The 54,579-nt window shown below is 47.4% G+C and overlaps 1 protein-coding gene across 4 annotated transcripts; it reads left to right on the forward strand.

The window, feature by feature from the left end:
• Positions 1 to 390: 390 nt before the first annotated feature.
• Positions 391 to 35,224, forward strand: GMPS (guanine monophosphate synthase). Of its 4 annotated transcripts, XM_067301553.1 has the most exons (16): positions 403 to 587; positions 7,027 to 7,208; positions 11,011 to 11,125; positions 12,817 to 12,914; positions 14,530 to 14,633; positions 18,035 to 18,228; positions 18,547 to 18,712; positions 20,252 to 20,403; positions 21,064 to 21,237; positions 22,836 to 22,941; positions 23,961 to 24,076; positions 25,122 to 25,247; positions 26,284 to 26,399; positions 28,180 to 28,310; positions 30,146 to 30,318; positions 31,880 to 35,224. In XM_067301553.1, exons 1-16 carry the CDS (start codon positions 561 to 563, stop codon positions 31,979 to 31,981), a joined length of 2,082 nt encoding a protein of 693 aa, XP_067157654.1. In that variant the 5' UTR covers positions 403 to 560; the 3' UTR covers positions 31,982 to 35,224. The 4 variants fall into 4 exon arrangements, with proteins under 4 accessions (XP_067157657.1, XP_067157654.1, XP_067157655.1 ...); XM_067301556.1 differs by lacking the exons at positions 28,180 to 28,310; positions 30,146 to 30,318; positions 31,880 to 35,224 and adding an exon at positions 27,274 to 28,022 and having other exon boundaries at positions 391 to 587; XM_067301554.1 differs by lacking the exons at positions 403 to 587; positions 7,027 to 7,208 and having other exon boundaries at positions 11,071 to 11,125; positions 11,717 to 12,914.
• Positions 35,225 to 54,579: the final 19,355 nt, after the last annotated feature.

Genomic DNA, 54,579 nt, shown 5'->3' on the forward strand with positions numbered 1-54,579 from the left:
CGGGGCGGCCGGGCGCCGCCTGGGGCTCGCCCTCCCTCGCCTTCCTCGCCTTCCTCTGCCGTTACCTGCGCGGACAGCGGAGGCGGCAGCCGAGCAAGGCGAGTCCGGCCGAAGAGGACAGTTGTTGCGCGTAACTCCGCGCGGCGGAGAGGGCAGCAGCGGGCGGCCGGGAGCGCCACGGCGCGGGGCTCGCCGCCCGCCCGCTTCCCCGACCGCAGCGCAGCGCTGCGCGGCAGCCGGGCCCCGGCGCGGGGGACGAGGCCGCCCCTCGGCTCGGCTCGGCGCTGCCCTGCGCGGCGGCGCGCTCCGCCCCTTCCGCCTTCCTGCGCTGGCAGCCGCGGCGCGGCCCGCGGAGCAGCGGGAGGCGGGAGCGGGGCGGCGCTGCCCGGGCGCTGCTCCTCCCAGCGGCGGGGGCGCAGACCGGCAGCATTAGCTCATCTCGGCGGCGGCGGCTCTTCGGCAGCCTTTTCTTCCCCCGTCGCCCCCCGCCGCCGCCTCGGAGCCGCCCTCCGCTTCGCCGGGCCGGAGGCGCGGCGCGGCGCCGCTCCCCAGCAGCCTCCATGGCTCTGTGCAACGGAGACGCCAAGGTCAGTGCCGCGCCGGGAGCCGCCGCGCCGCTTCCCCCGGCGCTCGGCGCGGCCCGCTCGCCCGCCCGCGGGACGCTGCCGGCCGGGCCCGGGCCCGCCGCGCCGCGCCGCCCGGCGCTTTGTGTGCTGGGCCGCCCCGCCACCTGCGCGGCCCCGCTCCCCGCGCCGCGGGCACATGGCGCCGCGCCGGGCCTTGCCGGGGCCGCGCCGCGGGGCCGGGCGCCCCCGCCGCATCCGCCCCCGCGCCGCGCGGCCTCGCGGGGCCGCTCTCTGGGGCGGCGCCGCGGGGCCTCGGCGCCGCGGGCAGGTGTCCCCGGCCGCGCGGGCGGCGCCGAGCGGGGCCTGCGCCCGCACCGGCGGTGCTGCTGCCCCCTGCGCTCGGGGCGCGCCGTGCATCGCCGCGAGGAGCCTCGGAAGCGAGGGGTAGGGGGCTTCTGTACGGCAGCGCTGCCGTGTTCCGGGAAAAGCTCCTTTGCCTTTTGAAGTGCTTGTTTGCCTCTTGCCCCTTCTTCCACCGGGCTTCGTGCTCTGAAGAGTTACTGAGTAGCTCCGGTTTTGTTTGTTGTAGCACTTCGTGTTTTTTTTTTTTTTTTTTTTTTAACTAACAAGAAAACAAGCACAATTGTCCTAAGTAAATTTCTTTAATTTCACAATCTTGGATTTGATAGCATTTAAAAGAATGTTGGCTCATGGTGTCTCTGAGTCCACATGGGCAGCAGTCTGTTCAGGGCTCTTCTGCCTGTATATCCTGTGGATTTTCAGCATAACAGCTGAAATATGGTTCCCTTGGGACGTAGTGGGTAAGAGCAGCACCTTTCCTAATAGTTAAGCACAGTATTTTGGCGTTACGCTGTAATATGAACTATAAATTATTCAGCCAACTTTAAAGAAAAGTTAGTTTACTTAACTGCTGCAGAAGGCAACACATTTCCACATGAGAGGCTGGCTGGAACTGGAATAAGCCCTTCCTGACTAGCTGAATCCACACAAGGGATGCACTACTTTTTTTTCCTCCTGACCCCCGGGGATCACGTTGCTTGCTCTACTTCTCTGCTTATCCGGTTTACAGTGGCAAAAGAGATTTATATCGGTGTGCTAAAGGCAGCGCAGCTTTTGCACTACCGAGTGACAAAAGAACTTGTACGTGTTTCTGAAGTAGAAGTCTTTTCTTGATTAAAGAAATGTGAATTCTGAACAGAAATTCTGTAAGTTCTCTCAGGCTATTTCTGTAGTCGGACAAAAGCATTGCTTTAGACTTGTTATCCAGTTTGAAGTAAAACATGACTTTGACCTTTGTTTAGGTGCTTAGTTGGTCACAATTAAAGTTCTCTAACACACGTTTTCCTGGCGTAGAGGAATTCTTTCGTGACTGGGATTTTCTTGATGGCCCCTGCTTCTCAAGGGTTGTAAAAGCTAATTGACTCTGGGTGTTAGGCTGCAGAGTTGATCTTCCTCTTCCTGTGAGAAAATAGTTTGTGTGTAATGAGAATGGTTAATATACAGGGCCAGATCCAACTAATCCAGCAGCATCAGATAACTGCTACAGTCCCATTAGCCATTGTAAATCTGCATGCAGTTTATATATGTTAAAGTTCATTTGAGATAACAGATGGGATGGTTTGATTTTTTTTCTTTTTCTTTTTTATAGCTATCTTAAGGATGTCCTGAATCTGAAGCAGTTACTTTTGTTACACTCAGTAAAAATATGAATAAGTGTTCTTATACCTGCTTAATTTTAATACCACAGGGAAACAATTAAACTCTCATAAAACCTGTGCAGGTTTGAAAATGTCAGATGAGAACTCCCAGTTTAGGCTTGTCTAAGTTGTTAGTGTCAATGAACGCTCTGGGGGTGAAGGCTTGGACAGAGGGGCCCCTGCTATAAACTGAGCTGCTGCTGGGCACTTCTGAGTATTCTAAGATATGACTCTTCTTGTATATTAATGTATTTTATAAATTGAATTAATGAAAATCTTACAGGTGTGTAGGTGTATAAAATGTTGAAAAACTCATTGATTCTGCAAAAGTGGGCTGTTACAAACTTGCAAAACTTAAAGTACTTCCTAGGTAAACCAAAAAATAAGATATGCTATGTCCTTAACTGGTAATTCAAGTCTGATGGCAGGTCTCATACCACAGTTAATTACAGAACTGATGTATTTTTTTTATGAAACTAAAAACAACATCAGTGATGGAAGCTTTTCTTTTCCCCCTAATGTTACTAAGTAGTAAAGCTCAAATGAAAGATCAAGACTGAACCTTAACTTCACAGTGCAGTTACAAGTGGTAATATAGTGTAGATATGATGTAATTCTGAACCTCATTTCAGATCCCAGCATTCAGTGTTTGTGCTGTCTGAGAAACACCGGGCAAATGAAAGTCAGGAGATGACATTATTTTGTTAGTGTAATTGGTTTATTTGGTTCATCAGTCATAGATAAAGTGGAAATCTTTCACATGTGAGGTGGTTTTTGATGCAACTCTTATGATATAAATTAGCTGAATATAGACTTTCTTCCCTTTCTCTATAAGGATATTTAAGTCCCACTCTATATTCCTTAGTCCTCATTTTCTCAGGAAATCGGAATGTATGCTGTGTGTGTCTACTGTGTCCTTATGTTTGAACCACGTTGGCCAGTTTTCAAACCAGGTTTGATGGTTCTCAAAAGCGGTAATTTCTACAGGTTTTTGTGAAAACAGACAGCTACGGAGATGACAAGGCACCCTAGTTGTACCCCTATTGAGGGAAAATGAGCTTTTATTAGAAATCAGTTTCCAACGGTGAGGAGTGTCTGGTCTCCATAAATTCTATTATTGTTGGAACGGCTTGTTATCTGGTATCGTCTTCGCCTTTCTCCTGGGCTGCATAAGGTATACAAATGCATAAACTAAACTGACGTGTTGGCTGCGCGTTAACAGCATCTGTTTCTTTATTTTATTAAATAAAGTTTCCTTATTAAATTTGTATTTGAAATCTCTAGTCTTGGACCTGTGCCTTTAAGTAAATAAAGCCAGATCCTGTCTTGACTTACTGCCTTTCTCCTTCCTCTTTTTCCGTGTGATTTATGGTAACATTTCTACTCAGTGTTGAACTTCCTTACAGTTTTGCTTGAACTCAGAATCGAGGCATGAAAACTTTAAGCCTGAGGCTTTTTGTTAGTCGCGGGAAGACTGCACGTGGCATCCGTCGCCTGTCGCGGTGCGAAGGGGCACGCGGAGCCGGGTGGGGACGGGCATGCCTCGGGACTGGACAGGAATCCCTCTGCGACAAGGCGGCCTGCGCTGAGCCTTGAGGTGGGCGCTCGTTTGGGCGAACGCTGGGGACGCGTTGCCCGGCTGTCTCTGGGACCGCAAGTGGCATCCTATGTAGCAGCGGGAGCAAATGACTGCAGCCTGTAGTTTACTCTGAGCCCACCTCTGAGGGACCCTGGGTCCTTAGGCCCCTGGTTGTATGAGGTTTTTTCCTGGTAAGACACATTCCCTGTAAGTAGATCTGCATTGCTCAAGCAATGCAGTGCTTTTACTGGATTTTAGCCCGAATGCCCTTAGCATCATCTGATGAAAAACCTGAGCTATGATTAGGCACTGACTTTTGTATTTTGGGAGGGGAAAATGAACTCCCAGCAAAACACTGGCTATGATCTATTACTTGAAGCCTTAAACAGTCATCTTTCAGATCCATGTAACTGATTGAAAAGTAATTCTCCTAATATTAATACAGCTATCTGTAAAAGAGTTTCTCAGATCATCATGCAAAATGATTCTATACTGTACGTAAAAGTGGAGAAACCATAAGAGCTCAGCAAAAGGGTAGAGATGCTGCTGTGTGGAAGCTGTCAGCCGGCTTTGGTGGAGTTGAGAGCTGATGTTTGGATTAACTGTAATGCAGAGGTTTGTCAGGTTTGTTCTTGTGATAAAGGGATGTACGTTAATGCACTGTTCTCGCGGAGCAGAACTGCAAAAGGTGCAATTTCAAGTGAGATGCAGACCTGCTGTACCTTCTTATGCAGTGTTTCTCAAATGCAAAGCAAACATAGTTCTGAGCTCTTTTTGTTTTCATATGTATGTCTCTTCTCACAGCTTCTGCTTGGAACCACTAACTGCATACAATTGCTCAAAGCAGCCTTGATCCTTCAGGGTGGGGACTGGAAGCAAGATTTATTTATTAGATACAGATATAAACGCTTGGTCATTGGTCCAGATGAACTGATGCCAACAATAGTTTGGTTTTATTCTTGGCTTTATTATTATAAAATGTAAAAGCTACATTTACAAAGTTGTACTTTTTACGCTTTGTGCAGGTTCTTAAGGGTGGTCTACAGCCTGGGAAATGCTAGGTTATGATGTGTGAGTATCACTGCTTACACAGTATATCTGAAGGAGATTGCTTGCATCCAACTGGTGTCTTGCCAGTAGACACCAGTAGAGGTAGACAATAATAGGCACTAAACTGAGAAGACTAGAACTTTGTCCCTGCATGTTAGGAGCTACAAAGCACTCTGAAACAATCTATCTTAAGGCTTTTAAGACAAAATAGCACCATAGGGAATAGTGTTTGCCACAAGGCGGGGTCAGGAAAGAACACGGATGTCAGTCTTTATTGCAAGAACTTAGGATAATTTAGAAATTGTTAGATGAAAATGCACAGAATTGCTCTAAAAGTGAACCTTTCCTTCCACTGGAAAGGAAATATGCTCTAGCGATCTTCCATCTGACCTGGGCGTTTGAAGGGCAGTTGCTTTAGTTTTCTGTTGAGAGGTCTGTTCTGCCCTAATGCTGGTCCTTCTTGTTACAGAACCCAAGACTGGAAAGTCAGTGAAAGCTGCTTGTCAGCCGCTTGGTTACCATTTTAAGAAAAGAAGTTTGAGTAACTGCCTCTAAACTGGATTTAAGCTTCTGAGTGATTTAGCACTCTTTTCCTCTTATGCCCTTCTGTTTAGGTAGAAAAACTTTATGGTTCTACATTTTCTAGTTAGTGTAAGCTTTGGAAGTTTTCAAAGTGTTTTCTTCCTTTGGCTAATTCAAAGACAATTGTCTCCGAGATCTATTGTCTCACAGTAACTGAGGCAGAAAATTCAAAGACAGCCTTTGCTCTATGTTTGTTGGGAAGAGTCTGCCCCAGCGTGGTGATGCTTTCTGTCCAGAATGACCTGTGCTTAATTTTTATGTAATTATCTGACCCATATCAAAATGCCACGGTGTGCTGCAGGCAGCGTCAGCTTTCCTTAGTAACCCGGCAGCAGGAGCAGCAGCCTCCTCTCCGAGCCGTGCGCTGAGGACAGCGTTGCCTGGTACAAACGTGACTTCTCGGTTGCATCAAATTGTAAAGCAATTCGAACATGCCACATCTAAAACATTAAATGGTCGTAAGCATAAAAATGTTTTTCGAGGTAGTGTTGCCAAAATAAAACCCTTCCCAGTTTTCCTTTCTCCAAATCTAAATTGGCAAAGAAACAGTGCAAGTGATAGGTCAAGAAAAACAGCCTCCAAAGTAAGTAATTTCATTAGCAGTACTTCTTTCTTTTTTCTTTTTTTTTTTTTTTTCCTGGCACTCACTCTCTGGTGTCTTACAATGTGGTCGAGTTCACATTCTTCCGTGCAGATTCCTCGATAAGGGCACTACCTTGGAGCAGCCACCTGTTTTCACAGTTTCTTTTTAAGAAACGAGAAACGTGTCCATGCCTTTTCTAGCCCTCTTTCAAATCTAGCTGAAGAGTTGGCCAGCCAATTCAAAAATGATGGGGGTCGAAGAGCACCATCACTTGAACTTCTTTTGAAGGGAATCTGGTTGAAGTAACCTCAGAAACAAAATGGATGTGCAATCAGTTTGAGTACTGTATTCAAAAGATGTTTTAAAATTATTTTAGCAGCTACATTTGTTCCGAGTTTCTCCTTTTCTCCAGGTGGTAATTTCAAGTGAAAGTTCAGAGTATGAGGCAATGTGATAGGGGAAAAACATGTATTTCTGCTGACTCTGGATTGTCCCTCTTTGCTTAAGATAAAGGCACATGCTTTTAATTATCACGTTGTGTGCGAGGCTTTGTATGAAACTGCGGAACGTAAAAAGCAGGAGTGGCTGCACTGGTGAACAGAGCATATTGCTGCTTGTTAGTGGAAAGCTCTGCCTTAACATGCATGTTCTTTTGTGTGGCCTAATCTGGACCAGGTCTGTGTTTTGGGGGGATGTCACGTTTGTGTGGCTGCTCGGGAGGGATGTGCTACGTTAATGCATAGGCACCAGTGCTTGTACTGAGCTTTATAAACTTGAAGATTTCTTTGTCTGAAGGTTTCTCTGTGACTCTTTTTCATTTTAATCATAAAATAAAGCATTTGTACCCTTAACAAGATTTGCAGTTGTTAGTAATTTAAAGGGATTTGCCTTAAACTTCCCATTCTGCAGTGTGTTACCATAAGATGCTTATGTAAGTAATGTTCACAGCTGGAGAACGCTGGAGGAGAGCTCAAGGATGGCCAGCACCACTACGAGGGAGCTGTAGTAATACTCGACGCGGGGGCGCAGTATGGAAAAGTCATAGACCGTCGAGTGCGCGAGCTGTTCGTTCAGTCCGAGATCTTCCCGTTGGAAACGCCAGCCTTTGCAATCAGAGAACAAGGGTTTCGGTAGGTTACTTTGTGTGTATGTGTATGTTCTGGGTTTTTTTCCTTATTTCAGCATAACAGTATCTATGGATGCCAGTAACTGTGTTAAATGCTTTTTTTTATGTGCGGTATTTTTATTATAATGATGCTAGTACTTGTATCTTTAGCATGTTCACAGAAATACTTGAGTGTTGCTGGGGAAACTATTGGCAACGAAATTTATTTTGTATATTTGCTTCTTGCCTTGATGTCGTTTTAATCATTTTCTTTTGTAAATATAATTTTAAGAGGTCACTTTCTAAATATACGTCTACAAAGATTTAATGATCACACTGCTTTATCTGTTACACTAAGATAGTTGTTCATCTGGAAGACAAGTCTTGTGGGTTTTAAATTAAAAAAAAAAAAAGGGCACTTTTATATCTCCAGAAAAATTAAATGTTTAAGTAATTTTATGGATTTGCATACCAGAGACATTATGATATTTTATGCCTACCTGTTTCTGGGAAGCAAGCTTAAAAAAAACAACAAAAAAAGCACCCTGCTATTCATTGTTTGCAGCAAGAAAAGGTCTTCCAGTTATTTAGTGCTTTGTATTTTTTTTCTTTTCTTGTTTTATTAGGCTTACCAAGGTATGCCTCTGTGTGTAAGGAAAATAAATGCCCTGAAGTCTGCAAAGCATCGTAGACCTTACTTGTCAGTTCAGTAAAACTCTAGCAATACACTGCATGTGTGCTCCTTGCTTCCGTGTCAGACAACAGCTAGTACAATGTTTTTTTGTAGAATTGTGTTTTTGTAATCATTGATTACTAGTAAACCAGGAAATGGTATGTTTTAACGAGTCAAACAGGAACTTACTGAGCTCTTCTGAAAACATAGATAACATAGAAAACCCAGGAACTCCTGAATCTCAGGTAGCTGTTGTACGAAGAATTTCCCTTTCAGAAACGGTCTGAAAAATAACTTTCTTCTGTTAGGTTTTGTTTATAGTTCTCCCACAATCAGGTCTTTAAAAGGTGCACGTATTACTGCTTAAGAATTCCTACCTCTACTGTTTGTTGGTTTCGATGCATGCAGCACAGTGCTGATGACACAGATGCGCGCACTGTATCAACGTCGGGTTGTGGTGGGAAGATTTTATCTCTTTATTTAGAGCTGAAGGTTTCTCCAGAAGTTCTCGATTAAAACTGTTGGACTTGTCGTTCAAATAATTGCTCTCTAAAATGTGGCAAAGCACTTTCATTCAAAAGGTCATTTTTCAAGGCTAAGATAATGATTTCAGCTTATCAGTTATCCAGATCGGTCAATAAGCTTTGTAACCACAGTCTCAATCAGTCATTTGCATCTAGGAAAGATCAACAAATATTGAAACTAGACATCTGGTGCCCTTATTTAGTGACCTTTGTAGAAATGAGTTAATGGTTTTACTGCAACATCTTGCGTGTTCCACATGTCATCAGAGCAGCCTGGTTTCCATGTTGCAACTCTTGGCATCTAGGATTAAAACTGAATAGGCCTAGAAGCTGCGCTGTGGTCTGTGCTAAGGTCTGAGATGCGCAGAAAGATTAAAACTTTTGCTAAGTTGTATTTATATGTTGTATTTAAAAAAAAAAAAAAACTTCTTAATTTCTACAGATACAATCTCTAGTGACAAGTTTCACCTAAATTTGATGTAAATGTTAGCAATTTCCACAAGGTGCCCAATTTTGAACAAAGGAGATTGTTTGGTTGTGGGGTCAGGTGGCGTTATTCTATGAATTCTGACACAATTCTGAATTTTAACGTGAATCCTGAGGTTTGTATGTCAATGAATGTATTTTACTGTAGCTGTTTTGACATGGTTCCTGATGTGCACTTAAGCTATTTTAAATAGGCTTTCCAAAGTTAGTTTAGATAGTTTTGGAAGTGGTTTAAGCTAAACCAGAAAAAAGCATATTCATATTGAAGCAAGAACGTATGCGAGAAGCTATTTTTTTTTTAAGTTTTGCAATAAAGCTTTCAGAATCTGTATCTCATAGTACTGAAATTTCTCATGTGGACAATTGAAAAGATGCAGGTTACGCTTGGGCAGTTATTCTTCCCCCCCAATATCTTTTCTGTAATACTCAGGTAGGTTGGATAACCTTTGTGTATCCCGTGGAATACAGTATCCTGTGGTGCAGAAAAAGCAAGTTTTAAGCCAGTCCTCTTTTATAGGACAGTGTCTAATTATTTTGACTTCTACAGCCTGAAAGATTTATAAGATGTGGCTTCATTTCCTTTATTTAACTTTAAATAATGTTCTGTACATATGGCACTTAATTCCATATACAGAAGCATTTGCCTATTAGAAGCAATAATAACTACAGGCCTTAAGATTTTTAAGACTCTTTCTAGCAGCTTCTGAGTTTAGGAAAATCATCATGTGTCTCTGTGGCTTTTAACAGAATTGACCATACGTGTACAACAGGTTTAGTTGTTAGGGTAAAGATTGGATGTAAAATACACTTCTGTCAAAGGTGTATTTATTCTGAAGTTCATCTGTAGATTCAGATATGAGGAAATAAATGCTGTCTTTCTGCAGCTGTAAACCACTGCACTCCGAGAGACTCTCGGAGGGATGCTTCCCTCTGGTCCTCTGCCTTTTCCCCCAATTTGGAATGAGGTATAGTTGTACTGAGCAGCAAACACAGCCCTAACAACCAGACTCCCTCCTACCGCAACCCGAACCAGCACGGCCGGCGGCGGCGGCGGCTGCTAAAGATCGGGAGGAGTCGCCCCCCAGCAGCAGCCGCCCCAGCCCCTCCGCGGCACGTGCGAGCGGGTGAGCGGGGAGGTGGGCAGCCTTGCGCGGCGACGGCAAAACGAGATCCAACCATGTGCCGGCGAGTGCAGGTGCCTCCCGTGGCCGCGGTTAAGAGATGGTTTTCTGTACATGGGCTTGTTACGCCATGATTACATTCTGCCAGTGTTAACGGATGTAAGCGCATGGCCCGTTTCTGTTGGTTAAAAATAATAAAAAAATCTTTTGTCAGTACTTGCATGACAGGCACTTTAAATAATGCTGGAAAAAGTTTTATTAGATCCATTGGACCCATTCTCCCTCCCCCCATTTTGCATTTCTCACTTTGAATAATGGATTTACTGTTCTCCGTGAAATAAACAGTACACTAGTCCAAGGTCTGGTACACTAATGTTCAATCCTGGGCCTAGGCCAAAAGGCATTGCTGAACTAACCAATACTTCTGCAGTATCTTGCAAATCATCATGATTTGCAAATGCTGTCTCTTCCCCTTTGAAAAGATGCAAACTTCTGTCATAGCATGAAGTATTAATTTCAAACCTTAAGTGCTTGCATAAATTGGGCTTTCAAGTCACAAGCTATGGCCAGTGCCATCTCGCTTTGTAATCAACACAAATTAGGGGCCATTTTCTCAACAGGTCTAGAAATTCAGGAACCTGCTTTTGAAAGCGTCTTTCCTCCAGGTGGTACAGACCTCATGAAGTGTCTGTATATAAATATATGTATATGTATATGTGTGTATGCATATATATATATATATATATTTAAAAAAAGCTAAGAGTCTACATTCTGTACTAGCCATCGCACTTCTCACATAGCCAACACCTGGCTAGGAGTTTAAAATGAAGTTGCATTTTAAGATGGCTTATATTTGACTTTGGTTAAACTGATGAAATACTTCTCTAGCAAGTTGCTGTTTTTTAACCAGTTGTAGCATAGCAAAGTTAGAACACTTTTGATGTCAGTGTTTAATAAAATAAAATGTTTTTAAGGTAAACAATATGTTTGAATTCATTTTTTTTAATAATCTTTTTTCTGCAGAGCTATCATCATATCTGGAGGACCAAACTCTGTATATGCAGAAGATGCACCGTGGTTCGACCCAGCAATATTTACAATAGGAAAACCGGTTCTTGGAATTTGCTATGGCATGCAGGTGCTGTTTAGAGATATGTTTGCCTGCGGGAGTCTTTTAGGTCTTCTTTGTTGTATTAGCTAAAGTTAAACTGCTGAAGTTTCAGATACAACTGCTGCAGATACAAATGCAACTGCTTGCTTTTCAGATATATACAGTATGCCATATATGTAAAGGTATTTTTAAGTGCTAATGGGTGAACAGGGCATACTGTATAGTCTCTTTTTGGTTCTGCCATATAAACAGCATAAAAATTATATTCTCTGTTTAATTGCTGCTAATTTGGAGTAACACTGTGCCTTTTTTTGTCACACTAAATGTACTGTGGCACTTGTTCACTAGTTCTTTCTACTTGGTATTGGGAAATGTTCCCCTCATGTAAACAAATGAAATAGTTTGTCCCTTTGTTTTTCAAGTGTAGAATGTTTCTAACATAGTTCTTAACAGCTCTTCAAAAAAAAAAAACCACTTACAATTGGCTGGTGACCCTGTAGTGATACAGTAGATCCAAGCTGAGTGAAAAAGCAGACTTTCAGAGGAACAAGGGACAGATGAGATGCATGACTTCTACTTGTGCTTTTGTTTGTTTGCTGTTTTTTGTTTTTTCCCCAGGGTTAGCAATTTACTAGGCCTTCAGAGGTGCTGAATAGTGGTGGAAAAACTTCTTTAGCAAGTCTGGTAATTATGGAAACAATGTTGGCACTGATTGTTCTAAAGGGAAACGTGTGCTGTATTAAAATGGAACTGCCTTAAATTGTGCAGCAAATCAAAAGCCACCCTACTTAGCTTAAGCAGGGTAGCTCCTCAAGCCTGGCTTTGCAGAAACGAATCAAATGTGTGCATTAACAAACTGCTACTTCATTATAAAAGATTGAAATCTGTCCAGCACAGTAAATATTATTCTAGATCTAGTTTGGCAGTATTTCTTAAATTTCTGAAACTTAAAGCAGTAGGAAGGAGAAACTCTAAAAAGGTTTAAGTTATCAATTATATTTGTAAGGAAAAATTCCTTTACACTTTTGAAATCTAAAATGCAGATACTTCACCTTGTGGTTTGGAGTTGGGTTTTAGAAAGAAATAATCTGGTTGAGAATTGTTCTACTCTGGTTAAGCAAGGATTAGGTAAGAGTCTCTGTGGTCAATAGTGCTAATATAATGCTAAGAAAAAGAGACTGATGCTTTCAACTTGTTCTCCAGAGCTAAGTAGCCAGATTTTGAGGAGTTTGTCCTATCCAAGGGCACTTAACTATAGTACAGATAAATCTTTTTTTTTTTTTTGCTCAGCAGCTGGCCTATTTTTATGACAACTGACCCTAGATACTCAGCTGATTTGCAGAGTGCCCATTTATAAGTGCAAATACATGTACATAATTGAATATGCATAATTTTGCAAAGCTCTACCTATTGCCTACTGTTCCCAATTTGTTATTCATTGCCTGCAGCAGTGGTTGTCAGCTACGCTGACAGAAGACCAGCAGAAGAGAATGAGCTTAATAATGCAGAACAATGATTAATTTTTAAGAGAACTCTTACCATTTTGCAAAATGTAGTACTAAATGAGTATAATCATGAAAAAACTAACTTGATATTTATTGGAGAACAAGATCTGTTGTCATAGCCATTAGGTTAATGAGATAGGGAGACAGAGATTAAAGATTAAAGTGATACTAAATTGTGTGGTGCTTTTTCATGTAATGTTTTTGTTTTGACAGATGATGAATAAGGTATTTGGAGGTACTGTGCACAAAAAAAGTGTTAGAGAAGATGGAGTGTTCAGCATTACTCTGGATAACACATGTTCACTGTTCAGGTATATGGATACTTTAAATAACCAAAACAATATTGGAAATACCATTCTGGAATTGGTGGCTGCATGAGCAAAAGCTTATTTTAAAGAAAACAATGAAATTGCACCCACACTCATCTGATAATTTCTAATAAAACCTTTACAGCTGTGTTCATGAATAGGCAAGTTACATATTTAAACAAGTATTTGGGCATATCTGCTCAGTTGACTAGAAATGCAGATATATTTGTTTGGAATATAGCATAAATCCTATATTTCAAAATAAGAAGTGTTTAGTGAGACACCATTAGGTGTACTGCAGTACATGAATCTCTGTGTTAAGGAAGTTCTTGCATCATTCTGCTGTGCAGTGGGTTACTTTTGTATTGACTGATGCCTGTCCAAATCTTTGAAAGGTAATAGAAAATCTGAAACCATTAAGAAGTCTATTGCCTACCTTTAATATTGCTTTGTGATGTTCTATAAAGCCAAAATTAGATTTTTCTTTTTTTTTTTTTTTTTGGTAGTTTGCTAATGCCTCTTAAGTTCCTTGTAGTAATCCTAACGGTTTACTCGTACCTGGAGTTCCAATTTAAATGACTTTTTCCAGTGGAGCTATTGTAGAACTTTATACCCTTCCCTCAAGTACCCAGAATTGTCCTGAAGATATCTACTTTTGCTTAAGAAAACTTCACCTCATTGAAAGAGAAGTGTGGGCTACTATTTTTCTTTCCTCTCACCCTAAATTTCAAAAAGGGTATACTTTAATGCTGGGGTGTTAGAAGAACCTTCTTAATTCAGATAAATTATGCATCCTACATGATAGATCTATTGTAGAAGAACTTATGCAACTTCCAGTGAAGAAGTCTAAGTTGAAGAGATGACTGTTCCTAGGAAGGAAATCCTGCATGTTTTTAAAATGGGCTTGACAGATTGGAATGCTCTTTTGCTGGGAACCCTGGGGCATCTGTTGGAAGTCTATAAAGCAGTTACCTGAGTTCTGGAACATACCTTCACAAAAAAATATATGCTTTAGCACTAGATGAGGTATTTGATATTGGAAGTAGATGGATTTTTTTGCTGGTATTGCTTTGCAAAGTGTCATGTATTTATTTACAGTAGGAGATCATCTGCTCATCTGTTCTTAATCTATTAAAATTCCTTTACCTGAAGATATTCCTACTCCAGAGTGCCTGGTTTTATCATGGCTTGACAAACCTATTTCTTGGAATAGCACTTCCAAACCTTTTTTGTAGCTGGACCTTATTACTGTCATTGTCACTATGTCTCTTCCTCTCTCCAGGCTGTTGGCTCTGTTGGAATGGAGACTGGCCTAAAAAAGGAAACGGAGCTTATTAGGTTGGGCTGTGTTCTACTTACAGTGGCACATCTCCCTACAAAAATGTGTCTCTCCAATTGGGAATGAGCACCTAGAACAATCGTCAGTTGAAACCGATACATAATTCAGTGAGAATCACAGAGGTTGAGGAGTGCTGGGAAAATTTCAGTATAGTTTGTCACTTTTATAGTGCATGATACAGTATTGCCTATTTAAATCTGACCACAAGTAGTTAGATCTTTGGGTTTTTGTTGTTGTTGTTGTTGTTTTTAATTGATTCTAGTTTTTAATTTTGTGTAGGGGCCTTCAGAAGGAAGAGCTTGTCCTCCTCACTCATGGAGATAGTGTGGATAAAGTAGCTGATGGATTCAAAGTTGTTGCGCAGTCTGGGAATATTATAGCAGGTATTTATTTTATACTGAGACTGTCCCTTGATAGTATTTGTTAAAGGAAAGAGATATGGCACATGGTGCTTAATTGGAACCAAATAGGAATAGAATATTTCCATTATTTAACTGCAAAATAAATGGAACTGTTTTAAACAACTTTGTGTTCAGCATGTTATGCTGCCCTGCTAATAATGGAAAGAGTGAAATTGATATGAAAAGGAATGGTTTTATTTTAAATTAGTTGCTTAAGAAAAACTTAACTTGATTTTTATGCTTTTTCCACTATTTTAAAGTATGTGCATGTTGTTTCTCTTAGGAATAAAATAGTCCATGTGTGCTTTAGAGTTGCATTGCATGAACATTCAACTGAGCGAAAATAATTGTACTACTGAAAGTAATGTTTCAAACATTACACATTGTCACTGGAAAAAAAGTAACATAGGACCCTAGAATTCAGTTTTTGAAAGCTACTCAAGTTATTGAACTCCAACAGGGTCCTTTAGTCATCTGGCCTTTCCTAGGACATAGGAGAAGTAGAGAAACCTTAAGTTGACTGAGCCACTTCATAAGATCTTAGGCTACTTATCTGGTTTATTTTAAATCTTTTGAAAAAAGACTAAGATTGAGACCAATATTTTACAGACTGCTCTTAAACCAGACATGAAGCTAGTTTGAGTAAAAACTTGCTTTTAAACATATTTAAAGGTACTTTTATTATTACAGAAAGATTATTTTCAAACTATTGTTAAGATTAAACAGAGCATTTGTTGTATTCTGACTTGTCTTCAAAGGGATCTAAAACTCTTGTCTGTTCAGGTCATTCTATAAACTGTTTTGCTAAATAAAGCTTGTTGTACCCAGTATGAAAGCTCCACCAACCCTTTTATACCTTTACCTCTGCCTTGTGTAGGCATTCGGAAATATAATTGTAGCTTTCCCATCTCTAACACTTTGCTGTGCCGTAACCTTTGGCTCTTACAGAAGCCTGTGGATCCTTGTGCCTTAGTAACTGAAGGACTACAAGTAGGGTGAGAGCCAAACTTCAGTAATGCGAATAGTGAGACAGTGTACCTGGGAGTCTAACACAGGTCAGGAGTATTGGACAGTTTTCCTGCTATTTTGGTTTTTTTTAAACCACAGTCTGACTGACACTTTAGTGCAAGATGCAAAGACCATTAGAGATGGGAGAGGTAGTATTCGCGCACAGATGTATTCCTGTAGTTATACTGGTATAGTTAGTGTGTTAAACCAGTGCAACCCTTTTAACAGGGATGCAGTGTGGCTAGTTTGCATACAAAACGAGCTTTTTAACAAGTAATTGCCTGTGCTAGGACTTATCAATACAGTTATTTTGAATGGTATGCATTTTACCAAAATACTGATAGTAGGACAACATTAGGTGTTAACCTGGCTGTAGGGTTGTATGAGGTGTGATGCGGTGAGGAAAGGATGACTGTAATTATTCCTTTCTTGTTTTCAAAATGTTTTCCTAGGATGTCTGAGTGTTTTTCTTGGTTCCTGAGAGTTCTTATGTCCTAGTTAGGAATGAGGTTACTGTTACATCATTTAAACCAATATCTTCAATTTTGGTTGGTGATCTGTGCCAAAAATGCAGCAGAAAAAATTATGCAAAAAAGTTCACTTTGCTGTTGCCTGTCACAGTTGTATTGAAAAAGCTGCAGACAAACTGCGTATAATGTGCATTTATGTTAATTGTATTAAAAGGGCAACTTTAATGTTTTCTACTTAAAAAAAAACAAAAAACAAAAAACAAAAAACCTTCAGGTACAAGGAGCTTTAGTGTGGAAGTTGGATGACAAATGCAGTATCAGATTTTCTGAACTTCTCAGCTCTGCTAGTATTGTAACAAGAAAAAATGTTCTAATTCCGTTACGGTATCTATCACTTACTGAGAACAAATGAATTGTTGGTTTTGGTGAACGACTACAGGAGTGTATTCCTAGTGACACTTCTGAAATGATGTTTTAACCACCTTTGTTTTCGAATTTTTTGAGGTGATACAGTTTTAAAAGTAAAGCTTAGTGGATTTGAGGTAGATGTTTCTGGCCTCTAATACCACCTGTTTGGATTTTGATGTAATTTTTCCTATGTTGTCCTTTTGTTCTTAAAATCTTTTTATTTCATGAAAAAGCTAGTTGATGGCTAAATGGGAATAAAATTCTTGACTTGACTGCAGCTGAATATTGCCCCCCCATCAATCTCTCTCCTTATGCAAAAAGTATATTATGAATCAGTAATAATTTAGTACTTGCAAAGAAAAAAAGCATCAGAAAAGGGTTTTTAAAATAACCACTCAGTCTTAGAAGAACAAGTAGTTAAGAGTATGTCAGCTATGAACTAAGTGTGAGCAGTTGCCATGCTTATGGCCAGAACGAATTACGGATTTTCCTGCTGTGTTACTATTGAGAAGCCGTCCTAAATCCGGACATCAAAGAGCCCGGGAATACAGCCAGGTGTAAATATAAATACGGTATCGAGTCCCAGCTTGGTGCGGCACTTGCTCCATTCGCCTGGCGTACACTCTGGTTCCGCACAGCGGCACGCTCGAGTTCAGGTCGGACAGACGGCTGCAAGACCGAGGCCCGGCGGCCGAAGACGGCAAGGTCCCGCTGCGCGAGTTAGGAGGGGGCAGGCAGCGCTGCGGGCAGGAGGCAGGAGCCGCCGACGCTGCCCTCCAGCTGCACCGTGCTGGGGCCGCCTCCTGTGGCTGCGCGAGCGAAGGTAACCAGCACCCGCGAAGCGGTGCGGAGCAGCCCGCCAAGCGGCCGCGGCTGCGGCGCCCCACGGCACCCCGGCTCGGGGCTGCCGGGCTCCGGCTAGCTGCCGGCAGGCCGTGGCTCTCTGCGCTGGCTGCTGCGCGGCTCCAGCAGCTGCCGCCTCTGGAAACGCTTTCTCTGCTCCCTTCAGAGGAGAATCAAGCAAGGTAGATGAAGTCACCAGTTGTTCGGATACTGCTGCTTTTGAGAGGATTTTGCTTGCCAGTTGTTTCTCCACCCTAAATGAGATAGCAGTCTGAAATGGGTAACCTGTTTTTGGTTTCTTTTTTTTCCTCACTGGAAAGGAGTGGATAAGGAGCATTTTTGTGGCCAGAAACATGGTAGAATTGCACAATTTTGTAAACAAGCCCTCAATTTATAATACATGCTACAATTAAGTGTAAATATCTTAACTGAGTAAAAGGATTGTCTTAGATATCTCTGAGAATCTTGAATATATCCAGAACATTATTAAGCTACTGAAGGATAATTTGGGGTCTGTTCTTTAAAGCTTATATTATGAATTAATCTGCCACTTTGGTACTGAGTATACAAGAGAAAAAGTATATGCTTGGTTTATTTAGATATATATTTCACTTCCAATTTATTTGTAATGCTCATTTCCTTGCACCTATGAAGGTATAGCAAATGAATCTAAAAAGCTTTATGGAGCACAGTTCCATCCTGAAGTTAGCCTTACGGTGAATGGAAAAATGATCCTGAAGAACTTTCTCTATGATATTGCTGGATGCAGTGGTACCTTTACAGTGGAAAATAGAGAACTTCAGTGTATTCAAGATATTAAAGAGAAAGTGGGCTCATCAAAAGTCCTGGTAAGTCTATTGAATGGAAGCTGAAAAGTTGGTTGCAAAAGTCTAGCAGAAATGCTGACGCTCACAGTTACTCTGGTCAATCTGAAAAGTGCAGAACTACCATGATCTGGGTAATATAGTAAACAAGTGGTTTTAGAAAGCTTGTGTCCATTGCACAGTTGGGTTGATACATTGTTTGACTTCTCATTTTCTTCCAAATCTGATTATAAGTCAATAGCCTGTTTTGATCTTCTTTATTGCATCTGAATTGTAGTTAACACTCTTTCCCCCAAAGGACTGAATGAATTTTGGGTTTTTCCTTTTTCCCCTCGCACTTAGGTTTTACTCAGTGGAGGTGTGGACTCAACAGTGTGTACTGCTCTCCTGAATCGTGCTTTAAACCGAGATCAGGTCATAGCTGTACACATAGATAATGGATTTATGCGTAAAAGAGAAAGTCAGTCTGTGGAAGAGGCACTCAAAAAACTTGGAATTCAAGTTAAAGGTAACGTAATTTTTTTACATATGTTTGATACCAGTAAAGAAAATAATGGCCAGTCTCCTAAAATGTATGTTTAGCATTTTGTTTCCTTGATTTGAATCAACTTTCACAGTTCTCAGACTTGCGTACCAAAGCGTAGTTGCTAATTGGGAACAATCCAGACCTGTTCACAAAATTTCAAACCTAAAATGTTTAGCGTAACTTGTATGATGGTTGGAGCATATCATGAAGTGACCCATCTTTTCTGTTGCTGAGATCAGATCGCTGTTGTTGGGACACTGTGGTGCAGCTGATACGCCTCGCTGGTGCCTCTTCTTCTGCTGCTGGATAACTCCTTTCAGCTGCTGCAAAACTCATCTGATGGCAGTTTTATTCAGTAGTTTAGTTAACAGTCCTCCACTGGGGCTTTACTACTTGTCCTTTCTCTTCTAAACTGTGAGCTCACTTGGGTGCTTGAATGCTATTATAATCAAAATTCCTTTTTTGAGGCTTTTTTGCTCTCCTGGCTTCATGTATTTTATGAGGGTATTTTAGTTGTGGTTTTGGAGTAGCTTGTTGGGAAGCAGGCTTATGATTTCAAGCAGTATTTTATGAGAGAGCAGAAGGACTCTTGGCAGATAAGGCTTAGGGGTTTTTGATGCCTGATGTATGAGTAGGTCAGAGAAGGCAAATTATATATTTTTGAGTTGTTCAGTCAATGGGAGCTGCTTTATACTGCCCAGCTGCATTTTTTCATGAGTAATAGCTATGTATTCCTAAGGCTGTGTATGAATACTGTTGTCTAGTGGTGTGGGGTTTTTTGCTGTTTTTTGTTTTGGTCAGGAAGCATGGTATTAGATGAGCAATGCAATCCATTAGCCTGTCCGTGTGAAACGGTGCAGAGAGCTTTGATATTAGCATCTTGCAGATTTGGCTACAAAATCCTGATGCAGTAAATCTATACATATTTGTTCTATACATATTGGTTGCTTTGTTTAATGAAAAAGCTGAGCCTTATTCTTGCATTTTGTAGACTAATAAACCTGGGCTGTGGCAGATTGCCAGAGTAACAAACTAAGGGAATCCCTTCACTGAAAATGCTCATCTAGTATGTCATGGATTTCAGTGCTGATAAAAGATGCCAAAGAGCCTTCTAGCTGATCTCTGTATTGAGAACCTCTCTAAATTAAGAGGCGTAAAGTACCATAAGTAAATAGTACATTATTTCATTTTGCTTGCAGAAAGGCCTTGGGGAAATAACATCCTCTAAACTAACTGTATAAATAAAGCAAGTAAGTTTTATAATCTGTGAAGGGAAACAAGAACTGAACTTTCATTGTGTTATGTAGCCTTATAACATGAAAAATAATTGCCCTGTAGAGTAGGTTAATGAGAGAAATAAAGTACTTTCATTGCAAATAATTCTTGAGTAGGCCAATCAAATGCAGTTAATAGTTAAATGACTTAAATGATTTTTAAAACAATAGAGTAAAACTTTTTTTTTGCAGTCTTACTTAAAAATCTCTATTGGCTTTGTTAACAAATTCCTGTAATCTCATGCAGTGGTAAATGCAGCCCATTCATTCTATAATGGTACAACAACTCTGCCAATCTCTGATGAGGACAGAACTCCGCGTAAAAGGATTAGCAAGACCTTAAATATGACTACAAGTCCTGAAGAAAAAAGAAAAATTATTGGTGACACCTTCGTTAAGGTAATGCTTATAATTCTTTGCTTTTTAAAGTGATACAGTTTCTAGATATATTTCTTAGCTCAGACGACTGTTTCATTCTTAAAGCACTGTGTGCTCAGTGACATCAGTGGGTCATATACATTGTGGATGACATAACAAGCCGTTAATACATTATCTGAAGGAAGCTTAAAACTTCTGGAAGTCGATCAATGATCATAACATTACAAACATTTTACTAGATCCACTGTCATGTTTAGATATAATACAGTGATTGGTGATTCAGTTCGGTTGCGTAACCTTTCAAGTAACGTTCTTTTACCAAATTGATAGGTGATGTGAATTTTGGCGTGTTTCTGCTGCTTTGCTGAAGACGCACCATTTTTCTTCCATCAGCTATCAATATTGGTGAAGCAGGGAGACTGTACCTTTCTGGGACTAGCAATACTTCTCTGTTCTGAAGATACTGTTTTCATCTGCTGTTCAGCGAAATATGGGATTTTGGGCATCTTTCAGGAATAGGCTACTATCATGATGAGTCTTCCTTGTTTATTGCTCATGCTTTTAATGCAGAGGCTTCTGCTGTTCAGTTGCATTCTTGGTGCAATTTGTAACCTTCCCTCAGACTTTCTGTAACTAAAAAAGTAAATCAGAACACTTTTCTGTTTTCTCTCCATCTTATAGATTGCCAATGAGGTTATTGGAGAAATGAATCTGAAACCTGAAGAGGTTTTTCTTGCTCAGGGTACCCTCAGACCTGATCTCATAGAAAGTGCTTCCCTTGTTGCAAGTGGCAAAGCTGAAGTCATCAAAACTCATCATAATGATACAGAGCTAATCAGAAAGCTACGAGAAGAGGTACCTGAAAATGAGGATACTGGGTGTATCCTTCCGGTTCTCACAAATGTGAAGCTGATTGTGAAAACTGAATAACTTCTGTTTCACTAATAACTATCCCATCTTGATGGGACCCTATTCTGATGAGGCCCTTTAGATTCTATTGTAATGTATGTTTTAATTTATTACACTTCTTTCTAGTTGCTAGGTTCAAAGAGTAGTCAAAATTATTTGAGTATTGGCCAACATTGGTTATTAGGGAAAAATGGCAGTAGATTGAGCCTAGATTCATTTAGGGTGAACACTGTTAGTCTAAACTGAAAATTGTTTCCTCACTCTTCTGTCTCTTAAAGAAAAAAATCCCCCACAAAAAAACTATTCTAATAAGGAAGCAAAAGCAATACCAAATGACTTAAGTAGAAGACTAGTTTAAGACTTTTCAAACAACTTTGGTCTGGTTCAGTTTAAATTCACTATGTAATAAGTCATTTTTATTCCTTTTGTTATGTCTTGTTCTGAAGACTGGTTAAGGGGTAACCTTTTCTGATGATACTGATAGTCCAGATCTGGCACATTACTGATTCGGGCAAGAGCAGTGACAGTGCTTTAGTGAAATGATAATCAACTCCTGTTGAGAGAGATGACTGAAGTTATCCTTTTCTTGTAGTAGTATTCAGCATTATGATCACAGTATTCTCTCTCTTGAGGTGGAAGGAGAATAATGCATTTAAATGAGTTGAAATGTAGGGACAGTTTCTTCAGGTACCTGCAGAGATCGGTTCTCTGGTCTTTTGCAGCCTCTGCGTGAAGTTACTAGTTAACCATGCTGATAATTGATCAGGTTACAAATGCCAGCGTACACTGGTGGCACACAGTCTGCTTACCAGTTGTCATTTTAAGAACTCGCATGTCTTTCTGAAATGGCCCAACATGGACATCTGTGGGTGAAGACCAGCAGGTTGAAGATGATACAAACATGGCAAGTTGAGCTGGTGGTAGAAGAAAGCATTTTGAATGCCATTTTAGTGCAGAGTTCTTAAGTATTAGCATGTGATGCAAGTGTAGGAGATTGACCAATTTTGCCTCTTCTAACATTAAAATGGTAAGTTCTTTAGCTGTATTTTGAAATACTCGAAGAAAGAACCAGCACATGAGATATTACATAATGCCCTGTTGGAAGGTGCTAAGTTATTAGTGAGTGCTACGTAAGCAATAAACCACAGGACAGGAAGTAACTGTTAAAGACCCGCACTTCTAATATTCATTATTGTACAAGGTATTTTCAAGGTTTTTAGATTGGTTTGATGTCCAGTGAAAAGAAATGGCTGAATTTCTGAAGATATTCATGACTAGCCTCACTTACAGCTATACTCACGCTGATTGAGCCATTTGTACTTCTGGCACAAACTTCAACTTCCTTGTCTTGTCCACTGTCCTCTAACTGTTTTACAAGCTTACATTCACATGTCCTTTTCCTTCTAGCGTTTATGCAAGTGTTGGCAGCTGTTGCTATAAAAAGCAGGCCAATTTGACTGCCATAACCTAAGTGTTTGCGGCTTTACTGGAATATTATGTGAACACATAGGCTAGAGTGTAAATTGCTTTTTCTTTTTTTTAAGGGTAAAGTAATAGAACCACTGAAAGACTTCCACAAAGATGAAGTGCGAGTGCTGGGGAGAGAACTTGGTCTTCCTGAGGAGCTGGTTTCAAGACATCCCTTCCCAGGTATGGGAGGGCAGTGTATGCTATTTAGTGAAAGACTATAGATGACATTAGTATTGTTTAGAGATACTTAACCTTCAGAATACATTTATTTTGGATCATAAAAAACTTGTCTGTAAAACAGAGAACAAAATCAGTGGATTTACTAAGGTTTTTACTTAAGCAGAATCTTTTTTTCAGGAAAAGAGACTTATTTGAGAGCAACTGTATTAAAGTGATTAAAAGAAAAGTTTTATAATTGAATTTTCCTACTTGTATTTCTTTCTCTAGTTGTATAAGCCAAAACAAGATTTAACAGTGAAGTGCAACTGAATATTGTCTGAGCTGTTAAATGTATCTTGCTTCAAATACTAGCCTGTCATTCTAAGGGGGCAGTTGCCATTTTCAAAATGATTGCATGGAAAATAACAGCCAGAATTCTTGACTAGAAAACAGCAAAGTATGTAATACAACAAAGTCCAAATCCTTTTGAGAGGGTATGTTTTTCTGTAAACATTTTAAAAAATTGTCCTGCGGGGTGTGTAGCAGTCACTAGCAGAGTGCATAGGCTAGTCTGTTAATGCACCAGCATCACGTAAAATGAAACAAAATGGTGTCTTGAGACATTTCCAACAAATTTCATGTACTTTTGTCTTAAGTAGTTAAAAGGTCAAACAGCCTTCAGGGGTCTTTGAAAACAGTGAAGATTCAATGGTATGTTATAACTCTTTCATCCACATTGCCTGGTAAAGGCAAGAAGGATGGCAGAATTTCATCATCACTAACTGCTGCTTTAAACAACCAGCCAGTTTAAGATATAGATAATTAATGTTTATATCTACTGACCAGAAATAGTGCTTCAGAATAATTTGCTTGTATATTTTTGTCTTGTACAGTGCTAAGACAATTTAACTTATAGGTACAATGGCAGAGCAAACCATACTTAGCATCTGGAACTGCAGGTTCATCACTGTTATGTTTTTTTAGATGAATGTCTGCTTTCATGTTTTTTAATATAATGTTTTTTTAACTTGGCATTGCAGGTCCTGGTCTAGCAATCAGAGTGATATGTGCTGAAGAACCTTATGTGTGCAAAGACTTTCCTGAAACGAACAATATTTTGAAAATAGTTGCAGACTTTTCTGCAAGTGTTAAAAAGGTAGTAACATTACCAGATTCTAAAAAGCATGAAAGTAGCATGAAAGTAGTATGAACGTTTTGTAGTGGATTGTAATGAGGTTTAAACTGCTAAAAGTTTAAAACTATTTGTGTGTGCTCTTTAAGGAGTAATGCATTCCAGTACAATTCACTTGAAGGCATTCTCCATAGTACAGTAAAATATTTGGAGCCATATTCAGTTGCAAGTGTTGGCTGACTTTTAGGAAGTGGGAGTTTATATACTTTTCAAATAGTAAATGAATTAAAAAAAAAAACCAAAAACTTTGTACAGATGAGGTTTTCTGGAGATATTCAAATCATGTAGTATCAGCAAAAAAGATTGTTGCTTCCTGAAATAATTGTAACTTTCTAGGACTGGATGTACTAACAGTCCCAGAGTGCCTAGATGAAAGTGCAAGAGTGAGAATTCCTAGCTTGCCAAATGTCATAAACAAAACCCTGAAGTGCTTGATCCCTAGTGTTTAAATTTTCAGTCTCTTAACTGTTATGACCATCATGATTACCTCGAGCTCACTCAGGCTGAGCTGAAGGGGGCTGGAAAGTCCTTAGCAAAGACCTGCTGAGTCATAAGTTCAAAACAACTTCCAAAGCTTTTTGAAGAAGCACTGAAGCATACAGTGCTCCTCATCGTCAGCAGGCTACAAAGGGGAGTATTTGCAGATGTTTCCTTTAAAGCACGTTTAATTGCAGTGTATCATAGCAGGATATTGATTTATTCTGTATCTGAAACAAACAATGTTAAAATATGGCTGTGTGAAAGAGAGAACAAACATAGAAAAGCTTCACCTCTTACCTTGGAGAGCTTCAGCTTAAAGTACGTGCAGCCTAACCACATAAAACTGATTTTGCTCAAATTTAGTTATTTAGTGAAAGGTATTTTGTAAATAGTTTAAAGGTGTAAATGTGGACTAAATCTAAGCAACCAGCAGGTTAAACAGTCTTTTTTTTTGCATTGTATAAGTTTTGTTTGAGTGGTTGGGGGGCTTTATTTTAATTAAAAGTTATTTTTCTGCATCATTGCACAGCCACATACTTTGTTGCAAAGGGTCAAAGCGTGCACGACTGAAGAAGACCAGGAGAAGCTGATGCAGATTACAAGCCTACATTCACTGAATGCCTTCTTGTTACCAATCAAAACTGTGGGAGTGCAGGTAAACAGATTCATTCTAGGGATGTTAAATCTCTTCCTAGCAGTTTGGCAGGCTGTAATTAAACATAGAATCAGTACTGTAAGAGTAAAAATCAGGGGCTTGGCTCGAGAAAATGAACTTCAAAAGACTGTGCTAACCATGTTATTTTCATTTGTCACTTCTGGTAGTGCAAAGGTCTCAAGACATCTGAAAGCACACTTGAGTAAATGCCAGGTATCATATTTGAGGACATCAAGTCACCTGAAATAATTGAGGCTGAATAGTGCTGGTCACTTCTGTCATAGGCAGTTTCTTCATGGCATGCATGATCTTGTAGACCTTTGCTGTAATCTTCTTGCCCCTTTCAAGGATGAAGAGTCCCAGTCTAAGTCAGTCAAAAAAGCTACTTTCTACATTTGAATCGTCCCTGTTGCCCTTTCCTGTACTTTGTACTCTATTCTTATCCTTGAGAGGAAAGGAACCAGAGAAATGCAAATTACTCAGGATATGGGAACATTTGGATCTTCACAGTGGCATATTGTTTTCTTTCCTTTCAGTCCTTTTCTAATGCTGTGGGAACTTTTGTGGGTTGTCCTTTGAATTTCATATTTTTCATTTGTATTCACTAAACACTGAGCTGGCATTTTCATGGGATTACATACAATAACTTAATGCTCTCCTGAGTAGTCAGGAAGATGCTTTGTCACTTGCCCTCTTCAGGTTATTTATTGATAATTTGAGGGCACCATCGAGTGCTGTCCTCTGGGAACCTTATGCATATCCATTCCGAAAGCTTTCCTGTTCTTTCATACACTCTTGTTAGCTCAGGGGAGATCTTACTTCTAATTTGGGGGGGGGAGGGGTTGTTTGTTTATTTGTTTTTCCCTCTTCAGTTGATATCTCTAAGCATACAGACTTCAACAGATTAGTGTCGTTAAATATTGACGCAAAGTATGGTTCTGTAATTTGCAGCTTACAAGACAAACAGGAAACTATTGTGAATTATTTTGGCAGCAAATTTCAAGTTAAATTTTATTTTATTTTTACTTTTTTCTAGGGCGACTGTCGTTCATATAGCTATGTTTGCGGGATCTCTAGTAAAGACACTCCACACTGGGAGTCTCTTATGTTTCTTGCCAGACTCATACCACGCATGTGCCACAATATAAACAGGTAAGTACTCTCTGTTCAGTATTGAATATCTTTATTTCTAATGATCTACTTAATGTATGGAATGTAATGCCTGTGCATTCTAAGCATCTTGTATTTAATCTATGGTATAACTTTTTTATATGCTGGACAGGTATTATACAGTGGTTACAAACACACAACACATCAACATTTAGATTTATTTCTGGAGTTGCTAACTTGAAAAATAATTTGATAGCCTGTCTCCTCATAATGAGCACTTGATCAGACAAAATCCAGTGCGACCTAAGCAAAGTGGTATCTGAAAGGTTCTGAGCCTGTTAATGAGCTGTGACGTCATGTAGTGTTTTTCCTGTTTTGTGTCAAAAAAGATGATTACAGGGAACTATTAGCTCTAATGGCACAAAGAAAATTTCCAAAGCAAGACAATGTCACCTTAACTGAGCTCTCTTGTGAATAGAGTGCATCCTCTGGTTATTTGGCTGCATCATTTTTCCAGCAGCTGAAGTTTCTTTGAGATCAAAACAAGGTTTTATACTGCTAGAAGTTATTTTGGAGGTTGAGAGAGATGTTGGAAGCTGTGGGAATTTGGATGCCATTCTGGAGAATGGATATCCTCCTTGCCTGGCTGTAGACTTGCTCTGACAAAACTGTTTATAACTCCTTATAGCGAAAGTTACTTCTACAGCATAAGTGATGCCTATTGAAACAGGTAGCGTTCTTGATGTGAAATCTTGTATTGCAAGATACTCCTTCAAACTGTGTAAAATGGAGCAAAAGGCCTGAAATCAGGATTGCTTGTGCAATTTGAAAGCGTGTGTTTGATTTACAGCATTGCTATCTTCTTTAACCTATTTGTAGTTTTAATACTATTCTCCTGATTATACCACCTCTCCAGGAGTTCTGTCGTCCTGGGATGTGTGTCTCGGAATGCTTCATTGGTGTTTAGAGGGACGCTGGCAGTTTGAGGCGTGCACTGAAATAGTTGGTCTTCTGCCCGACTGTGCTTGCAGACTTTATATTACAAACAAAAAGCTGGAATGTAAAGCTTGCATATTTTCCTGCTTTGGATTTTAGACAAGTATTCTTGGTTTGTGTCTACAGACTTTTAAGTAACTCGTATGAATTTGTCATAGTAAATAAAAGCCTTTGTGTGAGGCTAGTCAGACGATATTGTACTTTGTTTTTTGTTCCACAATGTATAAAACACAGTGAATGAGATTAAAAAGATAAAGCCGATGTGACTAATTTGAATTTGGAAGTTTATTATGGATGTTATAAATCAGTGTTAATGGCCTGTGATGAAAGTACAGCTATTCCTAAACAATGAGGAGTATTTTATTTAATGATACTTTTGGTGGTTTCCCCATAGGAGAGAAGATAGAAATTGTAAGCATTTATTAAGTAACTTTCTTAGAACAATCTTAACTTTAACTGAAATCAAAGTAAAATTAAAAAAAAACACCCTCTGTGATACCACTGAGTTGGCATTTCTGTTTTTTAAAGGATTATTCTTTTGAATAAGTAACATTGAGGCTATTGCTAGTCTCTAGGAAACCAAAATAAATTAATACATTTGACTTCCAAAGCTAATACAAGTCTGTTATGTTTATAGAATATATGCATTAAATTACATAAAGTTCTAGTTATTGAATAAGGAGCAAAATCAAATATTATGCTTTCGTGTTTTTTTTTTTTTTCTGGTTCCATTATCTTCACTGCAACACTGAAGACGCAGTCTTTAGGCAACCTGCTCTATTCCAGGTACACAAAATGTTTTTCTACTATCTGGTCTGTTTTGCAGAGTTGTGTATGTGTTCGGTCCACCAGTCAAAGAACCTCCTACAGACGTCACACCCACTTTCCTGACAACAGGAGTCCTCAGCACTTTACGTCAAGCTGATTTTGAGGCTCACAATATTCTCAGGGAGTCTGGTAGGTATTTAGCCTTCTCCCATAGATTAGATTCCTGCAAACCTAACTGGATATAGTTATAGTGGTCAAGCTAGAATCTATAACATGGCTCTTGGATATCTCCAGAAAGTTATTACTTTAATGAGATGACAGGCAAGAGCCTTTTCTTAAAGTTCCAGAGTCTGATAGCTGAAAGACAGGAGTTGCTAGACTTTCTGCTAGCAGAATTGATTTTAGGGTTTTAACTTTTTAGTTCTTCACAAAGCACCTGAAAATAACGTCTTTCTCATGACAGGGTAATGCCGCCTCATAATTAGCTAAAAGTTTTTCCCATAGTACCTTCCACTCTTAGATAATACCTTCCTCTGGTATGGATTAAGGTTTATTTTTGACACTTGGCACAGCTCGGAGGTAAGATATAGCACTGCAGTGTAAGATTGTGCCAGAAGTACTGTTAGCCAGCTGAAAATCAGCAAAATTACTTCTCTCCCATGATGCTGTGAGTCATCAATATTTACCTGAAGTAAATAAATTATGTAAAGAAACTTGATGCATTTTCAAAGGTTGTGTGTGTGTGTGTAAAGGAGCCCATATACAAAGTTTCTAATGATGATGATGCTCACTATCTGTGACCAAAGTGCTTTCATATTTTTGAATTTAAAGTAAAAGCTGTATTTGTAAACTGAACCCCTTCAAGCTAGCACACAGTAATACTTTAAACCCTTGAAATCCAGGGAATACTCAATTCTCTGTGACAGGTTACACAGAATGAGTCTGGGAATGTAGTAGTTACAAGGTGCAAGGTTTTCCTTTTTTTTGGCTTATATTTTGTTATAAAGTATATCTCTCTCTGAAAATACATATTCTGTTTGCAAGGCTGTGTTACTGTAATTTGTAGAAAAATAGCCTCAAAATGCTTAGGATAACACTGTCAGTGTTTGTAAAACTGTAGGTTTCAGTCTCACTGACCTTTGGTGACACTTACCTTTGAGTGAATGAATTGCTCCCAAAACTAAGCCTTGAGTTACCGTTTGATGAAATGACTCCCTGTACTCTTACTGTTCACCTTGCACCAAAAGCTCAAGCTAGTGGGAGCAGAGGGGTGAGACTGTGTCAGTGCTACAGTGGTTCTGCAGTTTGCCATACCTGAGTCTCAAACTTCTAAATAATTTAAACAGTGAAATTTGAGGTTCTGTATATTGGTTTTCAGAAAGACATATTTAAAAAAAATAATAATAATAATAAAAAACTTGAGATAACGGTCTGGAGTTGCCTAAACAACCCCCAGCAATTCAGATAGTTAAGAGCTTTCTTTTAAATATGTCGAAGAGACCGAGACACTTTCTCTGGAAGTAACAGTGAAAATAATTAACAGTTAAATTGCCCTACCAAGAGATTCATTGTCATCTTGGTTTCACTTATGAAGACTGGAAGTATCCCAAAGATGTGTTTTTATGTGACTGAGTATTGGGCTTGATACTGGGATAGATGAAATCCCATGATTGTATTATGTGGGAAGGAAAGTAGATCTTAAATTGCGATCAGTGAATTACAGGAATTGAGAGATTGTCTGGTTTTGTTCTGCGTGCGCATGAATGATGAAGATTACTGCAAGTGGCGATTTGAGTAGTTTGACTGCATAGACCAATAATCGTATAACTGTATAACCAGTGTGTTCTTCTGAGGTGTAGCAGTAGTAGCGAAAAAGTTCCCAGAATATGCTTCAGCTGCAGGTTATCTGTGTAAATATAGTCCTCAGTATATCATTTCAAGTATGGGTGGGAAACTCCATAAAACTTTATCATGTCAGTGTTTAAAAACAAAAGCTAAGCAGTTGTACTGCTGTTTTTCTGAAGGTTATGCCGGAAAAATTAGCCAGATGCCAATAATTCTGACACCGTTACATTTTGATCGAGATCCCCTACAGAAGCAACCTTCCTGTCAAAGATCTGTGGTTATTCGAACTTTTATTACTAGCGATTTCATGACTGGTATTGCAGCAACTCCTGGTAATGAGGTGCCAGAAGAGGTAATACGAATCTTCATATTTGTTCTTTTTAACATGATCTGTCATTGTGGAAGACTTGTTACAGTTTTATTCCCCCTTTCTTGATTACTTGTGTCTTGAATTTGATCTTAATATAATCTTTTTTTGTCTCTTTTTCACTGTATTGGTTAGGAGGAATGTATTGTTTTTTGGGGAAAATGTGTAATAAAATGAGAAGCTGGCAGTGTTTTCTGATGGGTATGACAGTCTTAAGGGGAGAGAAAAAAATGCTTTCCAGTAGAGTTAATCTAAAATACCACTGATTTTAAAACAAAGCAAAACAAACACCCCAAACCACAAACATTTCTGAGGTTTTAAAGTTACGTCCATAGGTAATTGGATGTCCTGACTTTCAGAATTGCTGCTGATCCCCACATCTGATTTTATTGGAACATCTCAAAGCCTGCTATTTTCAATTAAAATGTCTGAAAGGACTTGGGAGCTCAAGTTTAGGCACTTTTTCTTGAAACTTTGTCAATGTCCACAATTTTGAGTACTTTGGATCTATTGAAATGTAGTATGCGAGAACAACAGAATTGACTCTGTTTTTCTGCATACTTGAAAATCGTATCAGCATTGTTTTGTAGCTGTATGTAACTGTTAAGCCTTCTACTTTTAAGGCAGCCTGACGATTTAAAGAGATGGTTCAAGGTTATGTTACCATGTAAACTATTTCATTATATAAAATTAGGATTCATTTGCTCTTGAAGTTTGCACAAAACTCATTCAAGAGGCAAAACGTTAATTTTAAGACTAGACAATAATGTGGTAATAAAATAGCAGAGGCTGTGGAAAACACCTGTATTTATGGGGAAAAATAGTCATACTTCATTAACCCCCCCCCCCGGTGAGCAATGCATTGTCTAACTTACACTATAAAACTGTGTCATGTGGAACCTGCAGTTCCACATCTGTGAGTTGTGAAATTTTTAAGGAAGCTGAACTTACTGTTGTTAAGGATCAGCAAAGTACTGTGTAATTCCCCATCTCGTCTAGAAGGACTCCTGCTAAAATTAGTTGATGTGAACTCTGCAGAACTGTCAATGGAAACTCTTTGCCTTGGACATTTTTCTTTCTGTGAATTATTTTCTCAACCTTTAGAGCTCCCTTTTTCGTTTTAAAAGTTCACCACTTCACTTGGGCTGTTTTGTGTTTGATTGTGGGTTAACTGGGGATGCTGGCCTGAGAAATGTCTGTGAAAATGGTTGATGATAAAGCATGCCAGCCTATTATTCCTGCTGAACTTTTATAAAACAGTTTTGAAGTTGAAGAGCTGCTGCCTTAAGAGAAATGTATTGCAATCGACGCCCTGTTTTATTATCAGTCCCAGAAATCAGCAAGTCCGAAATATAACTTCAGAGATCGTGAAGCTAGGTGTTTTAAATTGTTTTTATTTATTAATTGGTAGCTACATGCTAATAACTATAGGCTTTTTCTCTGCTATATAAAAACAACATTAGTATGAATAAATTTATTTATTCTTTTCTAGGATAGTTTTCATCAGGTCTGTTTTCACATGCTTTGGTTTGATTTTTCGCAATAGGTTGTGTTAAAAATGGTGGCAGAGATTAAGAAGATTCCTGGCATTTCTCGGGTGATGTATGACTTGACATCAAAACCACCAGGAACTACAGAGTGGGAGTAATTAACTTTTTTCTATTAAAGTACTGTGTGCAGTTTAAATCATATCAGAAACCATTCCCAGTGTTGACATGCAGTACTGTGAAAAGAGTGACTGGAGCTGCTACATCCCATCTGATTCCTCTCCTGGAGCATAAATCTGCAGTTAAGAGCTGTGTTGGGGATAACTAAGTAGGGCTGAGGATTTGTACGGGTAAATAATCATGGCAGCGTTGCCTGTGCGCAGACAGATTCCTATTGCTTTTGCCTTTGTCTTACTGATTCTTCCCATTTTCATGTGTCTTATTGTTAACCGTCATTTCAACGTCTCTTTGTTTTTGTACACCATGTAAAAAGAGACAGTTTATTTACTTCTACCAAAATCATTGTTACAGCCTAAAAATGTAAAATGAATACTTTATGTGACCAACTGCTTTTGGACAGATTTATTATAAATAAATATTTTGCCAAATGGAGTGGTGGGCACCGTTGAGTTGTGGAATTAATGTGTATCCGTTGTGTATTGTTAAGCCTGTTCTATTGCTGTTTGACGTGTCAGCCCTGGCAACAACGCCGCGTTCCGGCGGAGCAGTGCTAGAGCGCTGTGAAACGCCCCTCTGCCGCCTTTCTGCGCTCGCTCCCGCTTGCATCGCTTGGGAGGTGTTTGTTGGTCACAGACGTGTATGCACTTACTGATCTTCAGTATACGCTTACGCACGTATACGTAGGTCAGATTGCAGGCGATGAAGTGTCCGTGTGTGCTCTGGGGGATTCTGGTGGAAGAGTCAAAATGGGAGTGAAATTGGAAAAGCTGTTACACCAGAGCTACTGGATCTGTGAATCCTCTTTCTGTTTTCGGTGCTTATGCAGTAGTCCCTTCACAGCCTGCTGCCTGTGTGCTCTTGTTTTGCTGATAACAGTCTGTTTTCTACACATGGCTTTTGCAGGAAGAACTTTTCTATGTATTGTACTTAGCTTTTAAACATTACAGTCATTTAGTGTGGAATCATGGTGTCAGAGCGGACTTAACCCATCAACGTAGATTCCTTCAGTCATTTGTATTCCGCTGTTTAGTTAAGTAAGCAATAATTTGAGAGGAGAGATGTGGTTCCTTTGGACACCTGTTCTTTTTCTGATATCTTCAGGCAAAGGCCAGCTATTTCCATCCACCTAGGAATTTTGAGAATGTCCTACAGTTGCAGTCTTTGGAAGTAAAATTTCCATAACATTTGGATTTGGACCCAAGCAGCTTGCTGGGTACCTACAGGCTACCTGTGCTGTTATAACCTTAATTATATACCCAGGTTTATCGTTTTAGCCACTTTCTAAACAGTTGCATTTTGTTCAGCTGCCAAATTGTTTCATGGGGGTGAGATACTTGTTTTAAACTGTTTGTTCAATAACATGGTGTGTTTTATGGCTGTAGCTACCTATATTTCCACTTATATAGATTTGTGAACTGGAATAATGGTTGAAAATGTTTATTCTATATTCTTTTGATTGCACACTTTTTTATTGTTTTTACATTTACTACTTGCACTTATATTACGGAAATTTAGTTTCACTTTTGTTTATAGGATATGGCTAACTTGTTTAAATTTATACTCTTGCTTACGTCACTAGGAAGCTGTCTTTCAGTTGGGGAAGGAGATGGCATGTTATAGCCCTCTGCTGCTTTTTTGGCAACATAGATGTACAGGAGGGCAGCAGACTAGTGGCCGGAGCACATAATCTGGATTTAGGAAAAACTGCCTTCTGGTTTTAGCTCTGCTCCTAGCGGATGTGGTATCTTGGGTAAATGAACTTTAATCTATGTGTATCTCACTTGTCTCATTTATGAAATGAGGGCAGTAGTTCTAACACATCCATTATAGCCCCTTTGAGCTCTTTGCTTCGTAAGTGAAGTATTATTTATATAAATGTTATTTTATTACTGAACTGTGATCTGTTAGAAACCGTCAGTCAAAAACCCTACAAACCGTTGCTTGCTGGGGCAGAATCTATTACAGCATGGGTTCTGTTGAAAACAAATTGGATTTTTAATGTAATTTAATTCATAAGAAAGCTCCCTAATTAAATTATGTCTTTATAGTACATTTTAGTTTTTGTCAGAAAAAGCTGAGGATAGTTGTTTTCATGACTGTGTTGATACTTGTACGTAAATGGTGCGACCACAAGAATTAAATCTTTTTGGTGAGATGCAGAAATACTTCAGCCTTTTAATGTTATAGCAGTTGTTGCTTACTGTAAGTCGGCTTGCTATTGCTGCTGCTGCTGCTGCCATCAGTTTGTCTGTTACCTTGAGAACAAGTAGGCAAAATGGAAGGAGGAATTACTGAAAAAAAAAAAAAAAAATCTAAAGAATTTGGAGCACCTCTTAAACCCAAAACTCTGTTTTTGACTCTAATGAGACACTCATAGTTGGCCTCCGTGTAAATGAATATGCAGTATACAGTCTCATAGTTAGGACATAAGTTGCAAGAAAACTTGCACAACGTCACGTCCGTAGCATTCAGGGGCTTATAATACCTGTACCTCCTGACTGCAACCTCAAGATATACCTGGGCAGGTTTTCTTATATTCACTGCATGTTGCATACTCGGAAGTCCTACTTTCAGAGTTGCGTCTTCGCTATAGGTATAATACCTGTATACAGTGTGTATGCTGAAGTTTGACATACGCTTTTAACATCTTTAATCATGTTGGTTGCTTTCATGTTTTTAATGAAATGGAGCTTGATAACAATTCCTGTGCTCTTCAGGAACGTACGCTTGGGTTTTGTTTTGCTTTAAGCCAGAAAGGTAAATATTGAAACATTTAGTCATAAACGATTGCACTATAAACAAAATATGTCTTACTGAAATAAAATTTGTGGTCTTTAAATATCTTTCCCCTGATTTAACAGCTGTGCCATGCATTTTAGAAGTGTTTGGTTATTCTTAGGAAGGTTGACGTTATCATCCCAGCAGTTCTTGAGTGTTTTTTTATGGAATCCGTGTGTACAGAACAGCCAAAAGTGGAGAGAGAATTAGGACTCTGTTCGCATTTCTTCAAAAGCATATTTAGCACATAGTTTACAAACTAATAACTGTAGCTGCCCTGTACAATTGTTCACCTCAAGTCTTCAGTAAAACATGTCAGCGGTTAGAGGAATTTGTATTGGGGGGTATTCCCCGTCATTCTCAATTTTTAACATTTTTCTGCTTGTGAAATGATAAAGTACTGTGAGCCTTAATTTTTATCCACAAATAAAAATATTATGTTTGAACACTTGTGTGACTTTATTTTTATTTTTTAGGGTTTTCACGTGGAAACTACTTTATAAAGGGGCAGGCCATTCCGGGTTAAGCGGCTTTGCGGCAGCCGTGCCTGCTTGCCGCAGGCTGCCCTCGGGCCGTCTCTGCGGGGCCGGCGCTCGCTGGCCGGCTGGGACACGGGACACGCCGCTACGCTGGCAGCGTAGTGTGACGTGCTATGGTGAACGTGCGTAACTTGTTCCTGAGAGCGCGTATAGCGAAATCGGCGACCCCCGGGGTGCCCGAGCACGGCCTTTCCTAGGCTCTGCGTTGGAAGTCGCTGGGAAGAAGCCGCCCGCTGATGGCCCCCGCCGGCGGCGGTTCCCGGGGCGCTGGGGACGCTCTGCCCTCCTCCAAACCTGCTCAGCATGGAGCTGTAGTTTGCGGTGGTTTTGCGGTGGATTTCTTGCTCCTGGCGCTCTGCGCTTGAGTCCTTTCAGAAATCCTGTTTATCTGACGGTATTTAGTGGGTCGCGATTTCGAGGCTTCCGAGGGATGCGAAGCGCCGACTACACCGGAAGGTGGTTGGCGCTAGGTTTTGCAGCGAGGGTTTCGGTAAGGTCACGGAAGCCTGGGTGGAAGGCGTCTCACCGCAGGACGCGGGCTTCTCGTGGGCTAGTGGTCTGGCCTGGCTCTCCCGTGCCGGTGGCGCGCCGCGGGCCAGCTCCGGCGGCCCGGGGCTGCCTTTGGGCAGCGGGGCGTCACACGTGGCGCGGGGTCTCGAGCAGACGTCGTTGGGGGGGCTGGTCCTCCTTTCCTAGTTTTTGGCAGCACACGACGTCCGTGCGGCCCCTGAAGCAGCCGCATCCGCGAGTCGCTGACCTGCTTCGGCCGGGGGCCCCCAGCTTCGCCGCGAGACCCCCAAGGGCGGCTGGGATCTGCCTTCGGGGAAAACGAACCAGAAGCAGCCCCGCTGCAGTGTGAGATAACCGGGGGAAAAACGGATTGAAGAATGAAACCAAAATGTTTCTCATGGGGGGGAGAGGGGGGGAAAAAAAGGGGGATGATTTGGATTATTGAATTTTTTGTAGTTGTGGATTTTGAAGCAGCTTGTTCGCAGGGAAAGCCCGTGCTGCGAAGGCAATCTCTTACGCTGCAGCATGTTACCACATTGAGTAGCATGTTTGAGTTTTTCCCCGAGTTTTAATTTTCCTCAAATAAAAATAATAACTGGTACAACACCACTAGATAACTGACTCCATTTACTGCAAATAACGCCGCAGCTGCTTCCACAGGTGGGGCTGCAGATTGCTTCCTCCTCTCACCCCATGCTGATGTCTTTAAAGGAATCCTCCTTTTCCTCTGCCATCTCTCTTGCTTTATCTTAGCCCAGAAATAATTTTTTTATATCACAAAAAGCCTTTTGTCTTACAATGTGAATTTATGTCGCATTTTAGTGTGAGCCCGACTCCAAAAATAGGCTTTTAAACTTTAAATTTCAGGTTGATTAGTCACTCTGGCATTGCTCTGTTAGGCCGCCTAGGTGGGAAGCGTCCGCAGGACTCTGGCGCGGAGCCCGTCCCGTGCCGCAGCCGAGGCGCTCGGCTCGGAGCGCCGGCACGCTGCTGCTGCTCCTGCGGGACGGCTTTGCCGCTGCCCCCGGGGATTACGTGCGTTAAGGCGATTTCCTTGCTGAACGTGAAGCAGATTGCAGAGAGACCATTACGCGATGCTGCAATATTTGTTTGCAAGGCTGCTTTTAGTGAGATCCGGGCCATTAACTTGCTCGGCTAATCCGTAAATGTGAAGAAAACCGTACGAGGAGGAGTAAAGTGGGGTCACGACGTACGGGGTCGCATCTAAACTATTTCCCTGCCTCCATCTAAAGCTAAGTTCAGGAGTCCCCGGGGACTTGTTCCTATATAATGTAATTTCCCATTGGATTTCGTGCATCTCCTCGGAGAGGGGAGCTGCAGCCGGGGCTGCTTGCTGCCCCGGGCAGAGCCGTGTCCCTATGGCCGCCGCATGTCTCCGCGCGATGCTCGGAGGCGAACCGTCCGCGGGGAGCGCCGGTCTCCGGGTGTTTCTTTAGTCGCCTTAACTTGCACGGCAGAAGGCTTAGTGCTGCAACCGAGCTCCCTCTTCACGGGATTCAGCAGCCGGAGCGTCTGAACGGGGGCTTTGGCTTACAGCAGCAAGGAAAGCGGCCGTCCCCCCCGTGGGAAAGCGGCCGCCCCCCGCGGAAAGGCCCTGCGGCCCCCCGATGCCTGCACCGCCGCTACCCGGCACCTGCAGCAGAAGCGTTGTCTTTTCAGATTTACTGCTTTAAGAAAGGACTTCTCTTTAAAACTTAAAAAGGTTTTTTTTGGTTTGGGTTTTTTTTTTTTTTGGAAAACATTTCAAAGCAAAAAATCTAACATTTGGAAAATGTCAACTGTAAATGTTGCAGAATTCATTTGAATGAAAATTTGCATTCGATTTTAATGTCAAAAATGAATGTTTAAGGCTGCGTTGCTTTTTCTCCTCATCTTTTGGCAGCAGCTACTGAAGCTGAGTTTTTCCAACTCTTTGGCCTCTCTTACGCCCCGAATTAAATTCTGGGCTGAATTAGTATGGGTGACCTTCACCCCGCCCCCCCCCCGGGGCTGCCGGCCGGAAAGGCAGCGTGCGAGAGGGGTCGCGCCTGCGCCCGTCTGCTCTCGCGGGCTTCTCCTCTCCCTGCTCTTCTCGCACTAGACCTGTCCCACCGGGAGCGCGTTTCCCCGGGAGCCTGGGAAAAGCGGGTTCTGGATGGCCAGAAACGGAGGGCTGGTGGCCGGTGCCCCCCTGCCTGGGGCACGGGAGCCCAGGAAAAGGTGGGAATAGTTCATTTTCTGGCACTTTATCCAACTTGTTTAGTTAGGAAGAATGGGGGTAAATCCACGTGCTTCCAGACTGCGCCGCAGCCGGCGCTGCCGGGGCTCCCGCTTCGCCCCGGGGAAAGCCGGCTGCGCCCTGCTGCCCCCGCAGGCGCCTTTCCATGGGCACGACTGATGCAAATGCGCGTTCAGGAGCCTCCCTAACGCTGGGATATTTTTCCCATCGATCGCTTCCCTGGAGTGCTTTGGGATGCAAAGGCCACCGTGAAGCTGTTTCCAGGATTTCTTCCGTTCTTCCTGGTTATTTAGGATGAAAAACCCAGTGGCGCGGGGCATTTTGCTGCTAATTCGCTAGCCTCTGGGCAAAACTCCGTTTCCGGATTCTGTAATTGGGAGTAAATTGTGCAGTGAAGATGCTGGCTCGGCTCAGGCAAGGATCACAAAACGGGGTGTTTCTCCCCAAAGAGGGGTAGCGACGTGGGCGATGGTTCTTGTGCGCGAGCACGTAGATCCGAATAGACCCCGGCGAAGGGGGCAGCATGACGAGAGCGTGTGCTCGGCAAAACCGGACCATAGGCTTGGCTTCCCGGGGGCCGGGAAGGAGCTCGGCCCCGAAAGGTTTCGGGATGCTACGGCAACAAGGCTGTTCTGTGCCTTTACATCCCGGAGGATCCCAATTTAGCGGGAGCGACGCGGCCAGCTGGGGCATGCATGCGAATCCCCGGAGGGCCCATGCCATGTTTCATGGGATCCTGCTAAATCGGGAACGCTGAACTCCGTGTTCCCAGAAGCTCCTCTCTTCCCCCCGGGAGCCCCTCCCCAGTGCCGGCACGCTCCGCCGGGCATCGCTCCAGCCGGGGCCAAAAGGAGGGTTTTCTCCTTATTGCAGGTGGGGGCCGGTGGGGCTCACCCAGCCCTGGCCTCCAGCGCTGCTTCCCGTCGGCGCCGGAGCGGAGCAGGGGCCGCGAGGGATGCACAGATCTGCGCTGCGGCCCGGATGAACCATGAGACTCGCAGGAGCTGGCGATCCTGGAAGTCCGTGGTTTGTATAGCCCCTAGGAGCTCTCCCAAGGCAAGACCGCGGGGGAGGCTGGCTGTGCCGCATCCGTGCCGCGTCCGTGCCGTGTCCGCCTGTCCTCGGCGGTGCTGCGGGACGTGGGGGACTACAGGAAAGGAAGAGAAAGGAGCATGAGTTCGAGTTTGCTGTGACCTGTGGCACGGGGAGCTGGGATAGAGGCCAGGATGCATGTCGGGATGTGTGCTCTGTGCTGGGACACGTGCTGGGATATGTGCCAGGATGCACACCCTGTGCCAGGATGCGTGCTGGAATACGTGCCAGGATGCATGCCATGTGCCGAGATGCACGTCACGTGCTGGGATGTGTGCTGGGACACATGCCAGGATGCATGCCATGTGCCAGGATGCGTGCTGGGATACATGCCAAGACGTATGCCATGTGCCGGGATGCATGCCATGTGCTGGGATGTGTGCTGGGATACATGCCAGGATGCATGCCATGTGCCGGGATGCGTGTCGGGATGCGCGCTATGTGCTGGGGTGCGTGTTGGGATGCGTGCCGGGATCCACGCCGGGACGCGTGCTGCTTGCTGCAGGCTCAGACTCGCTGCCGTTGCTCTCCGCAGCATCGGCAAAGCCGCCGGGTGAGATCCCAGCGCCGGGGGGCTCCGTCGGCGCTGGAAGGGCTCCGCGGCCGCTGCAAGCGCCGCGCTGGGGCTGCGAAGGGGGAAGAAGGTGCCCGAGGCGCGGTGCGCGCACTTCCCTTAATGAGCACCAAATAATTCACCACCCGTATTCGTTTCCAGCGCGCGGGAGGCGGCGAGCGCCATCCGAGCACCGCGCGGCCGCGTGCAGCGCCGGAGAGGCTCCGCGGTGTTATTTCCCCCGCGGCAGGTGCAACACAATAGGGGTGAAGGGGAAGGGCAGCGCGTTTCCTCGGCTCCTGCCGCCCCGTGCCGGTGCCGGTGCCGGTGCCGGTGCCGCTGCTCCTCGGATGCTGCCGCCGGGTCTCGCTCCGGGCGGTGCGCGGTGCTGCGCCTTCATTCGCGTTTCGCTCCGCTCCCGTCTTCAGCGCTCGCCGCCGGAGTCACCCGGCGTTTGCCGTTCCTTCCGCCCCGCTTTGCGCCCTGGGCCGCATCCCAGCACCCCCGACCCCGCGTTCCCGCACTCCCGCCCAGCCTCTCCTTCCCAAAACCCGAACGTCTCCCAGACCCACAAACGCCTCCGGGAGGAGTTTTAAATGCATCCTCAGAGCGCTAAAACTACCCAGACGAGGGCATTAACCACCCGAAAGTTTGTCCTCCGGGCGGACGAGCCTTTCGGTGTGAAGCTCGTGCGGAGCAGCCGGGAGCGGCACCGTCGCTCCTGCGCCTTCCTCGCCGCTTGCAGCGACGCTCCGAGTGGCCAGGGAGCCCTGCGGCTTCGGAGGCTGCTCCGTGGGTCAGAAGCATGGGAATGGGCACGGTCGGACCTCGCGGCAGCTTGGGAGGCTCCGCGTCTCTGCCCGCATGGAGGGAGCCGCAGAGCGGTGGAGACGCTTCCTACGAGCCCGCTGCAGGACCTGAAAAGTGAGGATGGCCTCGGAGGGAGGGATTGGAAGCAGGTTTGGGAGAACGGATGGGGAATCGGCGAAGCAGGACCTCTCCTCGCATCCCCTTAATCTGGGACAAGCCAAGCCGCCTGCCCGGGAAGCGGGCGAGAGCCGCCTGTCCCTGCAGGCAGCGGGGAGACCCGTCAGCCGGCGCAGCGGTGGAACCGGAACACACATCCTGCCGGGAAACTCCTCCGGAGACGTGTTCAAACGCCCTTAACGTACAGCCCGCGTGCCGGGGGCTCATGCGCCATCCTTCCCGCACCACGATCCTTCACCCCAGCTGGAAACTTCTGCGGGAATTATTTGGAAACTTCTTGCCTTGTTTATACCCGAAAAAATCCTGGCTTCCGTTCGAGCGGTACCTGAACCGGAGGAAAACGCGTTCACGTTAGGTTCGGAGCCCAAAGCCAGGGCACAGGCGAGGGCGAGCGCGTCACACTTGAAGCTTGCCGCCGCCGCCGCTGCCCGTCGCTTCATTTTCCTAACGACCCTCCTAGGTGCCGACAGTCGTTTGCCGCGGTTCTCGCACCGCTGAGTGCTTCAACCTCCCGGGGCTCCCGGCAACGCTGGATTGGGCATTTTAATACAGATAAGTGCAAGGCGTTTCGGTCAGCGAGGGAGAGATTAAACAGCTGCTGCGAGCCGGCTCCCCCCTCGCCGGCGTGCGGGAACCAGCCGTCGCCCCCAGCTGCGATAACGTTGCCTAAACCTTTACGAATACAGATTTTACAAAGCGTCTGCAAACGGGCTCGGGAAGCGCTCGGGGCGGGCGCCCGCGCGCCTTGCTCGCCCTCGCGCCGTCACCCGAGAAGGCAGCGCCGTATTTGAACGCGGCGGCAGAAACGTGGTATCAATATTTAAAGCCGGCCGGATAAGTTTGTTCTCAGAAAAGCTATCTTTCTGCATTTTTTATGAGGCGAGCTAGGGTATCCTTCCTCGGCTGGAGGCGCGTGTAATCGTGCCGGGGACGACGCGCTCTGGCGTTACCTGCCTAAACGGCGCATTAGGGGAACAAGGGCTCCGACAATGGGCTGCCGCGGGGCGAGCGACGCGCCGTTCCGCTCCGCTCCGCACCGGGAGAGAGAGGAGCGAGCCGCACGCGGCCGCCTCGAGCTCGGCTCGCGTCCAAAGCCACTGATACCTCTGCAGGCCTTTGCTTTGGGAACAAAGGGACGTTGCTGCGGTTAAGGACATGGTGAACGTGAAAAAAAAGGGGATTAATTACAGTATGGTTTCCGTGTAACGCTTTAAGAGCTTTGTTTTGCTTTTGTGAGCCAGCTTCCACGTGGAAGAACTTGAGGAATCTTACGAGAGCTGAAACCGTATAGCTGCGAGTTGAGTGCAGACTGCGGAGCTGCTCAGAGCTGGTTTAAAGGCTGCTGGAGCTGCTGGCAGCGTTTTCCTCTCTGGGAAGCGCTGTAAGGCTTCGTGGCAAACGGGATAACGTTTGGGAGCAGGCAGGGCGCTCGTCCCCTGCGGGCTGTTACGTCCCGGAGCAGGAAGCCAAGCGAATCGGATCACCCCCCTTTCGGCACGCTTTCCCGAGCCCCCTTTGCCCAGCGGCTGCGTTAGCCGGCGGAAGTCGCAGCCGGCCGTTCCCATTCCCAGGGCGGCCAAAGCACCTCGCTGCCGCCCGTCGTGCGAGCGGCGGCGGCCGAGGAGGGCGAAGGAGCGGGTGCCCCGCATGCGCTCGGTGCAGAAACGGCGGAGAAACGCGGCCGCGGGGGCTCCCGCGCGGTCGACGCTTTGCCGAGCTGCGCGGATCCTTTCCCCCCGGCATCGCTCCGACCGCGTGGTTTTGCACGGGTCGGGCTGACCCTTGCGCCGCTTGCCGTGGGCTGCGCTGCCGTCTGCGGCGGGCTGAGCATCCCCCCGGGCCGGCGGCAGCTGCTCTGGCCGCGTCAGCCCTGCCGCCCGGGATCTGATTACAGCCGGGTTATAGAGGGGGGACGTGCGCGGGGAAAACCAGTCGGGAGGCTCAGCGGCAGCGGCGGCGGAGCGGCCCGCGAGCATGCTGGCGGCGCGCACGGGCACGGCGGGTGGCAGGGCCGCCGAGGAGGCGCCGAAGCCGCGGAAGCCGTCGGCGCTGCCGCCGGGGGGCCGGGAGCGCGGCCCGCGGGAGGCCGCCCGCGCCGCCCCGCCAACGCCGTGGACCCGCCGCCTGGCCCTGCTGCGCGAGCTGGAGATGAGCTGGTACCTGGAGCTCTGCGAGCTGGCACCCCGGCACACCGTCGCCCACGCCACCGGCATGCCCCACAGGTAGGCAAACGGCCGCCGCAGCAGCAGCAGCCGCGCTGGTAGCAACAGCAGCAAGAGCAGTAAGAGCAGCAGTAGTAAGAGCAGTAAGAGCAGTAATAGCAACAGCAGTAAGAGCAGTAAGAGCAGCAGTAGTAAGAGCAGTAAGAGCAGTAAGAGCAGTAGTAGTAATAGCAGTAAGAGCAGTAATAGCAGTAAGAGCAGTAGTTGCAGTAGTAGTAAGAGCAATAAGAGCAGCAATAGCAATAGCAGTAGTAGCAATAGTAGTAATAGCAAGAGCAGTAATAGCAGTAATAGCAGTAATAGCAACAGCAGTAGTAGCAGCAGTAGTAATTGCAGTAGTAGCAATAGCAGTAATAGCAGTAATAGCAGCAGCAGCAGCAACAATAGCAATAAGAGCAGTAGTTGCAGCAGTAGTAAGAGCAATAAGAGCAGTAATAGCAATAGCAGTAGTAGCAATAATAGCAGCAGCAGTAGCAGCAGCAGCAGCAGCAGCAATAGCAGCAGCAGCAAGAGTAGTAATAGGAAGAGCAGTAATAGTAGCAATAACAGCAATAGTAGTAACAGTAGCAGTAGCAATAGGAATAGCAAGCTCTGAGTGCAACGCTAAGTGAAAGCTCCTAGAGCTTTCCGGCTCTGTTTGACGTTTCTGGTGACTTGGGGGCCGTGATGAATGCAAGCTGCAGAACTGAAAATTTTGCCCACTCGCTTCTTAGTTTCCGTAACTTCTCCGGCAAAAGCTGCCTGTGGTTATCCGGACTGATTTCTCCCGAGCTGTTTTGTCAGGTGATTGCAATTTCATTTTTTTCTTTTTCTTTTTCTTTTTGGTTCAAAGGACCTTGCTGTTGTGCAAGGGTTATGTAGGTGATGTGAGAGCGTTTGCCAGCCCCTGCTGCTGCCCCCGGTCCCGCTCTTTTCCCCCTTTTCCTCCCCCCAAGCCTGGGAAGAAGCAGGTTCGTGTCGGCTTGAGAACCAGCCACTCCGGGCGGGGGGAAATGCCCCTCCGCTGAATTTCCTCTAATTCAATCGCTCTTAACATCAAAACCTTCGGAATCCGATCCGGCTCCTTTAAAGGAAAAGGGGATCTGGGTATCAGCAGAAACGAGATGTGCGGCTCTCTAATCCGGAGCGTGGAGTAAGACCCGGAATGAAGCGGGACCGAGGTGCAAGCCGACTCGCCGCAGGGTCCCGGCGCGGCCGCCCCGCGTGATGCAGCGCCGGCTCCCGGGCTGGTGCCGGCTGCTTCCCGCCGCCCGCGGAAACCGGAGCCTTTGCTTAACTCACCTCGAGCCGCACGGCTGCTGCGGAGGGGCGATTCCCAGGGTTTTGCCTGGCTCTGCTCGGATCTATTTATAGCAGCAGGGATTGCGGGGCCGGGAAGTGGGGCAGAGCCCTCCCTAATCCCGGGCGGATCGTCTGAAGCGACGGCCGGGGGCCGAGATCCCGCAGCCCGGCTGGGATTAGAAATCGATAGCGCTGCCCTCAAAACTGCAAACGGGATAACCAAGGGGAAAGGGAGCAAAACGGGGAGAGAAGGAGGAAGCAGGCGTTAAGTGCAAAAATGTCTGACGACACCCGGTGCAGGAAATAGGAAAGAATCAGTAGACTCGGTAATTATTTTTTTCCCCAAAAAACGTGGAATGCAGGGTGCTGTAGAACAGGCTATGACTGTCCACCCGAAACTCCTCTTGAAGGACCTGGAGGGTTGAACATCCCCACAAAAGCGAAGCAGGAGACCCTGGCGGAGACACTCAGCTTGCGAAAACGAAGTTCCTGATGCTGCTGACGTGCTCAAGCTCCCAAAACTCGAAGCCGATGCAACGCTCACGTTTAAAAGCCTCGGAAGAGCTTGCGGAAACAGCTGCCGGCTGTCGGCTCGTCCTGCCGCAGAGAGGAGCGGGGAGCTGGAGCTGGCGGGGTGCGGGAGCGCAGGGAAGGCGGGAGATGAATTTTTTATAGGAGCCGGCAGCGGGGCGGGTGGAGCGGCGGCGCGGGCCGGGGGAAGCGCGCGGCGCCCCAGGCCTCCCCGAGGCTGCTGCCGGCATCCGCAGGCCAGGCCACGGCCGGCGTCGGGCGTTCACGCCGCTGCGAGGCCGCAGCGAGGAGGAGGGAGCGTCGCCGCCGCAGGCACGGCGGAGGCGAGCGGCGTGTTTCCTTGCTCTCCGTGCGCTGCGCTTTGCCGAGGAAAGGGTATTTTGCTCCTCCTGCGAATCGCCCCAGCGGAGCGCGCTGGACGGACACGGTGGCAGCGCGGGAATGAGGGGCGGTGTGGGAACGCGGGAATGAGGAGCAGCGCGGGAATGAGGAGCGGCGTGGGAATGAGGAGCAGTGTGGGAATGAGGGGCGCACGGGGCACCCACAAGTCCCGGACAGCAGGGAGCTGCTGAAGACTCCGAGTGGGGAAAAACACGTTTCTGAGCACTCGGGAGCCCCCCGTTTCCCGCTGCGCCGAGCTCGCGAGGAAAGCGCTCGAGCGCGGGGCGGGCACCAGGCCTCCGAGCGCCCCCCGTGTGGCTTCGCCCAGCCCCGCGCAGCCCCGGCCTCCCTCGCTGCGGCAGAGACCCGGCACAGCTCATGCCGTCGGTGAGGGGGTCTCGCTGAGCATTCGCCGTCGCCTGCCTCGACGGGGGTTTCGGCTGCCCGGGCCTGGATGCTGGAGCGGCGGCGGGGCGTCGCACGGGGGAAGAGCACGGGCTGCCTCCCCACCACGGGCACCTGGGGGGCCGCGGAGCCCCCGGAGCCCCCGGAGCCCGCGCCTCTCTCCAACGCTCCCTGCTCTGCTTGCTCCGCGGGTTTGTTTTGTCCCCGGCGTTTGCCTGGGCACACGGGACGTCTCGGCGATGTGCCGGGGGGACGGCGCAGCATCTGCCCGCGCGGCCCCGAGCAAACCCGTGAGAACCGTGCCCGGCGCCCGGCGCCCTTGGATCCCGTCCCAAGCAAATATTTCTCGTTGCCTAAATATAAGGCGTGGGAAACGGGGCCGGCGGCCCGTTCCCACCGGCAGCCCGGACCCCTCCGCAGCATTGAGCCCAGGCTCCGGCCGGCGGAGGCGGCTCTCGGCCGGGTCCCTGCCGGCGCCGGTGAAGACGAGCCGCTGCAGCAGCGCGGGGACGGACGTGCCGGGAGCGTCTTGCAGCGCCGGGGCCGCGGCGGCGGGGGGCTTTGCTGCCCGAGGACCGCAGAGCGGAGGCAGCCGGGGCCGCGAGCCCGCGGGAGCATGCACCTGTACAAGGCCGCCTGCGCCCACATCCCGCCCCGCAAGCCGGCCTTGCCGAAGCCGAGCGAGGTGGCGCCCAGGGGCAAAAGGCAGCGCGCCACCACCGCCGCCACCGCCGCCGCCGCCGAGCCCTGCCCGCCCACCATGCACCGGCCCGGGGCGCTGAGCGGGGCCGCCGAGCACGGGGAGCTGCAGCGGTTCCTGCAGGCGCACGGCCTGGCCCCCGGCCGGGCGGACACGGCGATGCGGTACAGGTAGGGCGGCGCGCGACCCGCCGGGCTGCCGCGGCCGGCGCTCCCTCCAGCAGCGCGGATGCACCCTGGCTTAAAGCCCGAGCTCAGCTTTGCTGCTCTCCCGTGGGTCGGTGGTGGCTGGCTGTGCCGAGCGGCCCCGTTCCCATCCCGCTGGAAACGCCGGGCTTCTCCTCTGTTTCTGGCTCTGCTCCCGGCACGGCACAGCGGACTGGGGGGCTCCTGCAGCCCCCGCGGCCAGCGAGCGAGAGGGAGGACGAGCAGCGGCAGCGTCGGGCTCAAAGCGGGACGCGATGACCCCTCGGCTCGCGGGACGCAGAGGGCGAAATGCTCCGCGCTCGCCAAACCCCGCGGTCGCACTGGCACGGAGCGTGGGCTTGGAGCCTGTTGAAGCCGACGGGCGATTAGCGAAGCCGGTGTGATTAATTTCCAGTATGCATAACTCTCATAATTAAGGGGAAGGGCTCCGAAATGCCGTGCTTTCACGTCTGCCGTCCCCAGGAGAGAGGAGCGGTGCGGCAGAAGGGGCCGGGCAGGAGCTCTCGGGCACGGGGGCAGTTTGCAGCCGTCCATATCGCTTGCTTGACTCCAGCTTTCTGCAGCTTTCTGCGAGCTGAGCAAGCTCTCCTGGGCTTATCTCAGCGCTTTTCTCCTCCAGCGTGGCCTGCTCACGGCTGCTGCGGCTGCTGCTGCTGCGGCTGCTGCGGCAGCATCGCCCTCGGACGACTCGCCGTCGGCAAAGCCGGTTTTGCAGCTCGTGGGGCCGCGGGGCGCTCGTGGCGCCGCGCTCCTGCCGGCACGCTTCGGGGCGTTCGGCGCTTTCAGCGACGGGGCCGGCTGCGCTGGGTCGGTGGCGATTCGTCACCGCTCGAGTTGCGGCTGCTGGGACGCTGCCGCGCGGTGAAAGCGGCGCCCGGAGAGCTGCGGTCTGAGCAGCGGCGCGTGATCAACCCGCTCCGCAGCCTCCTGCGGCAGGCAGGCATTGCGATATCCGTGGTTTACGTATCTCCGTATTCCAGCTAAGGTTTTGCTCCGGAACTGAACCAGGCGATTTAGCTGTCACCGGCAGGGCCCAGGGCACGATCCGCTCCGTGAGCAAGGGTTATCGGAGGGGAAAAGTACCCCCAGTCAGCCGGACTGAGCCGCGAGGGCAGGCCAAATTAACTGAAATCGGTGAAGAATTGGAAAGATGGGGGGAAAAAAAAGAAGCTGGCGATGGGCGCTTGCAATGCCCCCGCAGGAGGGGATGCTCCGGCAGAAGGTTTTGCGGGGCGGCGCGTCCCCTCGCTGGCTTTAATATGAAATTCTTGTATTCGTGTCGATGCCTGATTTATATTCCCAGGGAGCTGCGAGCACTCCACTTCTATCTTTTCGGCTTAGCGTACATCTTCATTAGAACCATTTTAGTGCTTCTAAATGCGAAAAACGTTGCTGTGCCTGGACACCTGATACCTCTTAATTTTGAAATACGAAAGCGCCCGCTCCGGCTAAATGCAAGGAGGAGAAATACCAAAAAACGCCGGGCAGAATTTGATGGCAAAGGGGTTAAGCTTTGCGCACTTAATTTTGGGGCATGTCTCACCCTGGTGCAAGTCTCCGTCGTGAGAAGCTTTAAGGGAGTGAAAACGCGGTCGGCCGCGCCGGAAGCGCTGGCAGCTCCCGGCAGCACGGCTGTTCGCTTGGGAAGCGCGAAGAAGGTCAAGGGTGCTGACTTTGCTAGGAAAGCTCACCAGTTTCGTAGCCTCACCTGGACAAGTGTGGTGCCTGGACACAGTCAAATATCACTTTAAAGTGAATTTATGGGGGCTGACACTTCGCATACTGCCTTCGATGCCGGCCATCGTGTCCCGGAGAGGAAACAGCACGGGAGAAAAGGTGCCCGGAGAGGATGGAGTCGTCTGTGCGGGGTGGCTGTGCGGGTGTCTTTAACTCAGAGAAGAGGGGTCGGTGGGGATCCCAGCTTTAAAACAGGAACTGCTTCACTATTTCCCTGATTCCCAGGCAGGTTCATCTCCGGGACTGCATCCAGGCGGGGCATCTTTTAATAGTCAGCCCTAATTTTTCCTAAGTGCTTTTCCTGCTTTAAACTTGGTTCGGCAGCCGCTGCCGCCTGCCCGGAGCGGAGCCCGCTTCCGGGCCGGATCGCAGCAGGAGGAGCTGGCGCGCCGCAGAGGGGAGCTTGCCCTCCGCCGGGCCTTAGCGGCGCCGCCGCTTTCAGCGACGCGGGTGCCTGAAATCGCAGCAAATCCGTGCCGCTTCGGTGCACCCCGTAGCAGCGCCTTGCGCTTTGCTCCGGTTGTGTTCGGGAGATGCTGGATAAAGCCCCGGTGCTGGCTGTCGGGAATGCGGCTCGTGCCAAGGCTTCCTGCTGTGGGAATGCGCCGTGCTGCGGCAGGGCTTTGGACAGTGCATTTTGCAGAGCGTTTGTGCGCTAATGGTTATTAACAGAGAACTTTCATCATATTCAGAGTTTGTCCCTGAATTCCTGAGTGCCGGGGTAATGTACAGAGGAAGCCGTACTGGAAATGAGATACTTTGCCTGGTTGAGCAGAGTCCAAAGGCAAAACGTTCAAGATGGAAAGCACTGTTCTGAGATGGAGGGGTGCCTGGAGGAAGTCAGTAGGCTCAAGAGTAAACGCTCGCTAAACGTCCCGGAGCTGTGGCGGCCCTGCAGTGGCGGGGCTGCAAAAACGGGCAAGTAATGCTGCTGCACGCCGCCCAGGCCAAGGAGCTAAGGAGCAAGTGGGACATTTCCCGGGGGCATCTCTGGGGATGGAGTTCTGCGAACTGCAGACCTTCCCGCTGCTGCGCTTCCGCCAGCCCGTCCCAAGAGTCGGAAGCTGCTGCGCAGGCATTAGTCATCCGTCGCCACAGTGTGTCCTGGAAAAATGTCAGAACGGAGTTGTTTATTATGCAGCATCTACGCCTGAGCACCGTATTTCTTCATATACCTTAATTTAGAGTTTTAAGCTGTTACAAGTCACGCTCAGGTGATGCGTGATGTGTATGAATAATAGAATGATATGTATAACTGCCTAAAACCCGCCGTTCAATAAGCACAGCCCGGCTGGGAGAGCTCAGTCTGAGCCGAGCTTTGTTTGGCGTAAATTTATTAATAACATTATGCAAAGAACCGAGGAAAAAAGCTCTGCGTTTTGGTGCGTGCAGCGTACAGAGCCTGATTCACGGCCAGACCCCAGCGCGCCCGTTTGCCGCAGGGCTCGCTCGCAGCGGCGCAGTGAGAGCTGCGAATTCCGGCAGGTTTGCACGCGGGTCGGCGGCTGTAGGAGGCTGCCGTGGCTCGCGCGGGCGCCGCAGCGGCCGGCTGGCCGGACCCGAGGGGCTCGGCGGGCGCCACCGCCACGGCGGGCCCTGGCGTCCCCGCGGCTCCCGGGTGCTGCCTCTGCTCCAGGCCTCGGAACCGCCGTCTCCGCTCGCTAACACACGCTTTTCTATGCCTTAAGCTGTGATGAAATATGAAAAACTTAATAGCCGGACCCAAAACCCGTGCGCTCCTACGCCGGCAGCGTGCAGACCCGGCCGGCGGGCGCAGGCTTCTCCTCCCCGCGCGCCGCCTTGCACCGATGCGTCCCGCGATATTAAGCGATAACTTGGTGCTATTGAGAAGGACTGCACGGATATTGCGGCGCATTTCTGGAGCCAGCAGTCGTGGCCGTAAAAAGCCACATTTTAATTACAAGCGTTTAATGGGAATTCTGGTCTGACGGCCTCAAGCGTAAGTGCGGCTGCAAGCGGAGCTTTTCCCAGGACACCAGCAAAGCTCGGCGGCTGCTGCTGGGATAAGCTGGTGGTTTCGCTCTGCAGCTCGGCTCCTTCCCAGCCTTCAGCCCTGCTGTTGGAAAGAGACGGTCCTGGCAGCCAGGTACGCCGCGGGAGCGCGGCAAACGCCTGCGGCATCCTCCGTGGGCGCTGCGGGGGCGACTGCGCGGGAGCAGGGCCTGCGCCGCTAACTGAGATTCATACACCGAAGCTGCTTGGGGAAAGCACCGCGGTGCTGGGCGCGGGGCACACGATCCCAGCCGCGATCCCGGGGTGATGCTCGTACCCCGTGTGCATCCCTGCCGCGACCCCGGGGTGATGCTTGTACCCCGTGTGCATCCCCCCACGATCCCGGGGTGATGCTCGTACCCCGTGTGCATCCCCGCTGCGATCCCGGAGCGATGCTCGTAGCCCATGTGCATCCCCCACTGTGATCCCAGGGTGACGCTTGTACCCTGTGTGCATCCCCCGCTGCGATCCCGGGGTGATGCTCGTACCCCCTGTGCATCCCTGCCGCGATCCCGGGGTGATGCTCGTACCCCGTGTGCATCCCCGCTGTGATCCCGGAGCGATGCTCGTAGCCCATGTGCATCCCCCGCTGTGATCCCAGGGTGACGCTTGTACCCTGTGTGCATCCCCCGCTGCGATCCCGGGGTGATGCTGGTACCCCGTGTGCATCCCCGCTGCGATCCCGGAGCGATGCTCGTACCCCCTGTGCATCCCCGCTGCGGTCCCGGGGTGATGCTCGTACCCCGTGTGCATCCCCCCACGATCCCACATCCTTCTCACGAAGGTCAGTCCTGGGTGCTATTGCCCAGTGGCGAGGTGGCCAGCAGCCCAAGGACAGCGTGTTAGGGATTTTGGGAACGCTGCTGCGGACACGCTCCACTTGCTGCAGCAGAGCCTCGTCCGGTGCATAAAACAGAGCTGGGCATTTTTGGCTGGGGAAGGCTGTGAAACGCAGCGGGCTGCGCTTCGGGGACGTGTTCGTGCGGTAGGTGAGCAGCGGAATAAATTTTCAGTCCTGCCGTGAAGCCTCCTGGCGTTCAGCTGATCCGATCATAGCGCTCGCCAAGGGCTGCTGAGCACCTGGGCAAGCGTCCAGCTGGGTCGCAGCCACGCTGAGCATGCTGCAGTCGGGGGTGTCCTCTGCCTCTGGCCGGAGAGCAGTTGCTTTTCCGTCTTGCTGCATTTTCGCAGTCGTTCCTTCGGCTTTAGCCCCAGGCGAGCAGGGCAGGGGCGGTTCGGTGTCGCAGCGATGCGATCCTAGCTTTGGACGAGGAGCTAAGGGCTAAATTCGCCGCACGCTTTCAAAGCCGGGCTTGTATCCTGGAGGGAAGCGCAGAACGCGCCCCATGGCTTCGCACCACGGCGGAGGCGGCAAACACCCGACCGGTGCCAGCAGACTCCGCCGAGTGCTGGCCTGTGGAAAGCTGCCGGGCACCGGGCTTTGACCCCAAAATGGTCTCGCTGGAGCGGCCTTGGTGCCGTCACCCATCCCCGCCGCGCTCAGCTCCCGGGGCCGCGCGACTCCCTCCGCTGCCCCCGCGCAAGGGCCAACCCCCCGTGCGACCGAACGGGGCGCTTTTCCCTTTCCAGCGACTCCCGTTCTGCTTCCTGCGCGGATATTTGTCATCCCGATGGTCTACAAACTCCCAGGCAAAGCCGCAGACTTTGAGGGCGCTGAAACGTGTACCCTGCAGCCGTCAAAAACCTTCCTGCTCCCGCACCCGCAGGAGCATCCTGCTTTCCGCAGGTCTGCTCTGGCAGGGTTGCCCTTCGTCTTTGGTTTGAGCACAGCGACGAACGCGGTGGCTTCTGGGGTGAACATTAACACAGAAACACGGGAAAAGAAAATAGGGAATCGTCACGAGCATCGGTGTTAAAATAGATTTGCTTTGTAAAGCGTTTTGAGCTTATCAGCTAATGGGTGACGGTCACCTTCCTCGAGGCAGGGGCATATATATATATATATATATATATATACACGTACACATATACACACACACACACATATATATATATATATATATATATATACTGTTTTATCTGACAGTCCTGCGTGAGGAACCGCTTACATGACCCGCAGTAAAGGTCACAGCTACTAGCCTTCGTGGTTAAAGCACACACGAATTTGTCTTCTCGGAGCTGTATCTCAGGTCACTGGCGGGATGCCGCTGTTGGAGTGACGTTCGCTGAGCAACGCAACGTGGCTAAATAAAACCATAAACCTTCCTCGAGTGCAACCTCGATTCCTGCCGGCACCCAGAGCCCGGACACCGTGTCTAATGCAGCCGGTGTTTAGCCACGACAGCTACAAAGAATCAAATTTTGGCTAAAAAGCATTGAGTGTTTGGGTTAAGTCTGGGTGCGGGCTTTGACGCAGACTGAAGCTGTTCTGGCAGTGAAATCTAGGAGTTTCTGCGTGCTGATGACCGGCAGAGCGTGTTTCGTGCTGTGTTTGCAGAGGAGCTGCCCGGAGGCAGCACTGCTAAAAGCAAAGGGTCAAGAGGAGACGGGATGGGCCTGGGAAGACACGGCTGGCCGGGAAATGAGGCAGCTCCAGGCCCTCGGGGGGCTCCGAGGGCCTTTTTGCCTCACCCTGGAGAATCCTTGGACTTGATGTGCTGGTTTGCGCTGGGTCCGGGAGCCTCCAGCCACAGCTTTTTCCAGATGGAGCAGTGACCCCGATGCTCGTGTCCTTCCCCGTAGCACTGCATGGCTCTGGAGCCTTCTTCTGGCCACCACACTTGAGACACCACAGACGTCCCTCGGGTGCCGGCCCTCTCCTCTGCGCGCAGCCCCCAAGCCGATGCAGCTCCTTACAGCCCGGGGCAGCGTGGAAGGAGACCCCCGCGGTCGGCCAGCCCAGCCCGCGGCGTTTTCGTGCCGCTCGTGGAGGCCGTGCCGTGCGGTGGGCGGCGCTGGGGACCAAGGGGCACCTGCCTAGGCTTGCACGTACCCATCGCTCTGCAAGGGCGGCATTTTCAAGATTCAAAACCTTATTATTCTAACCTTGCAGACTAAAAATGATTATGTCACTCAGGGCAATGAGAGCAATCCCGTGTTTAAATACATATTTCACTGGCAGAGTCTGCGACCCCTCTGGAGCTGAGCGGCTTGAGCGAGCGCGCTCGGCAGGACGTGCCAGCGCAGACCGCCTTGACACCTTAAGCATCTAAATTAGATTCTCCAGTGTGTTGAAAGTGCTAAGTTTTAATTTTCTTAGTTTGCTCTGTGACCTTGAGGGGAAGGGCAGCCAGGGCTGGACGCTCGCGCTCCAGGGGCTGGCTCGTCTCCGCAGGGAGCTGGCAGCTCTCGCCGCAGCTGCCAACGGCCTCCCAGCGCTAACGGCTCACGGATGATGCTCCTTTCACCCTCCGCTCGGGCGGGCGTGAGAGACGTCCGCGCGGCCCCCTCCATCCGCTGCGGCGGTGCCAGGCCTGAACCCGCAGCCGGCGCGGTGGGGCTCCAACCCGGGGACCGACCTTGGGCCGCTGGGCACAGGCAGGGGGAACACGAAAAACTTGCAGTGATTTTTTTTTCGAAGCGGGGCTTACGCGGCTGACAAATTATGCATTTCAAATTCGAATAACCCGTGGCGCAGAAGGAGCCACACGGGAAGCAGCCCGGAGCGGGGGCCGGCAGGACGGTGCCCTGCAGCGACGCGCTGCCCTGCGCGTTTCGCTAACGGTGTCCGTTTGCGACCCGTAGCCCCAACATCGATGGGTCGGTGACCACCTCCGGGCTCTGCGCGGCACCTGCCCCAGGGCGCGCGAGGGGGCCCGAGCGTGGCAGCCGGCGGCTCCCCGGGATGATCCATCGCGCGCCCGTGGGAACCGTCTCTAGAGAAACGCTCGCGGCGGCTGCGCGGCTCCGCGCTCCCCAGCGCGGCTCGTCCGCACCGCGCCGCCCCCGCCCCGGCGGGTCCCCTCGATGGGGGCGACGATGGGGCGACGATGGGGCGACGATGGGGCGATGATGAGGCGATGATAAGGCGATGATGGGGGCGATGGGGCTCGCCCGGCGGCGGCGCCGGGAGAGCGCGGTGAGGGCGGCGCTGGCGGGCGGCGCCGGAGCGGAGCGGGGCGGTGCCGTGGCCGCCCCCCCCCCTCGTTGTTGTTTTTTTTTTTTTTTTCCCTTTTCCTTTTTTTTTTCCTCGCAATTAGCCCGTTGCAGGCGCAGGTCGCCGCCCGGCTGTGCGCGCTGCGCTCCGCCGCGGGCAGCGCCGTCCGCGGGCGGGATCCGCCTGGAGCGCGGCGGGGGGCAGCGCCGGGCGCCCCCCGGCAGGATGCAGCGCGCCGGAGCCGCCGGCCGAGCACGGGCGGGTCTGCGCGGCCCGTAGCGCCTGGGCGGGCGGCGGCGGCGGCGGCGGCGAGCCCGCAGCGGGGCGGAGCGGCGCGGAGAGGCGCGG

The sequence above is a fragment of the Apteryx mantelli genome, chromosome 9 (assembly GCF_036417845.1).
Source record: "Apteryx mantelli isolate bAptMan1 chromosome 9, bAptMan1.hap1, whole genome shotgun sequence".
Taxonomy (NCBI): domain Eukaryota; kingdom Metazoa; phylum Chordata; class Aves; order Apterygiformes; family Apterygidae; genus Apteryx; species Apteryx mantelli.

Coding starts and splice junctions, on each gene's coding strand:
- GMPS (XM_067301553.1), top strand. CDS start 561: ATGGCTCTGTGCAACGGAGACGCCAAG. Junction 22,942..23,960: donor TTCAAGACATCCCTTCCCAG/GTATGGGAGGGC, acceptor TTGGCATTGCAG/GTCCTGGTCTAGCAATCAGA. Junction 30,319..31,879: donor GTAATGAGGTGCCAGAAGAG/GTAATACGAATC, acceptor TTTTCGCAATAG/GTTGTGTTAAAAATGGTGGC.